Source organism: Dipodomys spectabilis, unplaced genomic scaffold (assembly GCF_019054845.1).
Source record: "Dipodomys spectabilis isolate Male_0828 unplaced genomic scaffold, ASM1905484v1 ptg000028l, whole genome shotgun sequence".
Taxonomy (NCBI): Eukaryota; Metazoa; Chordata; class Mammalia; order Rodentia; family Heteromyidae; genus Dipodomys; species Dipodomys spectabilis.
This window is the reverse complement of record NW_024870705.1, coordinates 3130153-3202241: the sequence shown is the minus strand read 5'-3', so window position 1 is coordinate 3202241 and position 72089 is coordinate 3130153.

Here is a 72089-nt window from a genome sequence, read left to right as displayed (position 1 = left end):
TAATATTAAAATTAGGAAGGCCTTACAAAGAGGGTTAAAAACTTATTTGTATAATGTGGCTTACTTTCAATTATGTTCTACAATTAGGATGTTTTTAAAAGTTATAAAGGTGTTAAGTCTAGCTTCGTGGTATAGTGAAGGTGACTGTAATTCTTGCATTAAGGAAAAATTGTCATTTGAGTTTAAAAGTTTTAATGTGTAAAAACAAGCAGCCAAGAGACGAGTGATACTTGGCTTCAAGATTTCAAGGGATCTTTTCAAAGTGCAAATGAAAACTAAAGTATAAAATATTAAAGATGATTAATAAGAGGTTTTAAAAAATTAGGAATGGATTTTTGGATATAAAGTTTAAATGTAAAATTGTTCTTGACATTGGCCTCAATGTGCACAAAGGAAAAATTAGGATTACCAAAATAATTGCTATTCTAGTTTGCTCTTTAGGTTTTTTAAGTTTCCAGCAAGCCCAGAGCAAAGCACAGAGGATTCTTACAAGTTTGTCAGATGTAACTTTGACTCTTAATATGTTTCAGGTAAGAGCATGCTTAAAAGCTACTGCTATGTTGACCACCTTGTTGCTTTTAATTGGAGTAAAATGGTCTTTTATAAGACTCACTGATCTGCAAACTGGTTCAAAGCCAGCCCAGGCACAAAAAGGTCCCTGTGAGACTGTCACCTCTATTCAGCCAGCAGAGTACTAGCCCTGTACTAAAGAGTCAGGGGACAGTACTCAAGCCCCAAGCTTGAGACTCACAGTGGCAGAGTACTAGCCCTGGACTGAAGAGTTAGGGGACAGCATTCAAGCCCCGAGTCTGGGACTCAAAGTGGCAGAGTGCTAGCCTTGAGCTGTAGAGCTGAGGGACAGTGCTCAGGCCCCGAGTTCGAGTCCAGTAACCAGCTAAAGGGAAATGCCAATGAGGCATTTATCCCAGTGTGGAGAAGACACTCCTGGGATGAAAGCAATGGAGGAGCATCCAGAGGCACTAAGCCACTGCTTGGATGGCAGCAATGTCAGATCCTAGAGTCATTTGTGCGTGGCCCTTCAAAACTGGTCAGAGCCGGGAGGTCAGAGGAAGATAGTTTGGAAGCATGCCTAATGTTCATGACTACCTTGTAAGGGACAGGAACTTGCCAGCCCTCTGTGATAGTAAAAAGCTAATGTTATAAAATGTGAGGGATAGCTTAAATCTTAACCCCTTTATGTGCCAAAAAGCTCTAATTGGCAGCTCCAATTGAGCTGATACCAGTTACATGAAATTAATCTGCTCAGGAAAAAGTTTGTAAACCTGAGAGAGTGTTTCTATTGATATCTGTCTCAAGGCCTGCAAAGGTAATTTAGGCATTGTTGGGATCATTAGAGATCACATTCCTAAGCCATCTAGGAAGATGCTTTTGCAAACCAGAGTGCTAAACAAGCAAGCTACACTGCTGTAGGTGGAGAAAAGGTCTGTGCAGTTGTCAAAAGTTAAATATTGTTCTTAATGACATCTAACCCTGATGGCCTCTTTGTAAAATAGGCTACGGTTATCGGTTCCTGGCTAGGTAAGATCAACGCCCTGAAGTCAGCTTGAAGAAGTTACAGAAGATGGACCTTCGCCCTTCTACCCCCATTTTAAGATCAAGGGTCCAGAGTAAGTTTTGGAAAAATGAGGTAAAATAGATAAAATAATTTTTTAAAAAAGGCATAAAAAATAGTGTTAACAGTTGTCGGTGTGCAAGGTGTGGAGACTGCATCTGTCAGAGATGGTTACAAGACTAAGCCTTCTGAGCCTTCTATGTCTATTTACAAAAATATCTGGTTAGTAAAAAAGTTGTGATTTTGGTAAATTGTCCTGGACTATTGTTTGAAGATCTTAAAAACCAGCAGGATCAAAGCCTGCCAAGCCTATGCAATGTATCCTTAACCAGTCTGTGTAGGAATTTACAGCCCAGCATGAGGTGTGACAGTCCCTTGGAGCCACTGAGAGATCCTGCTGCTGCTGCTGTTGCTGCATGTCCTAATGGGTAGAGTTTGAAGACAGCCTCACAGTCACCTGGAGGAAATCTATGTCATCATCCAGACCACCTCCACCCTGGTAAAAGTAGACTGAACTCCTGCCTGATTCCATGAGAGTCTGCTTCCTGGTTGACTGCTGCTAAATCTAAGATCTTGTGGGACATTCTTTTGGGTGACATCCAGAAACCCTCTCTTCCCACAGTGGATATTGGGGACAAGGATATCACTGGCTTACTTCTCTTAGGTACTTCAGTACATAGTGACTGGAAATCCACTCTATGGTCACAGTCTGGTTTGGCTCTGGTATGGTAATAACCTGAGTGTGTTATCAATGGAGGTAATACTCTTAGCCTTAAAATCTAGCAAGCTTCTGCATCACAGTGGTGCCTTAAGGCTGTTCTAAGATAAAGGTTCTGCAAACCAAAGGAAAATCAGGCAGTTTTAAACTCCAGCCACAAAGATGCTCAAGGAATTGTAAAGAAAGAGGGTGGTAAAGAAAGCCTTGGGAAAGGAATTGTAAAAAAAAAAGAAGGTAGTAAAGAAAGCCTTGGGAAAGGAATTGGGGAAAAATTGGTATCCCCTTTTGACAAGAAATGATTTAAAATGTAAGGATTGTCTTTAATTGTTTGAAAAAGGAAAGAAGACAAACCTCAGAAAGTTTAAATATGTAGCAAATGGTATGAGTATGTAGCAAATGGTATGAGTATGGATTAAAATTGGAGCTTACAAGTACAGCTGGTATAAAATTGAGTTAACTGTGATACACGGAGTCAGGACTGGTGAAAAAAAAATAAAAAAATAAAAAAAATAAAAATAAAAAAGGGCAAATGCCACGCCTACTGTGGTGGAGTCTACTTAGCATGGGAAACTGCTTTCAGACCTGAGAATGGGGCTTCAAAGAGGCCTACCTCCTGGAAAGGCTGGCAAGCCCATGGGAAAGATGTGTTTCTGCTTTTGTTTTCTTCACTGTATGAGTGTGTATTAATCTTTTACTGTTTCTGCTGTTCATTGTACTTACTCATTGTCAACGTTCCCTTTTTCAAAGCTCTTTCTTAAGAGTGTTGATGACTCCAGTATCTGATGAGTGTTTTAAAAATATGACTAACTCACCAGAGTTAAGTGCTACCTTGAAACCCCTCTTAAGGAGGCTAGACAAATATAAGTAAATATAAAAGTATTGGGGGTTTCACGATGTCATTTCAGCAGAAGGAATTGTTTGTAAGAGATTTACAAGCAGCTGTAGGCGCGGCTAGAACAGAAAGAATTTATGGCAATTGATGAGATAACTATTTAGGAGGAAGAATTTCCTGCTACTCTCTTTTATTTACTAAGAGACTTGCTACATCTAGGCCTCAATGGCGCTTTCTATTAAAGAAGAAACAGGAAAGATCTTATAGGACAGGTAAGGCCTCTATAAAATAGGTAATGGTTAATTGGTGACAAACATCAAAACCCATTTTATTTCTGAGAGATAAGCTGGAAACAAGTGCCTATCAGGCGACCAGCTGGTGACCACCCAAAAATGAAGCCATGCAGCAAGACTGTGTAACCTTCTGCCCTTTCTCATGAAGACTTTTGCTATAAAAGTTTGTTATCCTCTGCATTAAATCGCACTCAGCATCCACTCCTCTTGTGTGTGAGTTGTCTGTTTGCCATTTCCCCACCTATTCCAGTTCCTCCCGTAGGTGTACTCCGTTGTCCCGACAGAGCTGGTCCGCGGCAAGGTCACAATAGTTTTGTGATGTCAAGATGGGTTTTAACCTAACAATGGCATTCTGGATCTCCATTTTCATTTACTCACAATGACTATATGAATTCACAAAAGGACTGTGACATGTCCAAAGGCATGTGTTGTCACAAATGTGGTTAGGTCCTAACATGTTTATGAAGTCAAAATGTACCACAAATGTCATGATATCTGGCAGTTTGATGAATCAGTTGTCACGATGTCAGTGTATTTCTATGACATATCATCCCTGAAGTATTATGAGGTCCAAAACTGATTATGAGTTCACAAAGGGCCTAAGGTCATAATGGCTACATGTCACAAAAGTTATGAGGACAGGTTTGTGATGTCTCAGGTTAGTGTATCAACATGGCAATGTGATGTCACAAAGGGATTGTAACTTCACAATAGTAATGAGATCAAAATGGGCTTCTGGCATCAACCCAAATGCCACAATGGCATTTGACATCAACTCCCATGACACATTTGATAGCATGAAATCACAGAATAGGCATGCACAATGTGTCTATGTAGTCACAATGTCAATGAGATGTCACAATCCTATGATGCAAATGTAGTTTGGTTATGTCACTTATGAGTGGATGGTGTCATAATGACAATGTGGTATCATACTGGTGATGATGTCAAAAAGTGTTTGTGATGTTATAAGATGTGTCTGATCTTAATTGTCATGAAGTCACGATGAGGATATGGGTAAGCAGAGAGATTGTGATGTCAGAAAGGCAATTTGTTTTTTGAAAGAAGCTGAAAGTTCGCAAGAGGTTGGTGATGTCTCAATGTGATCATGATATCACAACAGCAATGTGATATCACAATGGGTTTGTGATAACACAGTGGTAATGATGTCCCTTGGGGTTTGAGAAATCACAAGTTTGTAATATCACAATCATGTGTAAAATTGCAATGCTTCTAGTTCAAAATGAAGATAGGAGTTCAGAGAAGGAGTGTAAATCCCAAAGGCCATGACTTTTCTAAAATGTTGTAACGTATAATAGGTGTGTGAAAAACCAATGGGACAGTGATATTACAATGTCAATATGATGTCACGATATCTACTCATGATAATATTTTGAATACATAGTTGGCTATGTCATACCGGTGCTAAGGACATTATAGTTCTGTGATGTAACAATGGGCTGATGATGTCGTAATAGAATTCCACACCTCAATTCTCAATGACTCACAATGAGTATATGAGCTCAAAACACACTGTAATGTCTCCAAATGCAAGTATTGTCACAAATATGATGAAGTCCTAAAAGGTTTTGACATCACAATGTGACACAATAGTCATGAAGTCTAGCAGTGTGATGCCACAGGGATCTTGAAGTCAATGTGTATTTCTGATATCATATGTCATACCTGAAATAGTTGAGGTCAAAAACAGCTACTCATCTCACAAGGTGCATATCACAATGGCAGCATGTCACACAATTTATGAGGAGAGGACAGGTTGGTGATGTCACAGTGGGTTAGTGATATCACAAAGTCAATGTGATGTCACAAAGGGATGGTTATATCACAATGCTTATGCAGACACCAAGGGTTTTGGCTAGAGACCTACAAGCCACATTTCAAATGGAATGAAATCATAGAATAGTCATTTATAATTTGTCCATATCCCAAAGACAAGACAATGACAATGCTATGATGACACTGAATTTTGGTTATGTCACAATGAACTGATGGTGTTATATGTGAAAATGAGATGACACAGTGGAGATGATGTCACAAAGTGTTGATGATTTTTTTCAATTTACTTTTTATTGTGAAAATACCGTACAGATTGGTTTCAATTACATGGGCAAGATAATGAATATATTCCTTATGCAGCATTGTTGCCTCCTCCTTTGTTTCCCCTTACCATCCCTTCTCATCTCCCAACCCCCAACGCCCACCCTCACTCCTTATCCCTCACCCCCAGCAAAATTGTAAAGTTCATTTTATGACATAATTACTTGTACATCTCTTTGTGTAAATGGGTCCATCTGTATCCCTACTTAAACGGTTTGTTTTTCCCCTTCCCTTCCACAAATTTTACCAATATCAAATACAATGAAATCTGGTGTTATACCATGGGGAAGGGACATACAAAGCAACAAAAAAATCACCTTATAAATATGTTAAAAACTATTTGATGTTGTTATAATTTGTGGAGGGGAAGGCAAAAAAAAAAAAACAAAAAACCAAGTGGTTTCACCAGGGATACAGGTGGACCCTTGCAACAATGAGATATATAAGTCGTTATGTCGAAAAACAAAGTTTACAAATGTGTCGGGAGGTAGGGGTTGGGAGGTGGAGTGGAGGGGCGAGATGGGAAGGGATAGGAAGGGAAAACAAGGGAGGAAACAACAATGCTTGACAAGAAATGTACTCATTATCTACCTCATGTAATTGAAGTTTTTTTTTGTTTTGTTTTTTTGTTTTTGTTTTTTTTTTTGTTGTTGTTGTTAACAAAGAAGCAACTTTATTGAGAAGGTTCCTACACTGACTGGCCAGGGCCATAGCACAGGCTCGGGAGCTGCTACTGCGACCCCGAGCAGCCCACGTACTTTAGTTTTTATTTTATTTATTTATTTATTTATTTATTTATTTATTTATTTTTTATTGTAAAGCTACTATACAGAGGGCTACAGTTACATGAGTGAGGTATTGAGTACACTTCCTCTTGAACATTGTTACCCCCTCCATTTTTTCCCCCTACCATCCCCTCCCTCCCTCCCTTCCCCGAGGTTCTTTTTTTTTTTTTTTTTTGATTGTGATTAAATGATTACATAATTTCAAAGTCATGTTTTTTGTTTTTGTTTTTTTTGTGGGTCCGGTCTTGGGGGTGAACTCTGGGCCTGGGCGCCGTCCCTCAGCTCTTCATCTCAAAGCTAGTGCTCTACCACTTGAGCCACAGTGCCACTTCCTGCTATTTTTCTTTTTGCTTAGTGGTGCTGAGGAATTGAACCCAGGGCCTCATGCATGCAAGGCAAGCGCTCTACCACTGAGCCACCTTCCCAGCCCTGTAATTGAAGTTTAGAAAAAAAGACCTTGGAGGAGAGGAAGATGAGGAACAGCCAGAGGAGAAGTACAGCAACTTGACACCGGGTCAGAGCAGGTTAGGTCTGTAGAGATTACAGAGAACTGAAGCAATTAAGGAAGTTGTGGAAAGGAAAAGACCTGGAAAAAACAAATCTGTAGAGAAGGAGGGAAGAAGGTTTAAGAAAAAAAGTTTGTAGCTTTAGATAACATAATTTTGGGCGTGAGTGGTTTGCAGACCAATTAACAAAGGGAGAGCCTGCCCATTGGAGGTCTGAGGTTTGGTGGTCCAGGCTGCTCTTGGCTCTGGGTATCCAGCCCAGGACAAGGTAGTTTCAGGCCCCTTTCTAGTGTAGATAATTTTGTTCATCTTAAATGTGCCTTGATGGATTGTCCCGTGCTATAGAGGTTATAATTTTTGGATGCCCCTGCAAGATAATCCATCTGAATATCATTGGGAATTGGCCATAGGAAAACTCCTTTATAGGTGAATGTCTTGACTCTCAGGGTTCACAGCCTCCTTCATATCTTTGTTTTCTGAGGACAAGTGTGCACATGAATCATGTAGGATTCTTGGGATATGTCTAGGGCAAGCTAGCCAGGTTGTTTTGAGGAACCCCCCTGGAGTTCATCTGGAATTTCCTTGATCAGTCATCTTGGACCTTCTTGGGAGGTCATATGGTACTTCCTTCAGAAGCCACATGCTCTGGTAGTGACCTAGATTTTTTAAGAAGGCCTCCAGGACGGACTTGACAGGTCATGTGAGAACACCTCTGGAGGTCATTTGGGACATTTTCTGGAGTTCATATGGGGCCTCCTCATGAGGTGTCTTCCAATGATCATCTGGATCTTCCTCCATAGGTCATCTGGGACCTCTTCAAGGGGACATCTCAGGTCTCCTCAAGAGGCCATTGGAAACCTCCTTCAGAGGTCATCTTGGGCCTCCTCAGTAGGTCATGTGAAAACTCCTCCACAGGTCATCTGCAATCTCAAATGGGCACCATTGAGAGATTTGCGAAATGTGGGTTAAGTGTCTGTTGCAATTCATCTCTTTATGTTTACTATCTATGTGTGTTTTCTATGTCCTATCAACACCTCTGTTTACTCTTTATTCTAGGATGGGAGAAAAATGTTCTCAAGGTCTAGTAACTAAAAACTCTTCTTTGTGTTGCAGGATCCCCCAGAGGAAGACCCACTGCTGTACTATCTTACCTATTCTGTGCCATCAGCACCTCTGATGTTAAGTCCTCCCCACAGCAGAAATCCTCCCTTGTATCAGCCTTAGGTGCTACATGGTGGTACACTCCCCTTGTTAACCTTGAGAGAGGCACAAGGAGGAGATGGTGGGTAGGCCCCCTTTCTAATGTGTGTTCCCTTTATAAGTTATGACCTATATAATTAGAAACAGCAAAATCTGTCCTTTTCTGAAAAACCCAAGGGACTCATCTCTTTAGTAGAGGTAGTATTTTTCACACATCAGCCCATCTGTAATGATTGTCAGCAACTTATTTTGTTTTTGTTTGGTTTTGGTTGGTCATGGTGCATGTACTCTGGACTTGGGCACTATCTCTACACTCTTCATCTCATAGCTAGTGCTCTACTGCTTGAGCTACAGTGCCACTACTCTTTTTCTAGTGGTTTATTGGAAATGAGTCTCAGGGACATTCCTGCCTGCACTGGCTTTGAACTGTGATCCTCAGATCTCAGCCTCTGGAGTAGCTAGGTTTGCAGGTGTGAGCCCTCATCTCCCAGCCATTGTCAGTAACTTTTACAGATGCTTTTCAAGAGGAAAGGGAACAAATCTGGCACAATGCCTTTAAGGTTATCCTTGAACCATCTGGTTGCTCCAATGATTACCCAGTCCATTTGGAGCAAGTACTTTGCCAGTCTTGCCCAAGCTGGGATGACAAAACAATTGAGATAAAATTCATGTACCTATTAACATCAAACTCTGTTAGCAGGGATACAGTGATCCAGTCCTAGATGTTCCCTCTTGCCATTTGCAAATGATACATGTCCTACTGCTGCTTCCAAAATTCAAACCCCCTGCTTAGTCTGTTTTTCTTCTTGGTTATTTCTTTTATCCAACACCCACTGGGTAACTTCTACCAACTCAACTGCTTTCCCTGCAAATCTTTTGTTTTGAAACGTTCTTCTAATTCTTGGGCTAACTGGGTAACAAAGTCCATAATTAGGACTCTTCCAATTTCCTGGGCCTCAGGATCTACAGACATATTCCTGCCACAGGCCTCTACCAGCTCTTCCAGAAAAGCATTAGGGGACTCACTGGGAGGCTGTACGATCTCACTCACCATAGATTAATGAATTGCCTTTCTAGTCACTACCTATATCCTGATAACAGTATCTGGTACTAATTGGTAAGTACCTCCTTACCTCGATTGCTGTTATGGCCTCAGCTTGGGTTAGTCAAGGGAAAGAATTATGCCAAATGGACTAGGTCATCAGTGGGGGAATCATCAGATCCAAGGACTGCCTTCAAGGGAATGTGCCAGATTCTTTCTCTTTGCCTTTATAGGTAAAAAGCTCCTGTAAAATTTGCTGACAATCATCCCAGGTGGGCTGGCATGTGAAAAATACTGTCTCTAATAAGAACATGATCACTGGGATTTTTTAGAAAAGGACACATTTTGTTGTTTCCAGTTATACAGCTTACTATTTGTAAAGGGAACATTCTTAGAAAAGGGGCCTGGCCACCATCTCCACCATGAACCCGTCTCAAGGATAATAAGGGAACTGTAACACATTGTAGCACCTAAGGATGGTTCAAGGAACCACTGTTGGTTTGGGAGGTTCTTAACATTGGAGGTGCTGATGTATTGATCAGAACTAGAGGGAGAGTATTCCTGTTGGTCTTACTCTGGGAGATCCTGTAATACAGGGGGAGAAGACTTTTCAATAAGAGAAATATAGATTATTGTTCTCCAATCCTGGAAAAAAGGAATAAACAAGTGTGTATATATAGGACATAGAACTATCAGCAAACACACAGGAAAAAGCCACAAAATCCGTGTGTCCCAAATCTCTCAATGATGATCTCTGTAGTTCCCAGATAACCTCTGGAGGAAGAATAAGATGGCCTTGAGATGAGGCCTCTGGTGGCCTCTCAATGAGGTCCCAGATGGCTTTTCAAAAAGCCCCAAATGAACACCTGAGGTGTCCCAGATGGCCTCTCGAGGAAGGCCCATAAGACCTCTGGAGGTGGTCCCAGATGGCAATTCAAGGACACCCCGATGAACTCAGGAGTATGTCCCAGATAGCTTCTCAAGAAACACCAGATAACCTCCGGAGTAGCTATCAGATGGCTGATTGAGGAACCCCAGATGACCTCTGTAGGAGAACCCAGATTACCCAGAGGTCCCTGGAGAGCTCTTAAGGGATGCCCTCCAGTGCAGATCTCACACAGCTTCCAAAGAAGGTCCCAAATAACCTCTGAAGAAGGTCCCAGATGACCTCTCAAGGAGAATCAGCTGGCCTCGCAAGGAAGACCCAGATTATTTTCACAGTAGGTCCCAAATGTCTTCTAAAAGAGGCCCAAGATGACCTCCAGAGAAGGTCCCAGATGGCCTCCTGAGGATCCCACAGATGAACCCTGAAAGAGGCTCCAGATGACCTCCATACTAAATTGAAAAGACTTTTGAGGAGGTCCCAAATGGCTTCTTTTGGAAGCTCCACATGACCTCCAGAGGTCCAAGATGGCTTCTCAAAACATCTCCACATGATCTCGGAAAGAGATCCCACATGGCTTCCAAAGGAGTTCCCAAATACAGCCTGTCAACCTTGTCTAGGCTCACCGCAATGGAGTTCCTCTATTACTCTTTTCCAAATGGGTCCTCAGGAAACAATCACTTGAGGGAGACTCTCACCCCTGAGGGCTGAAACACTCACTTATGAGGGGGTTTTCCAGGGCTCCAAGTCCCAATGCTATGCAGATGGTTTACTTCACTGGGACATCCAAAAATTATGACCTCTAAAGCATAAGACAATCTATCAAGGCATATTTAAGATAAAAATATTTACACTACAATGGGGCCTGTGACTACCTTGTCTTGGGCTGGATACCCAGAGCCAAGTGCACCCTGGACCAGTATGGTATCACCAACTAATTGTGACATCAAAACATTGTTATGACATGATATTGTGACATCACATAGCCATTGTGATATCACTATCTCATTGTGTTTACACAAACCTATTCTGACCTTATAACATTTTTAAAAATTCATGGGCTTAGGAAGTTCCATCTCCTTGGTGAACTTGTAACCTCATTCTGAAGTGGTAACAACTGGAATTGAACATGTTATTGTGATATTACAAACAATTTGTGACATATCAAGCGCATTATGGCACTATCACCACTGTAACATACCAATCCATTTGTAACATTACATTGCCATTGTGACAACATGACCACATTGTGACATCCCAATCCTTCTATGACACATTAGCAAATTTGAAAATACACATAGCCTTTGTAACATCACCATACTTTGAAGCACCCATATCCTTATTAAAAATGAAGGAAAATTTGGATTAGATATGCCATTATATCATAAACCCTTTGTGATATCATCTCCTCTGTGACATCTCATTATCCTATGAAATCCTCAGCACATGTGACATCACAATAGGACAATGACATCATAGCATTATGACATCACATTGGCATTGTGCTATCAGAGACACATTGTGAATACCTATTCTGTGATTTCCTTCTATTTCAAATGTGCCATGCCAGTTGACACCAGAAACTCATTATCATCTCATAACCATTGTGACATCAAAATCCCTTTGTGACATAACATTGTTATTGTGATATCATAATTGTTAAATAATAACCCTGTCCTGTCTTCATAACTTTTGTGATATGTTGCCATTGTGATATGTTAGGCATTTTGTGAGCTCATAATCTGTTTGTGAACAAGTAATATTTCAGGTATGACATGTGATGTCAGAAATCCAATGTGACATCATGACTGTTATGACACCACACTGCCATATGTCATGATCATCATTTCACATTGCTACATCACATACCTGTTAGGACATCATCATAACACTTGTGACAATATATCCCTTTGGAAATGTCACAGTCCCTTTATGAATTCATATATGCATTGTGAATTAATGACAATAGAAATCTAGATTGCTATTTCTACATCGTGAACCCATTGTGACATCACAAATGTATTGTGATGTCATTAATACTAAGGCCTCACAATATAACTGAAACATAAAACATTATGATATGATTTTGTAACATCACTTTGCTCTTGTGATATTACAGTCCTCCCCGTTTTCAAAAACAGTATGACTTCATAACTTTTTAGAAAACTCATGGACTTTGGGACTTCAAGTTCCTTCTTTGAACTTGGACTCTCATTATGAACTATTAGAAATCGAAATGTGACATGTTATGATATTACAAACATGTTGTGACAGCACAAACTCATTATGACCCCATCACCACTGTGCCATCACATTCCCACTGTGAGTACATGATTATATTGTGACCTCCCAAACCTATTATGACCTTTTCAGTACTTTAAAAAAACATGGCCTTTCTGACATCACATTCCCTTTGTGTACCCACATCCTCATTAAATACTGGCAATTGAGATCAGACATGCCATTCATTGTAAGATCACAAACTTTTGTACTATCATCAACACTGTGACATCACATTATTGTGATGACACAATCAGCTCAGTATCACACCACAAAAAATGACATTACATTATTATGACATTACATACTTCATGTGATGGCATAGACATTGGAAATTCCTATTCTGTGATTTCATTTTTTTTGAATATGGCATGTGTGCAGATACCAGAAATCAATTGTGAACTCATGACTTTTATGCTGTCATAGTCCCTTTTGTTTCCAATATTCACATTGTGAACAATTGACCATTGATATCACAGATGATATTGCAACATCACCAACCTTTTGTGACATCATCCCCCAGTGTGACATCACATTGGAATTTTGACTCCATCAGCTCTTTGTGACATCACAAAACAGCAATGATATCATAACATTATGATGTCACATTGAGATTGTGATGTCATATGTTCATTATGAATGGATATTCTATTATTTCATCCTATTTCAAATGTGGCATGTGGGTTAATATCAGACCCCGTTTGTAACCTCATAAATATTTTGACATCATAATTCCTTTGGAATATCACAATATTATTGTAATGTCACTAACTCACACTGACATCATAAGCCTTTCCTGTCCTCGTAACTTTTTGACATACTGTAATTAACATATGATAGTCCCTTTGTGAACTCATAACCTGTCCCAACATGTCAGGTATGATATCAGAATTCTACTGTGACATCATGATAATGACACAATGGTACAGTGATATAACAATGCCAAAGTATCACAAAATTATATCCTAATAATGTTTCTTGTCAAAAATTAGTTGGTAATGCCATAATGTTGAGGAGATCACAAAAGTTTGTGTGGCCATAATGGGTTTGTGATGTCACAATGGCATGTAGTATTGTAGTACCTAAATTTTCATTACCAAAGATTATTTCATTTCAGAGTGGAACTATGATGACTCCCAAGTCATGTGTTAGCATAAATGTGGTGAAATATGAGTAGGTTTTGATATCACATTGTGGCACATTGATCATGATACCTGGCAGTGTGATGCCATATATTTATGATATCACAGAGGATTTCTGATATCACATATCAGAAATAATATTAGTTCAAAAATATGTTATGATCTCACAAAGGGCCAAACATATAACAATGGCAGTCACAAAAATTATGAGGACAGGACAGGTTTGTGGGTTGGTGATACCACAATGGTGATATTATGTCAAAAAGGGATTTTGATGTCACACTGTTTATTAGGTCCCAATGGGTTTCTGATATCAATCTACATGCCACATGTGAAATAGAATTAAATCACAGAATAGTCAATCACAATTACAATGCTATGACATCATTATAGCTTAGTGATATCACAATAATCTGATGGTGTAATATCACAATGTGATGTCATAGTGGTGATGAGGTCAAAAAGGTCCTGTGATGATAGAATGGAATGTCTGATCTCAATTGTCACTAATTCACAATGAGCATATGGATACACAAAGGGACTATGATATCACAAAGGCCATGTGTTTATTCAAAGGTGATGAGATCATATTGTTTGGGATATCCATGTGATCCTGATTTCACAATGGCAATGTCATGTCACAATGGGTTTGTGATAATGCATTTTTGATGTCTCTACAAGTTTGTAATACCACAATGGCGTGTTCCATTTCAATTGTTATTTGTTCCCAATGAGGATAAGAGTTCACAGAAGGAGCTTGAATTCCCAAAGTTCATAAATTTTCTCAAATGTTATGAGTCCTAACAGCACAATGGGATGGTATTATCACAATTGTAGTATGATGTCACTATTTTGTCATAATAATATATTGATGTCACAACTTGTTGGTGATGTCATAGTGAGGATTAAGTCACAATACATTCGTGATGTCACAATGGGTTTTTGAAGTCAAACTTGCATGTCATGTCTCAATTTTCATTACTTCACGAGGTGTTTTTGATTTCACACAAGGACTGTGATATGCCAAAGTGTATGTGTTGTCACTAGTGTGATGAAGTACTAACAGATTTGTGATGTCACTATGTGACATACATTTAACAGTGTAATATCATAATAGTTAAGATGTCACAGTGGATTTCTGCTATCGCATATCATAGCTGAAACACGAGGCTGGAAAGAGATACTGAGCTCACACAGTGCCTAATGTATCACAAAAGCAGCATGTCACACACATTATGTCAGTACTGGTTTGTGATGCTACAGTGGGTTAGTAATATCACAACAGCAATGTGAAATCACAAAGGGATTGTGATGTCATAATGGTTATGAGGTCACAATGGGTTTCTGATAACACATATGCCACATTTGAAATAGAATTAAATCACAGAATAGGCATTCACAATGCGTCTATATTGTATCAATGAAAATGTGATGTAAAAATGCTATGATATCATAGTTTGTTGATATCCCAAATAGCTGATGGTGTCATTAAGAACAAGGCAAAGTGATGTCATAAATGTTATGAGGTCACATGGGTTTCTGATATCAACTTATGTGTCTCATTTGAAATAGAATGAAATTACACAATAGGCATTCATGATATACCTATGAATTCACAATGACAATGTGACATCATAATGCTATGATGTCATTGTAGTTTTGGGCTGTCACAATGAGCTGATGATGTCCTAACAACAATGTGATGTCACACTGGTGATGAGAAATTTTGAGGCTTATGATATCACAATGCTAGCATTGCAAAAAATGTTTGAGCATAGGACAGGATTGTGATATAACAGTGGGCTAATGGTGTAACATACAAATGTGATGTCACAATGGTTAGGAGGTCACATGTGTTTTGGATAACAACCCATATGCTAAATTTGATATACAATTAAATCACAGAATAAGCATTCACAATGTGTCTATTTCATGAAATTTCCAATGAGGTGTCATAATGCAATGATGTCATTGTAGTATGGTGATATCACAATGAGCCAATGGTTTCATGATGACAATGTGATGTCAAAATAGTTGAATTATCACAAAGTGTTTGTGATTTCTCAATGGCAAGTCAGATCTCAATTATTACTTCACTATGAAGGCTGTGATGTCACAAAGACTATGTGATTTATCAAAGGATCTAAGAGATAAAACCTTTGAGATTATAGAATGTGATCATGATGTCACAAAGTCAATGTAATGTTAATAAAAGCTTTGGGATATCACAGTGGTGTTGATATCACATGATATAGTTATGTCACAACAAATATCTAATATCACAAACACAATGTTCAAATTCAATTGCTACTAGTAATCAATGAGGATAGGAGTTCACAGAAGCTTGAAGTCCCACTTGCCATGAATTTTCTAAAATATTATGAGGTGATAATATTTTTTTTTATTTTATTTCATTTTTTTGTGAATATACTGTACAGAAGGGTTACAATTACATGGGCAGGATAATGTGTACATTTCTTATTGAGCATTGCAATCTCCTCCTTTGTTTACGCTTCACATCCCTTCCCAGCCTCTCCCCCTACCCTCCCACCTAACATCCCTCCCCTCCCCACTTCCGCACCAAAACGTTGTAAAGCTCGTTTTCGACATGACACCTTGTACGTCTCATTGTTGCAACAGGTCCACCTGTATCCTTTTATTTTTGTTCTTTTTTTTAAAATTTAATTTATTTTTATTTGTGAACATACTGTACAGAGGGGTTACAATTACATGGGCAGGATAATGCGTACATTTCTTACCAAGCATTGGATCCTCCTCCTTTGATTTACCCTTCACATCCCTTCCCAGCCTCCCCACCGTCCCCCCAATCCCAATCCTTCTCCTCCTTCCCTCCCTTCCCCCCACCCCCCTCCCGCGCACCGACGTTGTAAAGCTCGTTTTGGACATGACAACTTGCGCTTCTCATTGTTGCAACGGGTCCACTTGTATCCTTAAACAACTGGTTTTTCCCCATCTCCTCCAAAAGTTATACTGACATCAAATATAGTGAAAGCAGTGGTTATAATGTGGGGGAGGGACATACAAAGCAACAAAGAGATAATCTTATAAATTCGTTAGAAACACATGCATGAAAGAAAAAAAAATTAAAATACATATCTAAGGGTTATTTTCCTGACATCACATTATCTGACCTTTTCCGCTTGACTCATACATATACTAGATATTGCAAATAAGGGAAACCATGGGACCTATGTTTCTTTGGGCCTGGCTTACTTCACTTAATATAATTTTTTCCAAGTTTTTCCATTTCCTAACAAATGGGGCAATGTCAGTCTTTCTGATGGAGGCATAGAATTCCATTGTGCATATATACCACATTTTCTTGATCCATTCATCTACTGAGGGGCATCTGGGTTGGTTCCATATCTTAGCTATGGTAAATAATGCTGCAATAAACATAGTTGTGCTGGTAGATTTAGTGTGGTCTTTTTTGTAAACATTAGGGTAAATGCCCAAAAGTGGGATTGCTGGGTCATAGGGGAGTTCTATGTGAAGTCTTTTGAGGAACCTCCATACTGCTTTCCAAAGTGGTTGAACAAGTTTACATTCCCACCAACAATGAAGTAAGGTTCCTTTCTGTCCATATCCCCTCCAGCATCTGTTGTTGTTAGAGTTCTTGATTTTTGCCGTTCTAACTGGGGTGAGGTGATATCTCAATGTTGTTGTGATTTGCATTTCTTTTATGGCTAGGGATGTTGAACATTTCTTCATGTGTCTATTGGCCATCCTTCTTTCTTCTTCAGAGAAGTTTCTCTTTAAGTCTTTCGCCCACTTATTTATTGGGCAGTTGTTTCTTTGAGGATTTGTTGTTGGGGCGTTTAATTTTTTGAGTTCCAAGTATATTTTAGATATGAGACCCTTGTCCATTTTATGGCTAGTAAAGATCTTCTCCCAATCTGTGGGCTTTCTACTGATCTCGCTAGCTATGTCATTTGCCCTGCAGAAGCTCTGCAACTTTATGCAATCCCATTTGTCAAACCTTTCTTTGATTTGTTGTGTTTCCGGGTCTCTATTCAGAAAATTTCGGCCTGAGCCAAGGAGACCTAGGGTTTCTCCTATTCCATCCTGTAATGTTTTCAGAGTGTCTGCGTTGACTTCAAGGTCTTTGATCCATTTAGAGTTGATTCTGGTGCAGGGTGATATATAAGGATCTAGCTTTAGTTTTCTACATGTAGTTAACCAGTTTTGCCAGCACCATTTACTAAAGAGGATGTCTTTCTTCCATTCTATTGTTTTAGCTCCCTTATCGAAGATTAGATGGCTATAGGTCTGTAGGTTTGTTTCTGGGTTTTCAGTTCTATTCCATTGGTCCTGAGGTCTGTTCTTATGCCAATACCAAGCTGTTTTGATTACTATGGCTTTATAGTAGAGTTTGAAATTTGGTATTGATATTCCTCCAGCAGTGTTCTTTCCGTTGAGGAGCGTTTTTGCTATTCGGGGTCTTTTATTGTTCCGTATGAATTTTTGGATTGCCTCTTCTATTTCCTTGAAGAATGAGGTTGGAATTTTGACAGGTATTGCGTTGAATTTGTAGATAGCCTTGGGAAGTATTGCCATTTTCACGATGTTAATCTTTCCAATCCAGGAGCATGGGAGGCTTTGCCATTTTTTTAGTTCTGTGTTGATTTCCTTTTTCAAGATTTTAAAGTTTTCATCATAGAGGTCCTTCACTTCTTTAGTTAAGTTAATTCCTCGGTATTTTATTTTTTGTGGTGCTATTACAAAAAGAGTTGCTTTCCTAATTTCAGCCACACTTTTCTCATTGATGGCATACAGAAAAGCCATTGATTGTTGGGGGTTAATTTTATAACCTGCTACTTTGCCAAAGTTTTGAATCAGCTTAAGTAATTTGGGAGTGGAGTCTATGGGATTCTTTAAATACAAGATCGTGTCATCTTCAAAGAGGGAGAGTTTTGTTTCTTCTTTCCCTGTTTGGATCCCCTTTATGTCTGCATCTTGTTTTATTGCTGTAGCTAGGCATTCTAATACTAGATTGAAGAGAAGTGGAGAGAATGGGCATCCTTGTCTTGCTCCTGAGTTAAGAGGAAATGGCTTTAGTTTTTCAACATTGAGTCTAATGCTAGCTGTAGGTTTGTCATATACAGCCTTTATTGTATTGAGGAATGTTCCATGGATTCCTAATTTTTCCAAAACCTTCATCGTGAAGGGGTGTTGGATCTTGTCGAATGCTTTTTCTGCATCTATTGAGATAACCATGTGGTTCTTATTCTTGCTCCTGTTGATGTGATGAATAATATTAATTGATTTGCGTATATTGAACCAGGTTTGCATCCCTGAAATGAATTCTGTTTGATTGTGGTGTATGATTTTTTGGATGAATTGTTGAAGTCGATTGGCCAAAATTTTGTTGAGAAGTTTTGCATCAATATTCATCAAAGAAATGAGTCTATAGTTCTCTTTCTTTGATGAGTCCCTCCCTGGTTTTGGGATGAGGGTTATTATGGCTTCATAGAATGTGTTCGGTAGTGAGCTTTCTCTTTCAATTTCGTTGAAGACTTGGAGGAGTATTGGTATGAGCTCTGCTTTGAATGCCTTGTAAAATTCCGCTGTAAAACCATCTGGTCCTGGACTTTTCTTAGCTGGGAGGTCTCATTGCTGTTTCTATTTCAGTGCTTGATATGGGCCTGTTAAGATAGTTTAACTCATCTTGGTTTAGTTTTGGCATGTCAATATTTGCTAGAAAAGGTCCATTTCTGTCAAGTTCTCAAACTTATTAGCATAAAGTTTTGAGAAGTATTCCCTTACAATGTTCTGAAACTTGGTTGTTTCCGTGGTGATGTTTCCATTCTCATCTCTGAGTTTATTAATTTGGGTGTGTTCTCTTCTTTTTCTGATAAGATTTGCTAAGGGTTTGTCAATTTTGTTAAGTTTTTCGAAGAACCAATTCTTTGTTTTGTTGATTCTTTCTATAGATTTTGGATTCTAAATCCTTTAATTCTGATTTAATTTTGATTATTTATTTCCGTCTACTGGATTGGGGTTTATCTTGTTGCTCTTTTTCAAAGAGGTTTAGATGTGTCATTAAATTGTTCAGATCTCTCCAATTTGTTGATGTAGGAGCTCAGAGCTATAAACTTGCCTCTGAGTACTGCCTTTGCTGTGTCCCAGAGGAGCTGGTAATTTGTGTGCTCATTTTTGTTGAATAGCATGAACATTTGAATTTCCTTTCTAATCTCTTCCATGACCCACTCATGATTCAGCAGTGTGTTGTTCAGCCTCCATGTGATGCCGGACTTTCTTTGGTGGCTTTTGGTGTTGAGTTCTAATTTTATTCCCTTGTGGTCATGAGGATGCAAGGTATAACTTCAATGTTTCTGAATTTAGACAAGTTTACTTTGTGGCCTAAAATGTGGTCTATTTTAGAAAACGTCTAATGTGCTGCTGAGAAAAACGTGTATTCTGATGCTGCTGGGTGAACTGTCCGGTAGATGTCTGTTAAGTCTAATTGATCTATGCAGTTGTTTAGATCTGCGGTTTCTCTGTTGAGTTTTTGCCAAGTTGATCTATCTAATGGGGAGAGTGGTGTGTTAAAATCCCCAACAATTAATGTCTTTGGATCTATATGGGATTTGAGGGAAAGTAGTGTTTCTTTGATAAATTTGGGTGCTCCATTGTTTGGCGAATAGATATTTAGAATTGTAATATCCTCCTGAAGGAGAGATCCTTTAATTAGTATGTAGCGACCTTCGTTATCTCTTCTCACGAATTTTAATTTGATGTCTATTTTATCTGATATTAGGATTTCAACTCCCTCCTGTTTATGGGGTCCGTTTGCTTGGTAGATTTTGCTCCAGCCTTTAACATTGAAAATGTGTTTGTTTTTACGGGTAATGTGTGACTCCTGCAGGCAGCAGATAGAAGGGTCTTGTTTTTTGATCCGACTAGACAGTCTATGTAGCTTAATTGGAGAGTTCAGTCCGTTAACGTTAAGAGATAGGACTGAGAGGTATTTGGGAGTTCCTGCCATGTTATCCACCTTCTTCGGGGCTGCAAAAACTGGGTTCTTCCTATGGTTCTTGGATTCTCAGTTTGGGTGCAGTTTCTTGGCCTTTATTGTGGTCTTGTTGGTTTTCTATGTGTAGGACATCTTTAAGAATCTTTTGTAGGGCTGGTTTGGAGGAGATGTATTTTTTCAATTTTTCTTTGCTATGGAAGTTTTTTATTTGGCCTTCAGTTATGAAGGAGAGTTTAGCTGGGTACAGTATTCTTGGTTGATAGTTGTTTGTTTTTAGGGCATGGCATACATCATTCCAGGCTGTTCTTGCTTTGATTGTCTCTGCTGAGGAATCTGAGGTGATTCTAATTGGTTTCCCTTTATAGGTGATTACCCTTTTCTCCTTGACAGTTTTAAGGATCTTTTCCTTAAAGATCTGAGTTGATCCTGTGTGGATTATAATGTGACGGTGGGATGTCCTATTCTGGTCTGGTCTATTTGGGGTTCTAAAAGCATCTTGTATCTGAATAGGCCTATCTTTTTGTATGTTTGGGAAGTTCTCTGCTAGGATCCTGTTAAACAAATTTCCTAGACCATTAACTTCTGTTTCTAGGTGCTCCTCTACACTCATTATCCTTAGATTAGGCCTTCTGATGGTGTCTTCCAGGTGTTGGATAGATCTATCATATTTCTTGGACTTGTCTTGGATGGTTGTATGTTCTATCTCTATAATATCTAGGCTGTCTTCAATCCCTGAGATTCAATCTTCTGCATGGTCTAACCTGTAGTCAAGACTCTCTACTTTGTTTTTTATCTCTTTTCCTTCTAATTGGTCAGCTTTGATGGCTTCAAGTTCTTTGTTGAAGCTCTGTTTTAGGTCTTGTATGAATTTCTTTACTTCTTTAATTTGGTGTTCAGTGTTTGTTCTCAAATCACTTAGTTGATTTGTTATGGTTTCTTTGGACTCTCATTCCTTCTGTTGGGTTCCAATCAGCATTCCCTTTCTGTTCTCCCTGACTTCCTTCAGCTCTTTGTTAATGGATTCCATGAATGACTTTAGTGATCTTTGTGTATTTTCTTTCTGCTCTCTCAATTCCTGTATTAGTCTTTGATTAGCTTCCTCCCGTAGTTAGCTTCTTCCTGTAGTTCTGTTTGAGTGTTCTCTGCCTGCTCACACCATTCCTGCCTTTCTCTTTGAGTATTCTCAAGCTGCTCACACAAATCCTGTATTAGTTTTTGAGTAGCTTCCTCATGCTTATGATATTCCTTTATAAACTTTTGGATTGCCTCCTCTCTCAGCTTATATACAAGAGAAGTCACAATATTTTTTATAAAAAACAATGGAACAATTGTATCACAATGGTGATACGATGTGACAATTATGTAATATGACATATTGTGACAATAATACGTAATAATACAGTTTTGATGTCACAATTGGTTCATAATGCCATGATTGCCATCTTGTCACATCACAAATATTTGCAATGTGACTAGGGACATATAATGGGTTTCTGATATCAATACACATGCCACATTTGAAATAGAATGAAATTACAAAACAGGCATTCACATGTATCTATGACTTCATAATGAAAATATGATGTCATAATGTTTTGACACTATGATGCTATGGTGCATTATGTAATGTTACGTCACCGAGGGTTTTGATATCACAGTGATGAGATCACAATGGGTTTGTCATCTCATAACGAGTTTGTAATATCACAATGTTAAGAACACTTTTAATTCCTACTTTTTCACAATGAGGATACTAGTTCATAAAAGGAACTTAAAGTCCAAAAGGTCATGAATTTTCTAAAAAATTTCGAGGTCATAGTAGTGTTGTAAAAACACAATAATGTATTGATATCACAATGGAAATGTGATGTCACAATATTATGTAATATATTGCTTGAATGTCACAACTGGTGGGTTATGCCATAATGATGATATTGTCACAATATGTTTTGGGTGGTGATGTCAAAATTCCATGCTGTATTTTGTTATTAATTCCTAATAAGTATATGACTTGACAAATGAAATGTGATGAATACAAAAGGCATTTTTTCACAATTCTTTTGAAGTCCTACTAGTATTTTGATGTCATCATTTGAAACAATGATCATGACTTCTGGTAGTGTGATATCACAGTGATCATGATGTCACAGTGTATTTCTGATATCATATGTCATACCAGAAAGATTATGAGGTAAAAGAAGTTTATGAGCTCACAATGGTCCTAAAATATCTCAATGGCAATATGTCAGAAATGTTATGGCGAACATTTTGTGATATCACAGTGGGTTAGTAATATCACAATGGCAATGTGTATTCCAAAAGAGATTTTGATGTCAAAATATTTGTGAGGTGACAATGTGGGTCTGTTATCAACCCTCATGCCACATTTGAAATCGAATGAAATCATAGAATAAGCATTCACAAAGTGTCTGTGAGGTCACAGTGACAATGTGATGTAATGATGCTATGGTGTCATTGTATTTTGGTGATGTCACAATGAGCTGATGTGGTCATAATGACAACGTGATATCACACTAATGATGTCACAAAGTATTTGGGATGTTACAAGGGCATATCTGATCTCAATTTTTATTTTACATCATGAGGATATGGGTACACAAAGGGATTGTGATGTCACAATGATTCTACGTGTTCATAATAGGTTCAGGGCTTCATAATGTGATCATATTGTCAAAAAAGCAATGTGATACCACAATTGGTTTGTTATGTCCAAGTGGCAATGTGGTCACAATGGGTTAGTGATTACATGAGGATCCTGTAATAACCAGCAGGTCCCAAGTAATCCTTGGGCCGCAATAATTTTTGTGTCCCTGTGGACCTGCCTTCCAGTGAGAGCCAGGGATGCTCTCAAAGGTGGAGGGGCATGATGCAGGATTGGGTGGGGTATCAAGCCCCACATGGTGTGCTATCAAGAAGGAATTGGGCAGTGTGTAGTTTGGTTAGAGATGGTTGAAAACTGCTGGCAGGAAACCCTTTATATTGGGGGAGTGATAAAGCCAATATCTAGGCCCCATGTTCAGAGAAACAGAAAGGGAAAGGGGGAAAGTCCTGGAAACAATGGTGAAACAGCAGGAGGGGAAAGACTTGGAAGGAGAGGAATTTTAGTTATCGCTTAGGGGAAGGACAGTAACTGGCCTCTGGAGGTGATCTGTGGCTTCTTTAAGTGTCCATTTAGGACTTCCTCTGGAGGATTTCTTGGACATCTTTTAGAAGACATCTGGGACCTATTCTGGAGGTCATATGGGTCCTTCTTTAGAGGTCATCTAGAGCCTCATTGAGAGACATTTAGGACTTTCTCCAGAGATAAGCTGGGGAATTAACTAAGAAGATATCTGGGACTCTTTGTGAGGTCATCTTGAGCCTCCTTTGAGGACATCTGGGACCTCCTCCGGAGGTCATCTGTGTCTCCTCTGAGAGTCATCTAGGGCTTCCTGGTGAAGTCATCAGGGTCCTCCTTTGGAGAACATCTAGGGCACCCTCACAAAGCTTCTGGGACATCCTCTGGAGGTAATTTGCTGCTTTCTCAAGAGAGTATATGGGACTTACTCGAGAGCCCATTGGGTCGTCAACTGGAGGTCAACTGGGGCCTCAATAAGAGGCCATCTGTGACCATTAGTGAGGTCATCTGGAGCCTCATCGTGAGGCCATCTGAGAAGTCCTATTGAGGCCATATTGCGCTACCTTGGTAAGCAGTCTGGGGCCTCCTCTGGAGGTCAACTTGGGCTTCCTTTAGAAACCATTTGGAATCTCTTCTGGAGGTACACTAGCCTACCTTGAGGAACAATTTAGGTCTTTCTCAAGAGGGTCATTAGGGACCTGAATAGGCCTCTGGCATGTCCTCCAGAGGTCATCTGGGGGTAGCTTGGAAGCCATCGGGGACCGTATCTGGAGATCATCAGGGACTTCCTCCAGAGGCCATCTCTGGCCTCCTTTGGAGATCATCTAGGGTTTCCTCCTCGTGAGTTTATCTTTACCTCCTCTAGAGGTCATCTGGGTCTTCCTCCAGAGGTAATATTGGGCCCCTCAAGAGGCTATCTAGGACATCCTCTGGAAGTCATCGGGGGCTTTGTTGGGAATCATCTGGAGCCTCTTTGAGAGGTCATTTGGGCATCCTCCATAGGTCTTCTAGGACATCCTTAACAGGTCATCTTTGAGAGATGTGGCACATGTGAGTTAAGTGTCTGTGGCTATCGATCTTTGTGTTTTTCCTCATAGCTCTATATCCTGTATACTCCTTTATTGCAGGATGGAAGAACAATGTCCAAAATTTCTAACTAAAAAATCTTTTCCCTTGTGTCATAGGATCCCCCAGAGGTAGACAACTGGAGTACTCTCCCTCATATTCTGAGCCATCAACACCTCTGATGTTCAGTACCCACCATACCAGAAGTTGTACCAACATCCTCAGGTATTTCAAGGTGCTATGGTCCCCTTATTACCCTTGAAACTGGCACATGGGGGAGATGGTGATCCAGCCCTCTTTCTATTATATGCTTCCTTTACAACTAGTCATCTGTGTGGTTGGAAAGTGAAAAATGCACCCTTTTCTGAAAAATTCCAAGGGCTCATCTCCTTATTAGAGACAGTATTTTTCACACACCAGTCTAGCTGAGATGATTGTCAGCAAGGTTTATAGGTGCTTTTCACCTGGGAGGAAATGGAGTGAATCTGACACAATGCATTAAAGTTGGTCCTTGGACCAGATGGTCCCCCCACTGTTGACCCAGTCCATTTAGAGCAAGTCTTTTCCCAGATTAAACCAACCTGGGACTACAATATTGATTTAGGTATGGAGGTCCTTCCCAAGTATCACCAGACTCTGTTTGCAGGGATCCAGGCATTGACTAGGAAGCACACTCATTGATCTAAGTTGAGCAGTACTGTACAACTCCCCAATTAATTAATTCCCTGATATTTTTTGCAACAGTTCCTGGAGGCCTATAGGACCTATAGCATATAGATCCTGTTTCCTCAGAGAATGGAAGAGCCCTAAATATGGCCTTCCTTACCCAGCTGGCACCCAGGCAGTAGAAGGAAGCTTCAAAATTAGCTTTTGAGGAAAATATGAGTGGGTAGCAGTTGCCCAGAGAGTGTTTTATAACACAGATACTCTCGAAGAAAACCAGTCTAAGAAGGGGACAGGGATCAAGAAACCCTTGGCAAAGACAGTATAATTCCTATGCAAATGGCAGTAGGGAACCTCTAGGACTAGATCAGTGTGATTATTGTAAGAAAAGTGGGTAAAGGAATCTCCAAGGAGCACAAAAAGACAATGACAGGTTAAGTAAGCATGTTCGCCTATTGGATACTGTGTTCATATCTCTGGAAAAACATGAGGAGCTTCAGGCTCTGAAATCCACCTGTATTCAACTAAAAATTTAGCTCTGAACTTCACAACAAATGAAGCAATGAAAAAAATTACACATTTCTGTCTGAAACAGGATTTAAAAAGAGTAATCTCCAATACCTACCACTCAAAACGCAACAGGTTAAAAACACATTGAACAGCATGATCTAGAAAACCAAGAATTATGGAATGTGAATAAATGTTTTTAAGACATAAGTCAGGAATTTGTGAGAGTCAAAAGTGAGAACAAAATCCTCAAAATGAACCCGGAAAACATTCAAGTTAATTCCACGTACATCAACCTCGGTGAGCGTTAGGCAAAGATGGGGACCAGAGTTCAGAGGCTGAAGGAGGAACTGGATGCCACAACTACTGTCACCATGGTTTTGTGATATCAAAATACATGCCACATCTGAAACAGAATGCAATCACAGAATAGGAATTCACAATGTGTATATGAGGTCACATTGACCTTGTGATGTCCTAATGAAATATCATTTTTGTGATTTCACAATGAGCTGATGATGTCATAAGTATATTGTAATGTCACTCTGGTGATGTCACAAAGGGTTTGTGATGTTAAAATGCTATGTCTGAACTCAATTGTCATTAAAACAATGATATGGTACACAAATAACTGATCTCACAAAGAAAAGGTGTTTCTTCAGAGCAACTCAGAGGTCCTAAGGGTTTTGGGAAGTCACAACAGGATCATGATGTCACAGTGGCAATGTGTTGTTAAAATTAATTGCTGATGGGGCTGGGAAGGTGGCTCAGTGGTAGAATGCTTGCCTTGCATGCATAAGGCCCTGGGTTCGATTCCCCAGCACCCCATAAACAAAAAGAAAAAAGCTGGAAGTGGCGCTGTGACTCAAGTGGTAGAGTGCTAGCCTTGAGCTGAAGAGCTAAAGGACAGCACCCAGGCCCAGAGTTCAGACCCCATGACCGGACCCCCCAAAAAAAATTAGTTGCTGATGCCATTGTGGTGATGTGGTTACAATATGTTTGTGATGTCATAGTGTGTTAGCAATGTCAGAGCAAGTTTGTAATATCACAATGACATGTCCAATTTCAATTACTACTAATTCTAAATGAGGATATGATTTCACAGAAGGAGATGGAAGTCCTAAAGTGCATTAATTGTGGAACATGTCATGAGATCTTACTAGGTTTGTGAAAACATGATGGGATAGTGATATAAAATGTTAATATGATCATGAAGCCACATTGGCCATGTTATGTCACAATGCATGATGATGTCACAATGGTGATGAGTTTACATGGAATGATACAGTCACAATGGGTTTGTGATGTCACAATGAGTTTGTAATATCACAATGACTTGTTCAGTTTGGATTCCTACTAATTTACAATGAGGTTACAAGTTCAAAGGAGTTGAAAGTTCCAAATCCCATGAATTTTCTAAAATGTTAGCTGTTTATATATTTTTTTTGTGAAAACACAATGGAACCGAGATATCACAATGGCAATGAATTGTTAGAATATCAGGTCATAAAAATGTTTCGTTATCACAATTAGTTGGTAATGCCATAAGGATGAAGAGGTCACAATAGGTTAGTAATGTCACAATGGGTTGGTGATCTCACAATGGCATGCCAGATCTCTATTGTCATTAATTTATAAGGAGTATATGAGTTCACAAAGGGACTTTGATGTCTCTAAAGCAATGTGTTGCTTCATCACGAGCGTGATGAAGTCCTAACAGTTTTGTGATGTCACAATGTGACAGAAAGAGTGACTGAGATATTAGAAAAGCCATGTGTTTTTTCAAAGGTGCTAAGACAGCAGAATAGGTTGGGTTCTTACCATGTGATCGTGCTGTCAAAATGGCAATATGCTGTCACAGTGGTTTTGTGGTGTCACCGTTTTGATGGGGTAACAATGGGTTTGTGATGTTACAAGTTTATAATATCATAATCATATTTCCTATCTCAGTTGTTACTTGTTCACGAGGATGCAAGTTCATAGAAGTAGCTTCAAGTCCCAGTACATGAATTTCCTAATATTTTATGCGATAATTCTAATTTTATGAAAACATAATGTGACAGTGATATCACAATAGCAATATGATGTCACAATCTTATATGATAATGTTTTTATGTCACAATTAGTGGTAATACCACACTGGAAATGAAGTCATAATAGGTTTATGATTTCACAATGGGTGTGAGATGCTACAATGGCATTCCAGGTTTAAATTGTCACTAATTCACAATAAGTATATGAGTTTACACAAGGACTGTGATGTCTCCAAAGGAATGTCTTGTCAGAAATATGATGAAACCCTAACAGGTTTATGATGTCACAATGTGAAACAATTGTCATGATATCTAGAAGTAATATCACAATGATCCTGAAATTACAGTAGATTTCTGATATCACATGTAGTACTTGAAATGTTCTGAGGTGGAAAACTGTCTCACAAAAGGCCTAAGATATCACAATGGAAGCGTGTTACATAATTTGTGAGTAGAGGGCAGGTTTGTGATATAGAATAAACCCAGATGCCCTTCAGTAGATGAATGGATCAAGAAAATGTGGTATATATTTACAATAGAATTCTATGTCCCATCAGACATAATGAAATCACCCCCTTTGTTAGAAAATGGAAAGATGTCACAATTTGTTGGTGATGCCATATAAGTGTTGAGATCTCAATAGGTTTGTGATGTCACAATGGTTTTGTGATGTCACAATGACATGCTACATCTCAACAGTCATTAACTAACAATGAGTATATGAGTTCACAAAGGACTGTGAAGCCTAGAAAGGCATGTGCTGTCACAAATGTTTGAAGTCCTAAGATATCAGGCCTGTGATATCACCTTTGGTTAGTTATATCACAATGGCAAAGTGATGTCATGAAGAAATTGTGATGTAACCATCAGTTTATAATATCAAACTACCTGCCATTTTGAAATAACATGAAATCACAGAATAGGAATTATCAATGTGATTATGATGTCTCAAAGATAAAGTGATGTCATAATGTTATGACGTCATTGTAGTTTTGTGATGTCACAATGAGGTGTTTCATACTGAAACAAGTACATTGTGACATGACATTCCATTGAACCATCAGAATCACATTGTGACATCCCAAACCTATTATGTCCTCTTAGCACCTTTGAAAAAGCATATGCTTTTTTGACATCACAGTATATTTCTGTGCCAATATTTTGAATAACAATTATATGCATGCCGCTGTAACATCACAACCACTTTGTGACATCATCACCACCGTGACATCACACTGTCATTATGACACCATCAGCTCATTGTGATTTCACAAACACAAAGACAGCATGGCATTATGACTTCACATTGTCATTGGGATATCATAGACACATTGTGAATTCCTATTATGTAATGCATTCTATTTCAAATGTGGTGTATGTGTTATCAAAATCCTATTGTGACCTCATAACTATTCATCACAAGTGAGACATCACTTTTTGGCATCAAAATATTATTATGGTATGATATTGGAAATCCCATTTGTGTTTTGATATCACTGTCCCATTTTCTCAATTCTATTATGACCTCATAACATATAAGAAAATTCATGTCCTTTGGGACTTCAAGGTCCTTCTATGAACTCATTGCCTCAGTGTGAAGTGTTAGCCATTGTTTTTAGACATGTGATTGTGATATTACAAACTCCTTCTCACATTATTGGTAATTGTGATAGCGTATTCCATTGTGACATCACAATCATATTGAGACATCCCAAAGCTCTTATGATCTCTTAGGTTCTTTGAAAAACACACATGATCTTTATTACATTGCAGTCCCTTTCTGTACACATATCCTCATTGTAATCTAATGACAATGGAACTCAGAGATGCCACTGTAACACCACCAGCCCTTTGTCACATCATCACCAGTGTGATGTCATATTGACTTTCTGACATGATCAGCTCATTGTGACATTATAAAAGGAGAATATCAGCACTATGACATCACATGGTCATTGTGACATCATAGTCACATTGTGAATACTTATTCAATGATCTATTTCTATTTAAACTGTGGCATGTGAGTTGATATCATAAACACATTGGGATCTCCTAATTACTGTGACATCACAATCCAATTGTAACATCATATTGCCATTATGCTATCATTAACTCACTGTAACATCACAAACCTGTCCTGTTCTCATGACGTTTTTGTGTCTCAATCATGGTGCTGGAATGCTGTGTCTCAGTGCTGTCCCTCAGATCTTCAGCTCAAGGCTACCATTTTACCTATTGACCAGAAGCACTACTTCCATTTTTTGGTGGTTTATTGGAAATAACAATCTCAAAGACTTTCCTGCCCATGCTGGCTTTGAAGCACAATCCTAAGAACTCAGCATCCTGACTAGCTAGGATTAGAGGAAGGAGCTACTGGCTGCTCCTAAGTTTTGTGACAAACCCATTGCTACATCACAAACTATTTTGACCTCATCACCAATATGGAATCACCAATTAATTATGACATCAAAACATTAATATTACATGATATTTTGTTATCACATTGCCACTGTGATATCACAGTTCCATTGTGTTTTAACAATGACCTTAGAAAATTGATGACTTTGGGAATTCAAGCTCCTTCTCTGAACTCATATTCGTTTTTGTGTACTAGTAGCAATTGAAATCGAATATGTGATAGTCATATATAGAACCTGTGAAATCACTATCCAATAGTGACCTAGTCACTACGACATAAAAAAAAACAAATTGTGACATCACATTGCTTTGTGACATCGTGATCACATTATGACATCCAACTCTTGTTATGTCCTCAGTACCTGTGAAAGAACACAAGGCTTTTGTGACATCACAGTCCATTTGGGTAACCACATTATCATCATGAACTAAAGACAGTTGAGAGAAGATTTGCCATTTTAACATCACAAAATCTTAATGACATGACTAGTGTGACATCACATTGTCATTATGACACCATTAACTTACTATGACATCACCCAAGTACAATTATATCATAGGTTATTACATTACATTTTCATTGTGCTATTGTGGACATATCTTGAATGCATATTCTGTGATTTCATTCCTTTTCAAATGTGCCATGTGGATGGCAGAAACCCACTGGGACCTCATAAACACTGTGAAATCATATTGTCATGGTAGTAACACTAACCCACTGTGACATCATAAACCTGTACTATCCTCTTAACTTCTGAGACATGCTGCTTTTGTCATAACTTAGCCCTTTTTGAAGTCATAATCTGTTTTCAACCTCATAATATTTCAGGTATAACATGAGATATTGAAATCCACTGTGATACAATGAGCATTGTGACATCAGACTGCCAGATATCATGATCATTGTGTCACTTTGTGGCATCACAAACCTGTTAGGACTCTATCACCTTTGTGACAACACATGCCTTGGATTCATCACAGTTCCTTTGTGAACTTACATATTCATTGTGAGTTAATGAAAATTGATATCCCCATGTCAATGTAACCTACCCAACCCATTTTGATATCAGAAAGTTATTGTGAACTCAACACCAATTGTGACAATAAAACATTAGGACAAGATGGCATTCTGACATCACATTGTCATTGTGATATCATATTGCCATTGTGTTTTCAGAAACTTATTACTATATCACAATGTTTCATAAAATGCATGTACATTGGGAATGGAAGCTCCTTTTGTGTATTTGTATCCACATTGTGATCTAGTAGCAAGTGAAATTGTACATGTCATTGTGTTATTACAAACTCATTTTGACATTGCAAACACGTTGTGGCATCATCAATTGCGACTTCACAAATGTATTAAGATATCACATTGCCATTGTGACATCAACATCAAAATGTGACATATCAAACCTATTATGAAAATAACATTGCCTTTGTGCCATCAGAGGCCCTTCATGTACCTGGTTAAACTCCGTTATGAACTAATGGCAATTGAGATCCAGCATGCCATTGTGACATAACAAACATATTATGATTTCATCACCAGCATGGCATTACCAACTAATAGTGACATCATAAAATTATTATGTCACAATATTTTGGCATCACATTGCCTTTGCTTTTCACAAACGTATTATGATATCATACATTTTAGACAATTCTTGATCTTTAGGACTTCAAACTCCTTCTGTGAACTTGTATCCTCATTCTGAACTAATAGCAATTGAAATTGGACAGGTCATTGGCCTATTTCATACTCTTGTGATCTCACTCACCTATTATGACCTCATCACCAATCTGACATCACAAACGCGTTATGATATCATAATACTGATGTGACAACATGATCACATTCTGACATTCCAAAACAATCATGACTTCATTGCAACTTTGGAAAAAAATGTTTTTTGTGACATCACAGTGCCTTGTATATGCCTATCCTCATTGTAACTAAAGGACAATTGAGATCGGACAGCCTATTGTGATGTCAAACCCTTTGTGACACCATCGCCAGTGAGACATCATATTGTATTTATGAAATGCATATTGTGACACACAAAACTACAATGAAATCATAATACTTTGGCATCACTGTGTCATTATGATGTAATAGACACATTATAAGTACCTAATCTGTGATTTCATTTAATTTCAAATTTCTGATATCAGAAACCCATTGTGACCACATAACCATTGAGACATCAAACTCTCTTTGTTACATTACATTGCCATTGTGATATCAGTAAGACATTGTGACATCACAAGCCTATTCTGTCCTCAGAACTTTGATGACATTCTCCCTTTCTGACATCTTAGGACTTTTGTGAACTTATAATCTTTTTTATCTCATCATATTTTAGGTACGATATTTGATATCAGAAATCCTCTGTGACCTCATGACCATGGTGACATTACAGTGTCAAACATCATGAATATTGTGTCATATTGTGAATTCACAAAACTTTTATGACTTCATCTCCTTTCTGACAACACATGACTGTAGACAACACAGTCCCTTTGCCAACTCATATACTGATGGTAATTTAATGACTAATGAGAACTTTCGTAATATTATGAATGACCAACAAAATTCATTGGATGTTATCACCAGTGTGGTCTCACCAAGTAATTGTAACATAAAAACAAGACTAGGACATGATGTATTGAAATCACATTGACATTGTGATATCACTGATATAATGTGTTTTCACAAACCTGGAAAAAACTCATAACATTTCAGAAAATTTATGGACTTTGTGGCTTCAACCTCCTGTGAACTCATAAGTAATGTGAATTAGTAGCAATTGAGTTTGAGCATGTGTTTGTGATATTACCTTGTTGTGTCATGACAAAATTATTTTGAATTTATTATGATATCTTTGATATCAGTCTTTTTCTGTGTCCATATCCTCATTGTAAACTAATGACAATTGAGATCAGACCTGCCATTACACCATCCCAAAAACTTTGTGACGTCATCACCACTGTAACATCACATTGTAGTTATGATACCATCAGTTCCTTGTGTCAACACAAATGATAATGACATCATAGAATTATGACATTACAATATCAGTGATGTCTTAAAAACATTGTGAATGCTTACACTGAGATTTAATTCTGTTTCAAATGTTGAGTGTGGGTTGGTATCAAAAACCAACTGTGACCTCATAAATGTCATCATCAAGTAATTTTTACATCAAAACTGTACTATGACATGATATTTTGACATCACATTGCAAGTGTGATATCACTGTCCCATTGGGCTTTGCAAATGTAATGTAATGACCACATTACATTTTAGAAATTTCATGTCCTTTTGGAATTCAAGTTCATTCTGTGAACTCATATCCTCATTGTGAACTAGTAATAATTGAAATACATGTATGACATGAGATCAGAAATCCATTGTGACATCATCACCATTGATACATCACAATGACAGATGTCATGATCATTGTGTCCCATTGTGACATCATACGCCTGAGAGGACTTCATCACATTTGTGAAATACATGTGATTTGAGACATCACAGTCTCTGTGGGAACTCATATACTCATTATGAGTTAATGACAAATGGGATCTGACATGCCATTGTGACATCAACAACTGAGAGTAACATCACAAATTTATTGTGACCTCATGTCCAGGATGATATTAATAAATAATTTAATCAATACATGGTATTGTGACATCACATTGCCCTCATGATATTAGAACCCCATTGTGTTTCCAGAAGCCTATAGTGACCTCATAATGTTTTAGAAAATTCAAAGTAACTGGGCACTGGTGGCTCAGGAGTTTGTAATCTTGGCTATTCAGGAGGCTGAGATCTGAGGATCATGGTTCAAAGCCAGCATGGGCAGAAATTTCAATGAAACACTTATCTCTAATAAACCACTGGAAAACAAGAAGTGGCACTGTAGCTCAAGCAGTAGAGCGCTAACCTTCAGCTGAAGAGCTGATAGACAGTGCTGAGCCCCAAAGTTCAAGCCCAATGACTAACAAACAAATAGAAAAGAAAATGCATATTCTTTGGGACTGCAAGCTCTTTTGGTGAACTTGTATCATCATTGTGAACTAGTAGCAATTGAAAATAAATATATGCTTGTGATATTACAAACTCATTGTGATATCCCTAACCAGTGTGACCTAATCACCAAAGTGACATGAGAAACTCCTCCTGACATCACATTGCTGTTTGTGACATCATGATCATATTGTTACATCCCAAACCTATTGTGACCTTTTAAAACCTTTGAAAAATCAACTCACATTTTTGACATCACAGTCCCACTTCTCTCTGAAAACAGGCTTAAAAAAGGCTCTGAGTCTCCAATAGGTGGAGTCAACATACACCAAAAGGTTAAAAGCACATTGAAGAGCATACTGGAGAAATCTGAGAGGGAATTATCAGACATGAAAAATAGCTTTCAAAAAATAAAAAAGGAACATGTAAAAGTAAAAAAAAAATGAGAAAAATGCTCAAAATGAACCTAGAAAACATTCAGTTTGAAATGAAATCCAAGACCCACTACGCTGGGTAAGAATGAGGCAAAGTTGGAGACCACATGTGTGGAGAGCTGCAGGAGCCGTGAATAAAGACGGCACGGCCGCAAAAATGGGCGGCCGCATGGCTGTGACCAAAGATGGCACTGGCTCCCACCTTTTGTCTTCCCGGTGACAAGTGCTCTCTGTAAGAAAAAAAACTCCTTATATGGCTATGACTTGGCTCCTAGTTTGCTTCTGTGTTTGCAACCCTATCGGTATATGCCACGTGGTGCTTCAGGATTGGCCATCCAGGAGGCTTATAACTGGAGCGCGGGGGCGGGGAAGCAGAGGAAGTGGAGAGAAGCGGGCAGTAGCAAGTGGGGGAGAAGCTTGTAGACAAGGTTCCTGAATAAACCTCATTGAGAAGAATCCCAGGTCGCGTCTTCCTTGCTGGTCGAGGTGGTCGTGACAGCTGGCGGCCCGTATGGGGATTCAGAACTCTCTGTGGTCAGGGTGGTGCACCGGTAAGTTCCCAGGAAAAGGGGGAATCCGCGATTAAAGCGGGCATAATACGGGGCTCCTCTCGGTAGATAAAAGAGAGAGCGGAAACCCGGGAAGAAATACAGGCCTAAAGTGAAAGTAACAAAAAATAACTAAGATGGGTGCCGCGACGTCACATCCAATTTTTCTCGCCCTGGAAGAGCTACTACGCTCCAAAGGACTAAAGTTAAGGAAGGGTACTTTGCAGATGTTCCTTGATGAATGCAACATTGTAGCTCCTTGGTTCGTAGTTTCCCGGAGCCTTACAATAGCCTCATGGGACAAATTAGGGAGGGATTTGGACTTTGCCTATGAACAGGGCACATTAAAGGCAGGAGTCCGCCCCATTTGGAGATTGATTAGTGGCTGCCTGGAGGATCAGAGCTGCTGTGAGGTTATAGAAAATGGACAGTCAGCACTGGAGCAGTTACAGGAGGAGAGGTCAGAGAAGGCGATCAGTGAAAAGGGAGACAGTGAACAGGGCAGAAGGGGGCGACTATACCCAGATCTGTCCGAGCTAAAATCGGAAACAGGGAGTTCCAGCGAGTTAGAAGAGGAAGAAGTGAGAGCACTTGTTCAACAGATGAAAAGGAGCTGTATAAAAAGGGGAGAATGTAAGCTAAGTCAACCTGTGCTTAATGATGACGTAGAAAGAACTTCCGGTCAGACCCCTTTAGCTCCTCCTCCATATCAACATGGAGCCAATGGACACACGTTTTGCCTGGACACTTGGCGAACTGCTCGAGCAGAACTTGCCTTCCCGGTTTTTCAAGACGGTAATCAACAGAGATTTCATGAGCCTCTAGAATTTAAAGTAGTTAAGTCCCTGGCTGAGTCTGTTCGGATGTATGGGATTACAGCCTCTTTTACCGTAGCTCAAGTGGAAGCTATAAAAAGATACTGCATGACCTCCTCTGATTGGGCGAGCCTGACACGGGCATGTTTGTGTCCAGGCCAATACTTGGATTGGAGGGCATTTATGCTGGAATTTTGTAATGAACAGGCAGCCATTAATCAAGCAAACGGACATCAGGCTTGGAACAGAGACATGCTCTTAGGACAAGGCCACTTTGCTAATGCTCAGACAGGATATCCCCCTGAAGTGTATCAACAGATAAATGATGTTTGCATTAAGGCGTGGAAATCACTACCAAATAAGGGGGAAGTTAGCAGCAATCTCACCAAGATCCTTCAGAGGGCTACTGAGCCTTTTTCAGATTTTGTGGCCAGAATGGTGGAAGCAGCAGGCAGAATTTTTGGGGACCCTGACATGGCCATGCCTCTTATAAAACAATTAGTCTATGAGCAATGCACCAAAGAATGTAAAGCCGCCATTACCCCGTATAAACATAGAGGATTGGAGGCATGGATGAAAGTGTGTAGAGAGCTGGGAGGACCTCTAACTAATGCAGGCCTTGCCGCCGGAGTACTCCAGTATTCAAATAGGCAGTGGGCGGGGGGGAAACTCTGGAGTGACATCTGGAGCATGCTTCAAGTGTGGCAAGGCTGGTCATTTCAAGAGAGATTGCCCAGAGAGAAAAGGAACCGGAAGAGCTGGAGGAGTTACAACGGGTAAACAGCCAGGGCTGTGCCCCAGATGTAAGAAAGGAAAGCATTGGGCCAATGAATGTAGATCAGTCAAAGATGTTAACGGCCAGCCCTTGGGCCCCATCACTCAGCCAAAAAATGGGCCGAGGGGCCCCCGTCCCCAGGGCCCGCAAATGTATGGGGCAATGGAGAGCCCAAACGAGGAAATTTCCCGAGAAGGATGGCCTACCCTGAGGCATCCCAGGAACCGCGGAGAGCCACTACAGGCTCAGGGGGACTGGACGTCCGTGCCACCACCAGACTCATACTAATCCCGCAAATCGGCGTTCAGTTAGTAGAGTCAGATTTTCAAGGTCCTTTGGAATGGGCACAGTGGGGTTACTAATTGGCCGGTCTTCCGTTACTCTTAGAGGGCTTAAAATTCACCCAGGAGTTATTGACCCAGATTATACAGGTATAGTTAAAATTATGATAGAAGCTCCAAAAGGCATTGTAGCAATTTCCCCTGGAGACAGAATTGCCCAATTGTTACTCCTGCCTAGCCTACATGAAAAATTTCCTGCCATACAGTCTGAGAGAGGTGGAAAGGGTTTTGGCTCCTCCGGAATTGAGTCAGTGTACCTAGCCCTGGATTTAGACCAGAGACCCATGCTTGAGCTGGAGATTGAAGGAAAAAGGATTATAGGACTGTTAGACACAGGGGCCGATCTTAGCATTATTGCAAAAAAGGATTGGCTGAGAGGGTGGCCATTAAAGGCCTCAGAATAAACCCTGAGAGGGTTGGGCTATGCCAAAGCTCTTAAGTGCAAGACCTCTCAACTGGAAGGATGGAGAAGGACACTCTGGAAACATCCAGCCTTATGTTTTAGAATTGCCTGTCTCCCTGTGGGGTAGAGATTTACTAAAAGAGATGGGGTTTTGCCTTAGTAATGAATATTCTCCTACCTCAAAGGAAATGATGCTACAAATGGGCTACTGCCCAGGGCAAGGACTGGGAAAAAACTTGCAAGGCCGTAAAGGGCCTATTGATGTCCACCAAAAACTTGATAGACATGGGCTGGGTTTTTCATAGGGGCCGCTGAGAATCAAGTTCCCATTACCTGGAAAACGGAGGAACGGGTATGGGTAGCTCATTGGCCTCTATCCTCCGAAAAGCTTTTAGCTGCTCATAAACTGGTAGAAGAACAAGTAGCCCTGGGCCATGTGAGACCCTCAGTTTCACCATGGAATACTCCAATATTTGTGATAAAGAAAAAGTCAGGTAAATGGCGATTACTTCATGATTTGCGTGCCATAAACGCACAGATGCAAATTATGGGCCCTGTACAAAGAGGGTTACCTTTGCTTTCCGCACTTCCTGCCCATTGGCCTATTATGGTAATAGACATAAAAGATTGTTTCTTTTCTATCCCCTTGCATTCTGCTGATTGTGAACGCTTTGCCTTTACTGTGCCCTCTTGTAACCATGAGGAACCTGACCAAAGATATGAGTGGGTCGTGCTGTCTCAGGGTATGGCCAACAGCCCCACTATGTGTCAGCTGTTTGTCGGCAGGGCTATAGCTCCTGTTAAAAAAAGACATCCAAAACTCAGGGTGGTCCATTATATGGATGACATTTTGATAGCTCGTAAGGAAGAAGCTGGGTTACAAAAGGCCTATGCAGAATTGGTTTTTGCCTTAAGGGAACAGGGTCTTTATCCAGAGCCAGAAAAAATACAAACAGGCAGAGTGGTGGAGTATCTGGGAGCTAAGATACATCCCAGGTCTATCATGCCCCAAAAATTGACCCTGAGAAAAGATATCTTAAAGACTTTAAATGATTTTCAAAAATTGTTGGGGGATATTAATTGGATAAGGGGGTATTTAAAATTGCCAAATTATGAATTGAAACCCTTATTTGAGATGCTAAAAGGAGATATAGATTTAAACTCCCCACGAGAAATGACTGAGAGTGGCCGATTTGCTCTCAAAAGGGTGGAGGAGGCTTTAAGTGCTGCCTGTTTAAACAGGCTACAAGATGGCCAACCCTTTGATTTATGCATTCTTCCCACTGAGACCCAACCAACTGGGGTACTTTGGCAAAAGGGGCCATTGATGTGGTTACACTCTCATGTTTCCCCTGGAAAGGCACTGGAGTATTATCCTGAGGCGGTAGTGGGCTTAGCTCTGCAAGGAGTTCAACAGAGTTTACAATTTTTTGGAGTTTATCCACAATCCATCATTGTTCCCTACAATGCCTACCAAGTTCAGACTTTATGTGACACTATTGATAATTGGTCCATTTTGAGATGCATGTTTCCAGGAGATATTGATAATCATTTGCCCAAAGACCCCCTACTAAGATTTGTAAAGGAACATCCAGTAATTTTTCCAAAGGTAACTGCCCGAAAGCCTATTAGAGGGGCTATAAATATTTTTACGGATGGTTCCAAAACAGGATGCGGGGTATACGTTGCAGGTAACCAAGACCCCGTACAGCATCAATTTGTCCCCGGTAACCCACAGATTGTTGAGTTGATGATTGTAATTGAAGTATTTAAAGCTTTCCACTGTCCCTTTAATTTAATATCAGATTCAGCCTATGTAATAAATGCTTTAAAAATATTGGAAGCGGTTGGTACAATAAAGGCTACCAGTTCTGTTCTAGCTCCCTTTACCTTGCTACAATCCCTTATATGGCAACGCAAGGAATCCTTTTTTCCAATGCATATTCGAGCACATACGGGCCTTCCAGGACCACTGACAAAGGGTAATGCCCTAGCTGATGCACACACTAGTGCTGAGTGGGCGCTCCATGCATCTTCTGTTGACTTAGCAAAAGGTTTTCATGCCAAATTTCATGTAAACGCCAGGACTTTACACAACCGCTTTTCCCTTTCTAGAGCAGATGCATGTCAAGTGATTAAGGAGTGTCCCCGATGTATTATTTACCAGAAGCCCCCTACGTTTGGAGTTAATCCATGTGGTTTAAGACCCTTACAAGTATGGCAAATGGATGTAACTCATGTACCTGAATTTGGCCGCTTAAAATATCTACATGTTTCTGTTGACACCTTTTCGGGTGTAATACTTGCCACACCCCTATCAGGGGAAAAGGCTACTGATGTAATATCTCACTGCTTGGAAGCGTGGGCGGCCTGGGGAATGCCAAAACAGCTAAAAACTGATAATGGTCCGGCCTATACTGGGCAGCGATTTGTTTCCTTTTGCACTCAAATGGGTGTTACCCTGTTGCATGGACTGCCCTATAACCCTCAAGGACAAGGAATTGTGGAAAGAGCTCATCGCACTATCAAGGAAATGTTACAAAAAAAAGGGGGAGCTGGACCCCTAATGGCTACAGCAAGACAAAGAGTAGCCATGACACTTTTCACCCTAAATTTTTTGAATTTGGATAACGCTGGTCACTCAGCGGCGGATAGGCATCACTGTTCCACACCTTTGGCCTTAGGATCGGCTTTGTGGAAAGATGTGCTCACGGGCTCTGGAACAGGCCTGACCCCGTGCTGGTATGTGCACGAGGATCTGTTTGTGTTTTTCCCCAGAATCGTTCGGATCCAGTGTGGGTGCCCGAACAACTTGTGCGGAGAGTCCAAGATGAACGGAACCTGGAAGAAACAAAAGATTGCATTGCTGATCATACAGCTCCTGATGATCCAACAGGGACAGGCGGTACCGAGATGGGGAATACTGTCTGCATTCCCGAGGCCCATGCCCGTGAGACATGACGCCTCTCTTTTCCCCAGATTTTTCACCACAAATAAAACTCTTAACCTTCCCTTTTACCCAGAGGATAAACAAATAGCAGGGATAGGTGAAGCTAGAAATATTAGCTTGATGGGCACGCTATGCTTTTGCTTAAGTGATGTGACCCTTAATGGTAGTTGCATGGCCTTGACTTGTTCCCCGGCCGCTTATTTTAGACATTGGTATAGGAATCCGGGATCCACTGAGGTTTGGGTAAATGCTACTGGATTTGTTGGTACTGTCTTAGGCAGCTATTATGAAAGTTTAAAGTTAAGCAAGGACCTGTGGCCTGTAAAACAACCTAAATGGGCCCCCTCTTGCTTGCCTGACCGTATGGGGGAGGCTTGGCCTTGGACAGGTTGCCAATCACCACGCACTATTTGGGCTGATTAGGGCTGGATATGGTAATTAGCTATCAGCCTACCCCCCCCATGTGTGTGGTTTCCCCTTTTGTGTTTTTGGTAACTAACAACACCTCTGTATGCTCAGAAGATGTGTGTGCTTGCACTAATGAAACCTGCTATTATGCTACCTGCTGGAGTTCTCAGTATCCGTTAGCTATAGTTGCACGCATTCCACGTTGGGTGCCTGTGCCAATAGATGCTTCTCAAGCTGTAACCTTGTTTAGGCATAAGAGAGATTTTGGCATCAATGCGGCCATTGTAACTGCTATAGCTGTGGCTGCTGCGGGTGCAACGGCTGCCGCTGTCGCCATGTCACATACTGTGCAGACTGCTCAGACTTTAAATAACTTGTCGGCTACTACAGCCAGAGCTCTGGATTTACAACGAGCAGCCAATGCACAATTAAAAGGAGGACTGATGCTATTAAATCAAAGGGTTGACCTTGTGCAGGAGCAGGTTGATATCCTGTGGCAGTTGGCTCAGCTGGGATGTGTTCAAAAATATGAAGGGCTTTGTATTACTGCTATTCAGTATTATAACTATACCCAAGCAGCAAATTTGTCTAAACAACTGTCGAGGTATCATTTAGGCAACTGGACGGGGGAATTCGACCAATTGATGTTGCAGCTACGATCGGCCATTGTCGCAATAAACTCTACCCAGATGGATGATGCCCTGTTACAAGATGTCTCCTCCTGGATTTTGAGAGCTGTGGATCATTTGAAGGAGTGGGCGGGAATGGGCTCCCTTACTGGTATCCTGACATTAGTGATCTTGCTGTGTCTGGGGTGCATATGCCGGTTTAGGAGCTCGCAGCGCAGGAGTATGGCTATGATGGTCCAGGCTTTCACTGCCATTGAGGCCGGACAGTCCCCCTATGCGTGGCTTGCCACGTTAAAGGAATAGCACAGGGTGCGAGGCAAACGCACTGCACTTGGGAATCCCTCCCTGGCGGGAGCCCAAGAAGAGCATGTTGGGTTGCAAGTAGGTTGATGCCCAAGATCCCACCTCTGCAAAAAAGACATTGGACTGGCCTGGTCATCACTGGGGAAGGCGCCCCTCAGGCGAAGACCAGTGCAAGGTCCTCTCATTAATGTTTTAGACAGAGGCCCAACCTCTACACTTACCTGTTGCTTAATAAAACAAAAAAGGGGGAGATGTGGAGAGCTGCGGGAGCCGCGACCAAAGACGGTGCGGCCCCAAAAATGGTGTGGCCTCATGGCTGCGACCAAAGATGGCGCTGGCTCCCGCCTTCCGTCTTCCCGGTGATGAGTGCTCTCTGTAAGAAAAACAACTCCTTATATGGCTATGACCTGGCTCCTAGTTTGCTTCCGTGTTTGCAACCCTATCGGTATATGCCACGTGGCGCTTCGGGATTGGCCATCCAGGAGGCTTATAACTGGAGCGCGGGGGTGGGGAAGCAGAGGAAGCGGAGGAAGCAGAGAGAAGTGGGCAGAAGCAAGTGGGGGAGAAGCTTGTAGACAAGGGTCCTGAATAAACCTCATTGAGAAGAATCCCGGGTCGCGTCTTCCTTGCTGGTCGAGGTGGTCGTGACACACATGTCTGAGGCTGAAAGATGCACTGGATGGCAACGCTGCCATCCTTGCTGAATACAAGCCAGCCCAGGAGGAGAACCCGATGCTATATGTGGAAATCAAGGCCCATTAAAAGGATATGGACATGATACAAGAATGTATTAGGCTGAGGAACAGACAGATTATAAGCTTTGAGGTGTGTAAGCAGAAATTCAAAGCAACAGAAAAAGAACTGATAGTGTAGTCAGTGAAGCAGACACAGAAGTGTCATGTCCTAGAATAGGAGGCCAAAAAAGTAAGTAGAAAAATATCAGGCTCAAGAAAGACATTGTTCTCTTCAGAAAGAGATAAAGGACACACATACTCTGATAGGGAATGTCTGCGAAAGGGAAAAAGTATTAGGCAGAAAAACAGAAGAGTTAAACAGTTGAATGATCTGTCACAAAAATACACCGAAGTGAAAAACAAGAAAAAGAGGCCACTAGAGGAAAAATGCCAAGAGAGCAACAAGATCCTCACCAAAAATGTAAGGAGAAGCATTGTGGAGCAATGGAACAAGTGGAGCAAGGAAAGAAATCCACTCAATAACACCAATGAGAACTTTAAGGAGGAGCTGCAGAGCAAGCAAAGGTGCTGTGAGAAGGAGCAGCACTTGGATGGTAAAGGAATTCTGCTGTGATCCTTGCAGAACACTTTTAGGTTAAGGTTAAGGAAGACTTTGAGAAGGAGATTGGGATCATGAAAGCAAGGAGAGGATAAAATGGAAGAAGTCTCCAAGCTGCAGACTGAGGTTCAGAATACCAACCAGAATTTAAAGAAACTAGAGACCCCAAGGAAATGGCAACAAGTGAATTGGTCACGGAGCTCAGGAGACCACTCTAAAATCAGTGGGGTCTCTAGATATCTTAGTCATTAAGATTAAAGGAAGAAGTTTAACAGTGGTAACAAGCTTGCAAATATGGTGACTCAACTTGTGAAAAAAAGTTACAAGCCTTTTGTCTGTTTACATCTAGTTATTGGGCAACCTGATAAATTGTCCCGTGTCACTTCCTAAAACTGTCTTGAAAACCAATGGGCCCTCCGCCTGACAAGTTTACGTGATGTATATAGAAAGTTGTCAACTGGTAAATGCCAAAGAGCTTGAAGATATAGTGAGGGCTTATGTGAGGAACCTCACCTGATGAATTTTGGAAAGTGGACTTCAGAGAGAAAGTCTGGAATGCATGGTTTAAGGTATCTGTTAGTGGTAGTGGACACTTTTCCAAGCTGGGCTGAGGCATTCCTGACAAAAACTGAAACCACTCAGGTAACAGCCAAAAATTTATTCCATGAACCTATTTCCTCAATTTGACTTACTGACAGCAGTGGGGTCCTACAATGGGCAGGACTTCACAGCCCAGGTTGCTCAATTAGCTAAGACCCTAGGGATAAATTGGAAATTACATTGTATTATTGACCTCAGAGTTCATGACTGGTAGAAATTTAAGGAAACTTTAAGTTATTTAGAGACTAGCCATGACTGAGTAAACAGGCTACCGTTAGCTCTCTTTGAGCAGGAATCACCCCATATTTAAAGAATTCACTCCCTTTCAAATAATTTATTATAGATAATAGCCTTTGGCTCCTAAATTTGGGAAAGCTATAGTAACATAAATGTCTAACCACAATCTTGTATAGTCCCAGTAGGTTTTGCAAGAAGTTCATTTATGACCCTCTACTTATAGCTAAGGCCTAGCCTGAGTTAAACACCATCAACCCTTTCTTTCCTGGACAGCTGGTGTGGGTTAAAAGCTATTGTGCTCCTGAATTGGAACACATGTGTCAAGGACCTTACTCGATTGTGGTAACTAAACCACTGCCTATTAAATATGCATGAAAACAGCATTGGATCCATCACTATCAAGTGAAACAGGCAGCGGGCCAATATCCAGAGAAGACTGCAAGATGGACAGTTCAAGACACTCAGGATCTGTTAAGGATAACACTTACCAAGTGTTAATTATTTTTGGTAGTGTGTTTCTATGGTTTCCTCCATGTTATCTGTTAAATTTGCATTTCAAGTTAGTTCAATGCAGGGAGAGAAAGGACGCTTAGGTTTTGGTCTAGAATGATTCAAGGATTTGATTGGACATGAAAACAGTGGAGATTGTAATAACCAGTGGGGACCCAATAATTGATGGAACCTGAGAATCAGTATGGCCCCTTTGCAAACACATCTAAACGACATATCACAATGCTATGATGCTGTTGTAATTTGGTGAGATTACAATTAGCAGATGGTGTCATAAAAAAAAAAAACTATGGTGACACATTAGAGATGATGGAACACAGGGTTTGTGATGTTAAAACCGAATGAGTGATCTCATTTGACATTAGCTCAAAATAACGATATGGGTACACACAGGGACTGTGATGCCAGAAAGGCCATGTCTTTTTACAAAGCTCTTAAGAGTTCATGAGTTTTGGAATGTCACAATGTGATCTTGATGTCAGAACAGCAATATAATATCACAATTGGTTTGTCATGTTACAATGGTGATGAGGTGACAATGGGTGTGTGATGTCACAATGAGTTTGTAATATGGTAATCGCATTGCAATTGCTACTAGTTCACAATGAAGATATGAGGTCACAGGAGTTTAAAGTCCCAAAGACCGTGAATTTTGAAAAATATGGTCAAATATATTTGTGAAAACACAATGGTATAGTGAAATCACAGTTTAAATATGATGTTACATCATGTCATAAGAATATTTTGATTTCACAATGAGTTGGTGATGACACACTGGTGATCAGGAAACAACAGGTACGTGATGTCACAATGGATTGGTGGTATCACAATCACATGCCGGATCTCAATTGTCATTGCCTCATAATGAGTATATGAGTTCTCAATGTGACGTTGATGTCTCAAAAGGCATGATTTGTCATAAATATGATGCAGTTTTAACAGATTTGTGCTGTCAAAATATGACACAAAGGTCAGGTGTCTGTAAGAGTATGTCACAGTGATCCGTATGTGACAGTGGATTTCTGATATCACATATCATTCCTGACATATTATGAGGTGTAAAACAGACTATAAGCTCACAAAGAGCCTAAGATATCACATTGGCAGTATTCATTGTCTTTGGGACATCAAGCTCCTTCTGTGAATTCATATCATCATTGTGAACAGGTAGCTATTGAAAATGGACATGAGACTGAGATATTACAAACTCGTTGTAAAGTCACAAACCCATTGTGACCTCACTACACTTTGACATCACAAACCCATTGCACAACACATTGCATTGAGACATCAAAACCACATTATGACATCCCAATCCTATGATGGCTTCTTATTACCTTTATAAAAACATGTAGCCATTGTGGCATCACATTTACTCATTGAACCGATATCCTCATTGTAAACTAATGACAGTTGAGATCTGACATGCCATTGTAACAACACAAAACATTTTTTACATCATTACCAGTGGGACTTCACATTGTCCTTTTCACACCATCTGCCTAGCTATATGCTTTTCCCTGCAGAAACACTGCAATTTCATGCAATACCATTTGTCCTTTCTTAGATTTATTTGTTTCTGGGATTTCATTAAGAAAATTTCAGCCTGTGGCAAGGAGCCGTAGAGTTTCTGCTATTCCTTCCTGTAATGTCATGCAATCCCATTTGTCCAAACTATCTTTGATTTGTTGTATTTATGGGTCTTTATTAAGAAAATTTTGGCCTGTGCCTACGAGCCCTAGATTTTTTTCTCCTATTCCTTCCTGTAATGTTTCCAAGGTGTCTGCTTTGAGTTTGAGGTCTTTGATCCATTTACAGTTGAGTCTGGTGCAAGGTGATATATATGGATCAATCTTCATTTTTCTGCGTAGTTTACCAATATTGCAAGCACTGTTTACTGAAGAGGATGCCTTTCTTCCATTCTATGGTTTTTGCTCTGTTATTGAGAATTAGTTGTTTCTAGGAGTGTGGGTTCATTTGTGGACCTTCAATTTGATTACATTGATACTCAGGCCTGTTTTTGTGCCAGTACCAAGTTGTATTAATTACTATGACTTTGTAGTAGAGTGTGAAGGTTTTTGTTTTTTTTTTTTATATTATTCTAGCAATTTTCTCTCTGCCAAGAATTATTTTTTGCTATTTGGGGACTTTCGCTCCATATAAGGTTTTGGGTGGCTTCTATTTCAGTTTAGAATGAGGTTGAAATATTCATGTTTATTGTATTGAAATTGTAGATAGGCATTGGCATTATTGCCATTTTCATGATGGTAATCCTACCAAGACAGGATCATGGTAGATATTTCCACTTCCTCAGTTCTGCTTTAATTTCTTTTTTCAGGTTTCAAAGGTTTTTATCATAGAGGTCTTTCACTTCTTTTAGTTACTTTAGATTTTTAGTTTTGTGCGGCTATTATAAAAGCAGTTGCTTTCCTGATTTCAGCCTTGTCTTTCTTTTTATTGAAATACAGAAAAGTCTTTCATTTTTGAGGTTTAATTTTATGTCCTCCTGCTTTGCCAAAGTTATGGATCAGCTCCAGTAACTTGAGTGTGGAGTCCATGGAGTTCTCTCTATACCAGATCATGTCATCTGCAAAGAGAGGTGAGTTTTACTTCATCTTTCTTTGGGATCTCCTTTTCTTTTCATCTTGCCTTATTGCTCTAGCGAGGCACTCTAATTCTAAATTGAAGAGAAGTGGAGAGAGTGGACATTCTTGTCTCATTCCTCAATTTAGAAGAAATGGCTTTAGCTTTGCACCATTAAATATAATTCTGGCTCTAGGTTTGTCATACACATCCTTTATTATATTGAGGAATGTTTCATGGATTCTTTGATTTCATAATAAAGGGAGATTGTATGTGGGTAAATGCTTTTTTATATTTGTTGAGATAGTCATGTGGTTCTTATCCTGGCTATTGTTGACATGGGTTAATTGTATGGATTTACTTGCAAATATTGAACCACCTTAGAGTCCCTGAAATGAATCCTGTTTGATCACGGTGTATATGTTTTTTATTTGTTTGGTTGTTTGTTTTGCTGTTTTTGAAGTTGATTGTTCCAAATTTTTTTTGAGAAATTTTGCATCGATGTTTATCAAAGAAAAAGGTCTCTTTCTTTGATGAGTTCCTCCTTGGTTTTGGAAAAAGGGTTATTACATCTTCAAAGAAATTCTTAGGTAGTGAACTTTCACTATCAATTTTATTGAAGAGTTGGAAACGTATTGGGGTGAATTCTGCTTTGAATGCCTTGTGTAGTCCACATGTAAATCCATCTGGTTCTGGGCTTTTCTTGGGTTAGAGGTCTCTTATTGCTCTTTTATTTTGATGCTTGATATGATTCCGTTAGTTGCTTTAAATCATCTTGGTTTAGTTTGGGCATTACAAAATTTGCTAAAAAATCAACCATTTTCTTCTGATTCTCGAACTTATTAGCATAAAGGTTTGAGAAGTATGTCCTCAGAATGTTCTGAATCTTGTTTTTTTTTTTTTATTATTGTTGTTGTTGTTGTTTTCCTGTGGTGATGTTACCATTATCATCTGAGTTTGTTTTTTTGGGTGTGTTTCTCTTATTCTGTTATAAGATTTGCTAAGACTTTCAATTTTGTTATTTTTTTCCCTAGAACCAACTGTTTTTTATGATTCTTTCTATGTTTATTTTGGAACCTGATTCATTTAATTCTGATTTAATTTTGATTATTTTTTTCTTTATACTGGATTGGGGTTTAGGTTATTGCACTTTTTCAAGAAGGTTAGGTATCTCATTAAATTTTGGTTTCAGATATCTCAATTTGTTGTAATTGGAACTCAGAACAATAACCTGCCTTTCCTGTGTCCCAGGGGAGCTAGTGATTTGTGTGTTCATTTTTGTTAAATATCATGAACATCTGAGGTTCCTTTCTAATGAATTCCAAGCCACACTGGTGGTTCAATTGTGTATTGTTCTGCCTCGATGTGATACACGATTTTTTTTTTTATTTTTTTGGGTCCTGTTGTGGGGCCTGAACTCTGGGCCTGGACGCTGTCCCTCAGCTCTTCATCTCAAGGCTAACACTCTACCATTTGAGCCACAGTGTCACTTCCGGATTTTTTTTCTGCTTACGTGGTGCTGAGGAATCGAACCCAGGGCCCCATGCATGCAAGGCAAGCGCTCTACCACTGAACCACCTTCTCAGCCCTGTGATACAGGATTTCTTTGGTGGCTTTTGGTGTTGAATTCCACTTTTATTATGCAGGGGATAATTTCAATGTTTCTGAACTTGCACATGTGGTTTATTTTGGAGAATGTTCCATGTGCTGCTGAGAAGAGTGAATTCTGCTCCTTGTGGGTTAAATATTCAGTATATGTCAAGCCTACATGATCTATTTAGTTGTTTGGGTGTGAGATTTCTTGAGTTTTTCCAGGGTTTATCTATCTAGCAAGGATAATTTTGTGTTAAAGTCTGCAACATTTAATATCTTTGGATTTGTGTTATATTTTATGGAAAGTAATGTTTCTAGAATAAATATGTGTGCTCCGTTTTTGGTGAATAGATATTTAAACTTGTAATATCCTCCTGAATTAGAGATCTCTTAATTAGTATGTAATGATGTTCTTTATCTCTTCTCATTAACTTTAATTTAAAGTCTACTTTATCTGATATTACAATTGCAACTCGCGCCGGTTTATGGGGACTGTTTGCTTGGTAGAAATTATTGCAAACTTTCAGGATGTATTTGCTTTTGTGGGGCAAGATCTGTCTCTTGAATGCTGCAGATAGAAGGATCTTCCTTTTTGAGCCAAGTAGAATTTCTATGTCCCTTAATTGAAAAATAAAATCCATTAATATTGAGAGTAAAAACAGAAGTTTTTGGCAGTTTCTGCCATGTTACCCATATTCCTGGGGGTTTTACCAACTGGCAACTAACTATAATTCTTGTGTTGTTTGTGTAGGGGCTATTGCTAGGCCTTAATTTTGGTCTTGTAGGTTTTTAATGTGTAGGACATTTTTCACAATCTTTTGTAGGGCTGGTTTGGTAGAGATATATTGGTTCAATTTTTCTTTGTTGTGGGAGGTTTTTATTTGGTCTGTTATGAAGAAAAGCTTAGCTGGGTACAGTCTTCCTGGTTGATAATTATCTTTAGGGCATGACAAACAAAATTCCAGACTCTTCATGCTTTCATTTTTTCTGCTGAGCATGTGGAAGTTTTTTTGATAGGTTTCCTTTTATAAGTGATTGACTTTTTCTTCTGACAGCTTTAAGGATCCTTTTCTTTCTCTCCATTGATCTTTTTTGGATTACAATGTGATGGTGGGATGTCCTGTTCTGCTCTGATCTCTTTGGAGTGATAATGGCTTCTTGTATCTCAATCGGTCTATCTTTTTGCATGTTTGGGAAGTTCTCTGCTAGGATCATGATAAATTTCCCAAACCTTTCATTTCTGTCTCTAGTCCCTCTTCTATAACCCTCAGCTTTAAATTAGGCTTTTTGGTGGTGTTTTATAAATATTGAATAGATCTATCTTATTTCTTCGATTTGTCTTGAATACTTGTCTGTTCTTTCTCTCATGTCTAGACTGTGTTTAACCACAGAGATTGGATCTTCTTCATGGGCTAACCTACTGTCAATGCTTTCAACTTTTTTTTTTCTTTCCTTTCATTCTAATTGGTTAGATGTGATGGCGTCAAATTCCTGTTGAAGCTTTGTTTTAGGTATTCTATAGACTTCTTAAACCCCCCAATTTCTTTTCAGAGTTAATGCTCAAATCCCTTAGTTGATTGGTTATAGTTTTTTGGAATGCCTTTCCTTCATTTGGCTTCAATCTGTATTCCATTTGTGGCCTCCATACTTTCCTGCGGCTTCCTGTTTTTGTGTTCCATGATTATCTCTGTTAATTTTTTTTTCACCTCTCACTCAGGCAATTCCTTTATTAATGTATCATTGGCCTTCTAATGCTCATGAAATTCTTGAATTAATTTTTGGTTAGTCTCATCATGCTGTTGCATATACCTATCGTGCTTATATGGGTCCTTTGCAGGCTTTCAATCTTCACTCAGCAAGCTTACCAGTAGTATTTCTAGAGAATTTGGGAACTCTCCTCTGGATTATTCATTAACCGCTCTTTTGCCTGATTACCATGTTTGGGAGTTGCCATTTTACTTGTGTTTTTCTGGCTTGTTCTGCTCATTCAGTCCTAGAGCACTATTTTTAGTCAGGCATAGTACAGAGCCTTCTAGTTGCACAGATTGATGCAATCAAAATGAAAAGAGACATAATCTAATTCGACAGAAACAACCTAGTTCAACAATAAACAACTAGGGATCCATGGACTAAGAAAACAAAAGGTAAGTCATCAGAGAAGTAATTAATAGGATTAGGGAGAATTGTGAGGAGACAATAGTAGAGGAATGTGGGGAGGGAAATGGAGAGAAGGAATATCTATATAATTGATGGTCTCCTCTACCTATTTGCCAGATGTCAGAAGTAGACAGCAATATTTCTGCCAACTTCAGTACATATAAGATGCAGGAGATATAAAGTAGCCATTTTAGCCAGGTCATCCAATATTTAATTTCCGGCCCCAAACTCTTCCACTTGCCTTTTGCTCTAGTAGTTGTTTTTTTTTTTTGGCCGGTCCTTCCCTGCTGCATGAGACTTGACTTCACCCAGACTTCTTTGAAGGACTGTCACCAAGGGACAGCTGCTGCCTTCTCCCTGAGGGGATCACATTTCAGCATTTTACCCCTGATGTCAATGTCTCTAGCCAGCAGGTACTAGCCAGAGAGAATCTGCACCCTTTCTCATAATTACCAAAAGGCTGGAATGTAAGGTCTGCCCAAGGCCATGCAGTCCCCTGTTCAGACACATCCTTATCTCTTGGATAAATGTCTGTCCATTTTCTGTTACATAGTTAGCTGGAACACCTGGAAGTGGTCCACCTTGCCCTCTTTTTAGGTCATATCCTTGTTCGTCCCAGCTCATTCCTCCCATCTGACCATAAGAGTGTCTCTGTCCCTGAGGTCATATTCAGCTCCAGTGTGGCCACCACTTTTTGCTACCTGGCACCCCCCTCTTCATTTGCCTGGCCAAGATAACTCCATGTCCAATAGTAGGACTCCTTTTGCTGCCATAGCTCTCCACTATGCAGGGTGCGGGCCACAGTTTGGTATTTTCCCTGACTAGCACATTTTCTTCATCAGGTACCTAAAGAAACCTACCTACATAGTACACTTTAAAATGACAAATCCATTGTGTTCTCATCACTCCTGTGACATCAAAAGCCTATTTTGACACCACATTCCCATTATTACATCATGATCATATTGGACATGCCTTTGTTATACCTCTGTGTATTCATATCCTCATTGTGATCTAAGGAAAATTGGGAACAGACATACCATTGTAACATCATAAACCCTTTCTGATGTAATCACCAGTATGACAGCACATAATCATTCATTATGATACCCTTAGCTCATAAAGACGTCATGAAACTACAATGACATAATATAATTACATCACATTATCATTGTTTTGTTATAGACACACTGTGAATGCCTATTCTGTGATGTAATTCTACTTCACATGTGTCATGTGAGTTGATACCAGAATCCTATTGTGGCCTCATAACCATTATAACATCATAATCACTTTGTGACACCACATTGCCATTGTGAAATCATTGTCCTATCGTTTTTCAAAAGCGTATTGTAATTTCATAACATTTTAGAAAATTCATGGCCTCTGGGACATAAAGTTCCTTCTATCAACTCCTATCCAAATTGTGTACTAGTAACACTTGAAATTGGACATGTGATTCCTATATTTCAAACTTGCCATGACATAACAAACCTATTTTGACCTCATAATCACTATGATATCTCAAACACGTGAAATCACATTGCATTGTGACATCATATTCACATTCTTATACTCCAAATATAGCATAATCTGTTAGCACCTTTGAAAATGAATATGGCCTTTGTGACATCACTATCCCTTTGTGAACTGATGTCAGACACAATTTTAACATCACAAGGCTTTTGTAACATTATTACTAGTGTGGCATCACACTCATTTTGACACAATCAACTCATTGTGATATCACAAAATTAAAATGACATCATAGAAAAATGACAGCACATTGTCATCATGCTATCATAGAAACATTATGAATTCCTATTGTGTGAGTTCATTCTATTTCAAATGTGGGCATGTTGGTTGATATATGAAAACTATGATATCCTCATTATGATAGTGATATCATATTTCAAAAATCACATCACAAACCTGTCCTGTCCTCTTAAATTTCGTGACTTGCTGCAATTTTGATACCTTAGGTCTCTGTGAGATCATAATCTGTTTTGGAACTCTTAATATTTCTGGTATGATATGTGACACTGAAATCAACTGTGACTGTCAAGAAGAAAAGATCAATCACCTCCAAAGGGAAACGAATTAGAATCACCTCAGATTTTTCAGGAGAGACAAAGCAAGAAGAGTCTGGAATGATGTATGCCATGCCCTAAAGACAAACAACTATCAACCAAGAATACTGTACCCAGCTATATTCTTCTTTATAACTAAAGGCCAAAGATAAACTGAAACAATACTATCTCCATCAAACCAGCCCTATAAAAGATACTTAAAATGTCCTATACAGAGAAAAGCAACAAGACCAGAATAAAGGCCAAGAAACAGCACACAAATGGACAATCCAAGAATTATCAGAAGAACCCAGTTGTCACAGGCCCCAAGAAGGTTGATATGGCAGAAACGACCAAAAACCTTTCAGTCCTAACTCTCAACATTAAGGAACTTAACTCTCCAATTAAGCCACATAGACTGTCTATTTGGATTAAAAACCAAGGTCCTTCTATCTGCTGCCTTCAAGAGACACACATTTCCCATAAAAACAAACACATTTTAAAATGAAAGGCTGGAATAAAATCTACCAAGTAAAGGACCCCCCCCCAAAAAAAAAAGAGGTGTGAGTTGCAATCCTCATATCAGATAAATAAACTTCAAATTAAAATTAGTGAGAAGAGATAAAGAAGGTCGCCACATACTATTAAGGGATTTATCCTTCAGGAAGATATTAAAATTCTAAATGCCAGCCAGGAGTTCCGGGAAGATGGCGGAGGAGAAGCTGGAATCTGAACAAGCTCTTGCATAGAAAACAGTTTCAGAGTTCCAGTGAACAGTCCCAAGCCAGAGAATCACACCAAGTGTGCCATCACAGGACAGAGAGTGAGTCAAGAGAGGGGAAGCCAAGCAGACACATCTGAGCAGCTGCCGCTGTGGCGGCAGGGTCGCAGCGGCGACCACCGCCGCGGAGGCATACCTGAGACGCAGTCCGGGACGAAGGAGCCAGACGCAGCGGTGGAGCGGATTCTACTCAACACCAGCAAGAACCGACAAGGAGCGGACAACTTCATCCTGCACTTTGCAGACCAGAGACGACCCGAGATCCATGACTCCGCATGAGTAGAAGCCCCACTTCCTCACTCCTCTGGGAGCAGAGGAGGGAAGGCCACCCCTCCCCCCCCAGCACCATCAGAAGGCCTAATCTAAGGATAATGGGTGTAGAGGAACACCTAGAAACAGAAGTTAATGGTCTAGGAAATCTGTTTAACAGAATCCTAGCAGAGAACTTCCCAAACATGCAAAAAGATAGGCCTGTCCAGATACAAGAAGCCTTTAGAACCCCAAATAGACCAGACCAGAATAGGACATCCCACCGTCACATTATAATCCACACAGGATCAACTCAGAACAAGGAAAAGATCCTTAAAGCTGTCAGGGAGAAAAGGGTAATCACTTATAAAGGGAAACCAATTAGAATCACCTCAGATTTCTCAGCAGAGACAATCAAAGCAAGAAGAGCCTGGAATGATGTATGCCATGCCCTAAAAACAAACAACTATCAACCAAGAATACTGTACCCAGCTAAACTCTCCTTCATAACTGAAGGCCAAATAAAAGCCTTCCATAGCAAAGAAAAATTGAAACAATTCATCTCCACCAAACCAGCCCTACAAAAGATTCTTAAAGATGTCCTACACATAGAAATCCAACAAGACCGCAATAAAGGCCAAGAAACTGCACCCAAACTGAGAATCCAAGAACCATAGGAAGAACCCAGTTTTCGCAGCCCCCAAGAAGGTAGATAACATGGCAGGAACTCCCAAATACCTCTCAGTCCTATCTCTTAATGTTAACGGACTGAACTCTCCAATTAAGCGACATAGACTGTCTAGTTGGATTAAAAAACAAGACCCTTCTATCTGCTGCCTGCAGGAGTCACATCTTGCCCATAAAAACAAACACATTTTCAATGTTAAAGGCTGGAACAAAATCTACCAAGCAAACGGACCGCATAAACAGGCGGGAGTTGCAATCCTAATATCAGATAAAATAGACTTCAAATTAAAATTCATGAAAAGAGATAAAGAAGGTCGCTACATACTAATTAAAGGATCTCTCCTTCAGGAGCATATTACAATTCTAAATATCTATTCGCCAAACAATGGAGCACCCAAATTAATCAAAGAAACACTACTTTCCCTCAAATCCCATATAGATCCAAAGACATTAATCGTTGGGGATTTTAACACACCACTCTCCCCACTAGATAGTTCAACTCGGCAAAAACTCAACAGAGAAGCCGCAGATCTAAACAGCTGCATAGATCAACTAGACTTAACAGACATTTACCGAACATTTCACCCAGCAGCATCAGAATACACGTTTTTCTCAGCAGCACATGGAACGTTTTCTAAAATAGATCACATTTTAGGCCACAAAGCAAACTTGTCTAAATTCAGAAACATTGAAGTTATACCTTGCATTCTCTCTGACCACAAGGGAATAAAGTTAGAACTCAACATCAAAAGCCACCAAAGAAAGTCCGGTATCACATGGAGGCTGAACAACACACTGCTGAATCATGAGTGGGTCATGGAAGAGATTAGAAAGGAAATTCAAATGTTCATGCTATTCAACAAAAATGAACACACAAAATACCAGCTCCTCTGGGACACAGCAAAGGCAGTACTCAGAGGCAAGTTTATAGCTCTGAGCTCCTACATCAACAAATTGGAGAGATCTGAAACTAACAATTTAATGACACATCTAAACCTCCTTGAAAAAGAGCAGCAAGATAAACCCCAATCCAGTAGACGGAAAGAAATAATCAAAATTAAATCAGAATTAAATGAATTAGAATCCAAAAAAACTATATAAAGAATCAACAAAACAAAGAGTTGGTTCTTCGAAAAACTTAACAAAATTGACAGACCCTTAGCAAATCTTATCAGAAAAAGAAGAGAACACACCCAAATTAATAAACTCAGAGATGAGAATGGAAACATCACCACGGAAACAAGCAAGATTCAGAACATTATAAGGGAATACTTCTCAAAACTTTATGCTAATAAGTTTGAGAACTTGACAGAAATGGACCTCTTCCTAGCAAATATTGACATGCCAAAACTAAACCAAGATGAGGTAAACTATCTTAACAGGCCCATATCAAGCATTGAAATAGAAACAGCAATAAGAGACCTCCCAGCTAAGAAAAGTCCAGGACCAGATGGTTTTACAGCGGAATTTTACAAGGCCTTCAAAGCAGAGCTCACACCAATTCTCCTCCAACTCTTCAATGAAATTGAAATTGAATACCGAACACATTCTATGAAGCCATAATAACCCTCATCCCAAAACCAGGCAGGGACTCATCAAAGAAAGAGAACTATAGACCCATTTCTTTGATGAACATTGATGCGAAACTTCTCAACAAAATTTTGGCCAATCGACTTCAACAATTCATCCAAAAAATCATACACCACGATCAAACAGGATTCATTTCAGGGATGCAAAGCTGGTTCAATATACGCAAATCAATTAATATTATTCATCACATCAACAGGAGCAAGAATAAGAACCACATGGTTATCTCAATAGATGCAGAAAAAGCATTCGACAAGATCCAACACCCCTTTATGATGAAGGTTTTGGAAAAATTAGGAATCCATGGAACATTCCTCAATACAATAAAGGCTGTATATGACAAACCTACAGCCAGCATTATACTCAATGGTGAAAAACTAAAGCCATTTCCTCTTAACTCAGGAACAAGACAAGGATGCCCACTCTCTCCACTTCTCTTCAATCTTGTATTAGAATGCCTAGCTACAGCAATAAGACAAGATGCAGACATAAAGGGGATCCAAATAGGGAAAGAAGAAATAAAACTCTCCCTCTTTGCAGATGACATGATCTTGTATTTAAAGAATCCCATAGACTCCACTCCCAAATTACTCAAGCTGATTCAAAACTTTGGCAAAGTAGCAGGTTATAAAATTAACGCCCAAAAATCAATGGCTTTTCTGTATGCCAACAATGAGAAAAGTGTGGCTGAAATTAGGAAAGCAACTCCATTTGTAATAGCCCCACAAAAAATAAAATACCTAGGAATTAACTAAAGAAGTGAAGGACCTCTATGATGAAAACTTTAAAATCTTGAAAAAGGAAATCAACACAGAACTTAAAAAATGGCAAAACCTCCCATGCTCCTGGATTGGAAAGATTAACATCGTGAAAATGGCAATACTTCCCAAGGCTATCTACAAATTCAACGCAATACCTATCAAAATTCCACCCTCATTCTTCAAGGAAATAGAAGAGGCAATCCAAAAATTCATATGGAACAATAAAAGACCCCGAATAGCAAAAACGCTCCTCAACGGAAAGAACACTGCTGGAGGAATATCAATACCAAATTTCAAACTCTACTATAAAGCCATAGTAATCAAAACAGCTTGGTATTGGCATAAGAACAGACCTCAGGACCAATGGAATAGAATTGAAAACCCAGAAATGAACCTACAGACCTATAGCCATCTAATCTTCAATAAGGGAGCTAAAACAATAGAATGGAAGACAGACAGCCTCTTCAGTAAATGGTGCTGGCAAAACTGGTTAACTACATGTAGAAAACTAAAGCTAGATCCTTATATATCACCCTGCACCAGAATCAACTCCAAATGGATCAAAGACCTTGAACTCAAAGCAGACACTCTGAAAACATTACAGGATGGAATAGGAGAAACCCTGGGTCTCCTTGGCTCAGGCCGAAATTTTCTTAATAGAGACCCGGAAACACAACAAATCAAAGAAAGGCTGGACAAATGGGATTGTATAAGGTTGCAGAGCTTCTGCAGGGCAAATGACATAGCTAGCAAGATCAATACAAAGCCCACGGACTGGGAGAAGATCTTTACTAGCCATACAACGGACAAGGGTCTCATATCTAAAATATACTTGGAACTCAAAAAATTAAACCACCCAACAACAAATCCTCAAAGAAACAACTGCCCAATAAGTAAGTGGGCGAAAGACTTAAAGAGAAGCTTCTCTGAAGAAGAAAGAAGGATGGCCAATAGACACATGAAGAAATGTTCAACATCCCTAGCCATAAAAGAAATGCAAATCAAAACAACATTGAGATATCACGTCACTCCAGTTAGAACAGCAAAAATCAAGAACTCTAACAACAACAGATGCTGGAGGGGATGTGGACAGAAAGGAACCTTACTTCATTGTTGGTGGGAATGTAAACTTGTTCAACCACTTTGGAAAGCAGTATGGAGGTTCCTCAAAAGACTCCACATAGAGCTCCCCAACGACCCAGCAATCCCACTTTTGGGCATTTACCCAAATGATCACAAACAAGGCCACACTAAAGTACCAGCACAACTATGTTTATTGCAGCATTATTTACCATAGCTAAGACATGGAACCAACCCAGATGCCCCTCAGTAAATGAATGGATCAAGAAGATGTGGTATATATACACAATGGAATTCTATGCCTCCATCAGAAAGAATGACATTTCCCCATTTGTTAGGATATGGAAAGGCTTGGAAAAAATTATATTAACTGAAGTAAGCCAGGCCCAAAGAAACATAGGTCCCATGGTTTCCCTTATTTGCAATATCTAGTATAGGTATGAGTCAAGCGGAAAAAGTCAGATAATGTGATGTTAGGAAAACAAAACCTCAAATATGTATTTTAATGTTTTTGTTTCTTTCATGCATGTGTTTCTAACGCATTTATAAGATTATTTCTTTGTTGCTTTGTATGTCCCTCCCCCACAGTGTAACACCCGCTTTCACTATATTTGATGTCAGTATAACATGTGGAGGAGATGGGGACAAACAAGTCGTTTAAGGATTCAGGTGGACCTGTTGCAACAATGAGAAGTACAAAATGTCATGTCAAAACCAGCTTTACAATGTTGGTGGGGGGGGGGAGGGGGGGTATGATTGGTTGGGAGGGAGGGGGGAGGCTGGGAAGGGAGGTGAAGGGTAAACAAAGGAGGAGGCTGCAATGCTTGGTAAGAAATGTATGCATTATCCTGCCCATGTAATTGTAACCCCTCTGTACAGTATGTTCTCAAATAAAATAAAATAAAATTAAAAAAAAAAATTCTAAATGCCTACTGGCATTTAGAATTTGGGTGCAAAAGCGCCCAAATTTTTCCACGAAACTCTACTTTCCCTCAAATCTCACTTAGATCCAAACACATTAATTGTTGGGCACTTTAATAAACCACTATCCCCACTAGATAGATCAACTCAGCAAAAATTCAACAGAAAAACCCTAGATCTACTACCTAGATCAAATAGATTTAACATACATCTATCGAAAGTTCACCCAGAAGCATCAGAGTACATGTTTTTCTCAGCAGCACATGGAACATTTTCCAAAATAGACCACAATTTAGGTCACAAAGAATACATCCAAATTCAGTAACATTGAACTTATACCTTTCATTCTCTCAGACCACATGGGAATAAAATTAGAACTTAACACCAGAAGCCACCAAAGAAAGTCCTATAACACATGGAAGGTGAACAACACACTATTGAGTCACTAGTGGGTCATGGAAGAGATTAGAAATGAAATTCAAATGTTCATGATATTCACCAAAAAAAACCCCACACAATTTACCAGCTCCTCTGGGACATAGAAAAGGCAGTACTTAGAGCCAAGTTTATAGCTCTTTGTTCCTACATCAACAATTTGGAGAGATCTGAACACAACAATTTAATGAGATATCTGAACCTCTTCGAAAAAGAGCAATAAGATAAACCCCAATCCAGTAGACAGAAAGAAATAATGATATTAAATCAGAATTAAATGAATTAGAAGCAAAAAAGAAAACCAGAAAGAATCAACAAAACAAGACTTGGTTCTTCATTCACATTGTGACTTCCGAATCCTTTTGTGACATCACATTGTCATTGTGATATAACTAACCCACTGTGATATCACAATCACTCTTTCCTAGTAACTATTATGCCATGCTGCTATTGTGATATCTTGGTCCATTTGTGAACTCATAATCTCCTTTAAACCATATATTGTTTAAGGTATGACTTGTGATATCAGAAATCCAATGGAATTTCATTAGCAATGTGACATCAAACTGCCAGAGGTCATGATCAACCTGTCTCATTGTGACATTACAATGCTGTAGGGAACTCATCACATTTTTGACAACACATGCTTTGGAGACATCACAGTCCCATTTTGAATTCATATTCTCATTGTGAACTACAGACAATTGAGAGCAGATGTGTCATTGTAACATCACAAAACCTTTGTGATATCATCAGTAGTATAATATCTTATTGTGATTATGACACCATGAGCTCATTGTGACGTCAGCAAACTACATTGGCATTATAGCACTTGGACATTACATCATCATTGTGACATCATAGGCACATTTTGAATGCCAACTCTGTGATTTCATCTTAATTCAAATGTGGCATGTGGGTTGATATCAGAAACCAATTGTCACCTCATAACCATTGTGATATCATATTTCATTGTGATAAAAGTAACCCAATGTGACATCACAAGCCTGACATTTACTAATAACTGTGTGCCATGTTGATATTTTGAAATAGAACTTTTGTGATCTCATAATCTTACATCTTCTTAATATTGCAGATATGACATGTGATATTAGAAATCCACCGTGACTTCTTTATCATAGTGACCTCACACTGCCAGAAATCTTGACCATTTTTCACAATCTGATATCAAAATCCTGTTAGGATTTCATGACGTTTGTGACTCACATGCGTTGGGAGACATAGTGTCAACGACTGAGGGATTGGGATCCCTGGGTAAGGTTGGTAGAATCACCAGGACACAGAGTATGCTGAGTGCATACAGCAATTGCAACTGCATGCTGTGCTTAATTCCTTGTGGGTATTTAAAGACAAGCAAGCATTATCTTTGCCAAGATTTAGTCAGGAGACATTCACACAAAAAATTTCAACAGATACAATTTTGCTTATATTATGAGACAATATCTTTGTATATTTTTATCTAAACTATTTTAGAGCAAGGTCAAACCACTTCCTCATACTCAAGAAAATGCTTGACTAGTTCTTCATCTCTGTGACTAATTGTTTGTCTATGCTTAAGTAAGCAGAAGAGCTACTTCTTCAGCTCCCAGGAGTCTGTGACAAGTGCTTGAGATAGGGAGAGGAAACATGTTCCCTCCCTTGCGCAACATGCCAAGAGCTTCCCACATGCAGAAACACAATCCTCAGATAATCCTGAGGCTGGAGTCTACATCATTCTGCCCCTCCAACACAGACACTGAGTCTTCACAATTCCCTTATTTTTTCTTTTGTTTTAAAAGTAAAACTTTTCACAGGGTTATCATAGAAGCTTGCATTAGTTTCATAAAAATCAAACATAACAGTACAAATATAAACAGAACAATAGCAATCAGAATTCCCATACCACTAGCAGTATGTGAAATGCTTTGTAGTATTTCTTTTGGTGTCAACCCTTCCAACTTTTTAATAAATGCATCAGCAATATTAGAAGCATCATCATTTGCAAATTGGTTACCAAAAATAACATGTACATTACATTGTAACTGAGCAATCAATTGAGCAGCAGTAGAATTTCCAAATAAATACTGCTGTATTACATTCCAATCACATATAGATTCATTATATTTTACATTAGTGATGCAAAAGGTAGTAGAATTCCAATCACATTTCAATAAAAACTGTTTTTCCACAACCAATAACTATTTTCCTAACCATCCCACCATCTGTTTAAGAACATTAATCTGTGTTTGTAACCAAGCATCAATTTATACCAGTGAAACCCACAATTCATGTGAATCACGGTGCCAATCTTCCACAATGTTTAGTTTGTAAGGAAGTATGTAGGGCAATTCCAGACACCACAGCAACAGTGGTAATAGCAATTAAGCTTAAAATCACAGCTACAATGGCTCCAATCATACGCTCTGTACGTTTTAGCAGTTTGATAAAAAATTGATTAACAACACTATCCAGGGGATTTGTGGACCATTCTCTTCCTAATTTAACAGGCAACCAAATATGAGTTCTTTGTTGAAAAGTCATAATACTATCACTGCCTTAAGATCGAGAGGAATTAACGCAAGAATACAGGCGACAATTAAAACAAGAAAGAGTAGGAGAAAATGTAAAATTTCCTTCTAAAAATACATAAGGCAGAGGTACACAAGCAGTTACATCATAAGATTTGTACAAAGTAAAATTATAAGTGGACGTAGTGTTTGCCGTTCCCGAAAACGATACATTTGATAGCATCATGGGTTTCAGAGCTGCTGCGACCTTCGAAAAATGAGTCTAAACAGCAGTGGGTGCAGCCATGAAAGCCCATTGAGCATCTGAAATGCCTCCATCTTCCCAGGCCATTAATCAAGCTCCGGTAAGCCATCCATTAATAGCATCAGGCATCCTAGTAACATTACATAAATCACATCTAGTAATATTCCATCCTGAACATGTGTTAATAAACTGTCCAAAAGGTCCCCAATTAATAAAATTATACAACATTTCCCCAAATGTTCATCTACACTCTTGCTACACAAAAGCCTGATATTTTAAATCAATATAAGTAAAATCAGGGCACATAGGTAAGGATAAGACGCCATCCAAGGTGATGCTTTCCCAGCTACTATTAGTGGGCCAACTAGGTAATCGCTGTAGCTGTGTTCTAGAATTGGAAATGCCTTTCCCAGGTAAGACGCAATGTTGCCAATCCATAACTAAAAGCAGAGGAGGCCCCAGACAAACAGGCAAGGAATAAGTATAGTAAGTAAAATTTCAAAAGCTACCATAATCCTTATTGTTAAATGTCAAATTATTCCAAGGATGAGATGAAACATCAGGAAAGGTATTGACAGTTATATCCATGTCTCCCCAAACAACGGGTTCCAATAAAGGAGTGTTAGGAACAAAGGTCCAATAACTTACATTGGCATGGGCAGAGTTTACAGAAAGAAGGGCGCACATGGCCAGGAACAAGTTCTCGGCTGTGACAGGTATACTAGTGCGTTGTAACATCTTTTGTCCTTCTCCAGTCAACTTTTTAACCTGCCCTCAGTTGGGCAGCGGGGCAGCCCACTGACAATGATGGCGACGTGGTCCCAAAGCTTAGTGAGCCATGGCCTGCACAGGGGATTTCTTCTTCCTCAACTGGTGGCCAATTCCTTGTAGTATACAGGGCTGTCCTCATTGGGCCGTGTCTGTATTCATCGGGCATGAAACCAGTATTGTCTGCCATCATGTGTAAACACAAAACCATATCCTCGCCCTTTATGCAGTAATGTTCCTGGTTGTCATTCATCATACAATGTAATCTTAATCCATACGTGACCATTTAAATAAGGTTTTCCTAATATTTGTTCAAAATGTCCCTCAGCTCTAGTTAAAATATCTCCTTGTGATACGTTTAAAAAGTTAAGAACATAATGAGCCTGATGTAAAATTATTTCAGGAGTTTGCATTGAAAACCACAAAATATCCATGCCTTTGTCCAACCTTTTCCTCCTTCTTAATTTTTTTTTTAATTTGTTGTTTTAGTGTGCATGAATTCGTTCATTATCGGATTGTCCTTGGGAGTTATATTCTACTGCTGTAATATGTACCACTTCATAAAGTTCACAAAATCTTTCAAATTTGATACGTTTATAGGCTGGTCCATTATCAGTCTTTATTTTGGCAGGTACTCCCTTGATGGCAAAAGATTCCAATAAATGTTGTATTACATGGCTAACAGTTTCTCCCATAAGGGCAGAAGCCCAAACAAATTTGGAATAAGTATCTATTGGAACATGTAAAAGGAAAAATGGCCAAAGTCTTGTACATGGGTAATATCTATTTGCCAAAGTTCCTTACGTTGTAATCCTTGAGGATTTACTCCAGCAGATAAAACTCTCAGATGCATTGGTCTGCAAATAGGACATTTTTAAATATTTGTTTAGCTTGAGAATAAAGTATTTTATAATGCATATGTAAAAGGCCAGCATTTGTATCTAAATGAATGTGATGCTGTTCAGCAGAAGCAAAAATAACTAATTTATCAACCTGATTATTGCCATACACAAGGTACCCAGGAAGTGAAGAGTGAGCCCTAATGTGAGTTACAAACATTTTGGTATTACATTGTTGTAGTAATGCTTGTAATTGTTCATTTAATTTGTTTAGCTGGGGTTTAGATGAAAATGTAACAGCAGTGACTCTATTAGTCACAACAGTACAGCATAGGCAGAATCAGTAACAATATTAATATCTCCCACAAAATCTTGCAACACCTTAATAATAACAAAAAATTCATTTTGTTGAACTGATGTTAAAGTAGTTTTTTGCACCCAATATGTATTTGTCGTCCAATAAGCACTCTTTGTTTTGAAGACATCTGTAAAAACAGAGCAGTGGGAATAGAGTCCTTGGTAATTATATCATTAATGACAAATTGTTGCTTACACAATCAATCCCAAAATTTACCTTTGGGAAAAGATAGGAAAATTGCACAGTAAAATTTACTAATGCTATTTGTAACATTTCAGACATGTTTAACAAATAGTCTACTTGGTCTTTTGATAAAGGAAAAATGATTTCAAATAAATCATACCCCAATAGAGTATATAACTGTTGCCTGGCCTGTTGTATAATAATTGCCAACTGTTGTTCATAAGGCATAATATTTTTTGAAAATCTATGCAACATATAAATACTCTAAAGGTAGCTCATTTTGTCCTATAATTCCTGTTGGAATATATATATAAAATTTATATATATATATAAAATTTATGGATTGATCCAGCATTACTCGATGTAAAAACATTTCTTTCATTCTCTGTTCTACAAATTCTAACTCTCTTTCAGCCTCCTTGAAGTTCTTTTGCTATGTAAATCAGACTCCCCTTGTAACAATGAAAACAAATTATGTAATTGATAAGTAAGGATTCCTACGGCAGGTTGCATCCAATTAATATCTCCCCCTAAATTTTGAAAATCATTTAACATATGTAATTGATCACATCATAAATTTTTGAGGTGCCACTGTTTGTCTAGAAACAACATATCTAAACATTTTACTACTGTATCTTTTTGTATTTTTTCAGGTGCTATTTTTAATCCAAAATCTTTAAATATACAGGGTAAGCACTGTAACAGCATTTCTAACTCTGCCATATTTGGTCCTGCAAATAAAATGTCATCCATATAATGAGAAATATAAATATGAGGCCATTTTTGTCTAACAGGTTTTAAGGCGTTTTCAACATATATCTGACACATGGTTGAAGAGTTCACCATTCCTTGGGGCAACACCTTCCATTGGAAGCACTGACGAAAGGCTTGATAACTTATTTGTGGTAAAGAAAAGGCAAATCTTTTACAATCATTTACATGTACAGGAATGGTTAAAAAAAAAAAAAAGCAATCTTGTAAATCTATTACCATTTTTGGCCAATATTTAGGAAGCATGACAGGCAATGGTATACCATGTTGTAAAGCCCCCATAGGGTACATGGATGCATTAACTTCTTGTAAATCAGACAGCAATCTCCATTTCCCTTACTTCTTTTTAATAACAAATGTTAGAGAATTTCATGGTGACATAGACGGCTCAATATGTCTTTTGGTTAACTGTTCTTCAATTAATTGGTGAGCTGCATCTAATTTCTCTTTTGACAAAGCCCATTGTTCAATCCAAAGAGATTTCTCAGATTTCCATAATATCTTTATGGGCTCCATCTAAAAATGTTAAAATTGAATATGAGCTCCCATTGTTCCTGTACATCTCTACCAATTATGTTAACTCTAATTTCCATAATATAAGGTTTAAAGACAGCTGTCTGTCCATCTTCTGAGGTTATAGTAACATACAACACCACTTGTCCTATAGAATTTATGGAAGTATTGCTAACTCTTTTAATATTACATGGGATTATTTCAAATAATAAATGATTAGGCCATTCACGATTGTTGATATTTGTAACATCTGAGCCGGTATTTATTAGTCCTGTCAATATCTTTCCCTGAATATTAATTTTAATCTTAGGCTGCATTTTAGTAATAGGAATAGTCCAAAACACATTTTGTTGGTTACTATTTCCAAATTCCCCCAAACATGGTGTAAATGACTTTCCAGTGGATATATATGGTAATAACAAAATTTGAGCAATTCGTTCACCCTTTTTAAAGGAAATATCTGCAGCAGCTGACATTAAAATTTTTATTTCTCCAATATAGTCAGCATCAATAACTCCTAACTGTACTAAAACTCATGCATTAAGAGTGGATCGACTAGTCAATAGGCCAAATGTTCCTTCAGGTAAAGGCCCATAAATTCTGGTAGGAATATTTTGTGGCCTATCACCAACTTTCAAAGTAAAATCTTCTAAGGCTGGTATGTCCACTGCAGAGCTATGGGCTGTGGCAGGGACGAGGGAGAAAATGATTGACTGTCCTTGGTTATTAATCCTGGGCCCCGGGGCTGGCCCGATGGAGAGTTTCCCGGCATAGGCTAAGCATTTTTTTATAGGTATTCCATTATTGTCTATTTTTGGTCAACATTCTCTTGCCCAGTTCTGTCCTTTTTTAGTGAAATTACTGGTTTCTCTTGTTAACATCAGTAGCCTTTTTAAAATTCTTCTTTATATGTCCCATTTGACCACATCCAAACATTTTAGAGGCTTTGGTTTGTAAAGCATGCCAGGTAGTGGCCATAGTTTCAGCAAACAACTGCGAACGCCGAGATTTGGATGTAATGTCTTCACATCCCCTTAAATATGGATTTACATGCTCAGATTCTTTAATAAGCAATAAGGCTTGTCTACAGTCCTCATTAGCATTCTCATAAGCCAACATGCACAACAGTTTTTGCCGTGCAGCCTCTCCCACAACGGTACATTCCAAGGTAATTTCAATCGTGATAAAAATTCAAAATAGAATTCATTAGGTTTCTGAATTACTTTAGTACAGGAGCCATAATGTTCTCCTACCGGCCTGATCCTCTCCCATGCTTCAATATCTATGTCTGGTAACTGCTCATGGATCTCTTCAGGAGAGTTTATTTGCATATGAACATCTGCATATTGTTCTGTTGTTCTGTTCCACTCAACATGGGAAAGGTTATGAACTGCAGGTATGGAGTATTGCTCTGTGCATTTTGTCTAGCCCTTTCTGTACATAAATAAGTAAACCACATTTTCCATTGTAGGTATTCAGGTTCCTTAAGCAAGGCTCTACAAAGCATCTTCCAATCCTTGGGAGCAAAATTATTGTAATGTCAGGCAAGCCCATTAAGCAATTCCATAACATAATGAGACTGAGGACCATATAAAATCACTGCCTTCTTAAGTTTACAAATATCATCAACACACCCCCATATCTGGCTGGTTGAGCTATAACATTCATAGGAGTGGTCGAATTACAGGATAAGAAAAAATAGACATTTCATCATCGGACTCACTGTCTGAACCCTTTGTTTTGTGAGGGAGTCATGCCGAAAAAATTGCATCCTCAAGTGGAGGAGCCGAAGGCTGTTTTACTTTCACTTTCTCAGATTCTTCTTTCACTCTGCTAATTTTTAACTCCATATGCTGTAATCTTGATAAAAATCAATTCAATTTGCTCTGACATTCTATTTAGGCTTTCAGTTTGTTCCTTTTCAGCCTTTTTTACCTCTTGTTTTTTCTCTGTTAATTGAGATGCATTCTTATCTATTGCATCCTTAACCTCAGAGTTCAATTGTAAATCTACAATAGAAGGGGCAGCCTCTGCTAATAATCTTTCCTCATTTAAAGCTTTAACAAGGGTATGTAAAATAATCCAAAATGAATGAAAATCTAATAGGAATCCTTTCCCCTTCTTGAACAGCTCTTTCTAAATTATACTTTACTCATTTCCAGTTATCAACATCAAACATCCCTTCCTCAGGAAATCAAGGATTCCATTCCCCAAATATATTAATACATATTTCTATGTCAGAAGAAGAAGTAGTTACACCATAGGCAGCAAGTAAATGTTTTAGCATATGTAAGTATGGAGTAGACTTAACTTGTCCCATCACCCTGTAATTAAAAATACTTACCTGAATATCCCTTCCTGAATTCAACACTGCAGGGTCCCTGTTCAGTCAGCAATTGTCAACATCTAAGTTGTTGGGGTCCCTGGGTAAGGGTCGGGAAATCACTAGGACACAGAGGATGCAGAATGCATACAGCAATTGCAACTGCTTGATGTGCTTTATTCTTTGTGGGTATTTAAAGACAAGCAAGCATTATCTTTGAACAGATTTAGTGAGGATACATTCACACAAAGAATTTCAACAGATACAATTTTGCTTAAACTATGAGACAATGTCTTTGTATATTTTTATCTAAACTTTTTTATAGCAAGCTCAAACCACTTCCTCGTACTCAGGAAAACGCTTGACTAGCTGTTCTTCTATGCTTAAGTAAGCAGAAGAGCTACTTCCTCAGCTCCCAGGAGTCTGTGACATGTGCTTTGAGATAGTGAGAGAGAAAATCTTCCCTCTCTAGCCCCACATGCCAAGGGCTTTCCACATACATAAAAACCATCCTCAGATAATCCTGAGTCCAGTGCCTGCATCATTCTGCCCCTCCATCACAAACCCTGAGTCTTCACAACATAGTCTCTTTTTGAACTCATGTACTCATTTTGAATTAATGACAATTGAGGTCTGGCCTGTCATTGTGACCTGGCCAACCCATTTTTATTTCTATACCCATTGTGACCTCAACACTACTATGGAATCACCAGGTATTTGTGATGAAAATTTTTTTTGTTCAGTCGTAGAACTTGACACTGTCTCTGAGCTCTTCAGCTCAAGGCTAGCACTCTACCACTGGAGCCACAGAGCCACTTCTGTTTTTTCTGTTTATGTGGTGATGAAGAATCAAACAAAGGGCCTCATGCATGCAAGGCAAGCCTTCTACCACTGAGCCACTTCCCCAGCCCAACAAACAATATTATGACTTTTTCCATCACATTGGCAATGTGATATCACTGTCCCATTCCATTTTCACAAACCTATTATACCCTCCTAACATTTTAGAAAATTCATGGCCTTTGGGACATGTGCACTCCTGTCTTCATTGTTTACTAGGAGAATTGAAATTGGTCATGTGGTTTTCATATTACAAACTCATGAAATCATAAGTCCATTTTGAACTCATTATCACAAACCCATTGCAACATCAAATTCCCGTTGTGACATCATGACCACATTGTGACATCTCACACCTATTATGAAAAACCACCTTGCCTTTGTGGCAAACAGTCCTTTAGTTTACTCATGTCCTCAATGTGAACTAATGACAGTTGAGATCAGATATGTCTTTGAAACATCACAAACCCTTTGAGAAATCATCAGCAGTATGATATCATATTGTCATTATACCATCAGCTTGTTGTGATACAAATATCTATGACATCAAAGCATAATTAATCATATTGTCATTGTGACATATAGACACATTCTGAATGTCTATTGTCTTATTTCATTCTATTTCAAATGTGGCATGAGTTTTGATATCAGAAACTTATTATGACACCATAATCCCTTTGTTAAATCACATTGTCCTTGTAAAATTATTGACCCAGTGTGACATCATAAACCTCTCCTGTCCTCCTGACTTTTGTCACATGGTGTTATTGGGCTACCTTTTTTAGTTCATACTCTGTTATTGAATATAACATTTCAGGTATGACATGTGAATATAATATTTCAGGTATGACATGTGACATCATAATCATTATGACATAACTCTGTCAGATATCATGACCTTGTGTCATGTTTTGACATCACAAACAATTCATGGCCTTTGGGACTTCATGAACATTTGTTTAAATTGTGACCTCATTTAAACTAGTAGCAATTGAAATAGGACATACATTTTGTGATATAACAAACTCGTTGTGAAATCATAAAACGATTGTGACCTCATCAGTGCTGTGGCATCACCAACCCATTGTGAAATCACATTGCCATGTGACACCATGATCACCTTGTGATATCCCAAATCAATTAAAACCTCAACATCTTTGAAATCCAAATGGCCTCTGTGATATCATAGTCCCTTTGTGTACCCATATTCTCATTGTGAACTAAGTATGGGACAGGTTTTTGTTTTCACAGTGGGTTAGGGTTTTCACATTGGCAATGTGATGTCACAACCTCATTGTGATGTTCCAATAGTTATGAGGTCACACTGGGTTTCTGATAAACTATGTAACACATATAAAATACTATGAAATCATAGAATATGCATTAATAGTGTGTCTGTGATATTCCAATGGCAATGAGATTTCATGATTCTATGATGGCATTATATTTTGTGATGTAACAATGAGCTGATGATATCATAATAAGAATGTGATGACATTCTGTTGATGATGTCACATAGTGCTTGTGATGTTATACTGACCTGTTTCAAATCAATTGTCATTATTCCACAATGAGTATACAGGTATATATAGGGACTGTAATGTCACCAAGACCATGTGTTTTCAAAGAATCTAAGAGGTCATAATAGTTTTGGAATGTCAAAAGGTGATTGTGATACCACAGTAGCATTTGACATCACAATCATTTTGTGATGTCACAATGAAGATGTGGTGACAATGGTTTTGAGATGTCACAAAAAGATTGAAATAATGGAATGGTCAGTTTCAATTGTTATTAATTCAAAATGAGAATACAAGTTCACAGAAAGAGCTTGAACACACAAAGTCCAACAATTCTGGAAAATATTATGAGATCATTATAAGGTCTGTGAAAACATAAATGGGCAGTGACATCACTATGGCCATGTGATGCAGAATATCACATAATAATAATGTTTTGATGTCACAATTATTTGGTGATGCCATACTGGTGATGAAGTCAATAGGATTGAGATATCTCAATTGGGTTGGTGATGTCACAAGTGCATGTGGGTGTCTCAAGTATTATTAATTTACAATGAGTATATGAGTACACAAAGGGACTTTGATTTCTCCAAAGTTCCATGTTGTCACAAATGTGATGAACTCCTTAGAGCTTTGTGATGTCACAATGTGACAAAATGGTCATGGCCTCTGATAGTCTGATTCACAATGATTATGATTTAATAGGGTATTTATGATATCACATTTTTTACCTTAAATATTATGAGGTGGAAAACAGATTATGAGCTCACAATGGGGCCAAGATATCACAATGACAGCACATCACAAACCATATGATGATGAGAAGTATGTGATATCACAATGGCAATGTGATCTCACAAAGTAATCATGATGTCACAATGATTATGTGATGTCAATTCATTTCTGATATCAATCCACCTGCCACATTTGATATAGAATGATATCACAGAATAGACATTAACATTGTGTCTATGAAATCACAATGACAATATGATTTCATAATGCTATGTTACCATTGTAGTTTGGGATGTCACTATAAGCTGATGATGTAATAACAACAATGTGAAGTCACAGTGTTGGTGAGGTCCCAAAGGTTTTGTGATGTTACAATAGCATATCTGTTCTCAATTTTCATTAGTTCCCAATGAAGAGATAGTACACATAGGTAAGGTAATGTCACAAATGCCGTTTTTTTTTTTTAAGTTGCAAAGTGGTCATAAATAATTTGATATGTCACAATGTGGTCATGATGTCACAGTGGCAATTTTATGTCACAATGGATTTGTGATGTCACCATTGTGATGAGGTCAAAATTGGTTTGTCTCATCACAGCTTTGTAATGACTTTGTAATGACTTTTACAATTTCAATTGCAACTAGTTCACAATGAGAATACAAGTTCCCAGAAGAAGCTTGAATTCACAAAGACCTTGAATTTTCTAAAATATTATGAGGTAATAATTGCTTTGTGAAAACACAATGGGACAGTGATATCACAGTGACAATGTGATTTCACTATGGTTATGGAGTCACAGTGTGCTTCTGCTATCAACATACAGGCCACAGTTTAAATAGAATGACAGAATAGGCGTTAACATTGTGTCTATTATGTCACAATGACAATTGATGTCCTAATCTTAGGATGGCATTGTATTTGAGGATGTTACTATGAGCTGCTGGTGTCATAACGACAATGTGATATCACACTGGTGATGATGTTACTAAGGTTTGTGATGTTACAATTGTATTTCTGATCTCATTAGTTCACAGTGAAGATATGGGTACACAAGTGTATTGTGATGTCACAATACACCATGT